The 72,089-nt window shown below is 40.5% G+C and overlaps 1 protein-coding gene across 1 annotated transcript; it reads left to right on the forward strand.

The window, feature by feature from the left end:
- Positions 1-5,223: 5,223 nt before the first annotated feature.
- On the forward strand, positions 5,224-46,218 carry usp12.L (ubiquitin specific peptidase 12 L homeolog). The gene is given in 9 exon segments (NM_001095928.1): positions 5,224-5,291; positions 28,373-28,453; positions 32,043-32,256; positions 36,221-36,450; positions 37,959-38,035; positions 42,063-42,146; positions 43,263-43,460; positions 43,868-43,946; positions 46,000-46,218. Coding segments are annotated over 9 exon segments (1,113 nt in total). The 5' UTR covers positions 5,224-5,243; the 3' UTR covers positions 46,102-46,218.
- The last annotated feature ends 25,871 nt before the right edge of the window (positions 46,219-72,089 follow it).

The following is a 72,089-nucleotide window of genomic DNA, read 5'->3' on the forward strand; positions in this document are numbered from 1 at the left end:
AAAAAGAGCTGGAGAGCAACACAAGCATGAAACAAGTTCCTGGGGTGCCAAATAAGGGCTGTGATTGGCTATTTGGTAGCACCTATGTTGACTGGCAGCCTACAGGAGGCTCTATTTGGTAGTACATTTATACAACTAAAACTTGCCTCCATGTCTGGAATTCAAAAATAAGCTCCTGCTTTGAGGCCACTGGGAGCAACATCCAAGGGGTTGGAGAGCAACATGTTGCTCACGAGCTACTGGTTGGGTATCACTGGTAAGGGAATGCTCGGTGCTTGAATTGGGGTAAAAAAGGTGGAGGGATGCTATATGCAACGCATGAAGCATGGAGTACTAAAAACAAGCTCCCCCTACAATTATAAGCCACACCCACCAACAGTTTCACCCAAAGCCATTTTGCTATTTCCATTTTGGTATTTCCTTCTAATGAACAGTTTGTGCCTGTGTAATGTGTTCCGTAAAAACAGCACAACACCAGCATATTCTATATTACCTCAAATAATTTCAAATATATCACTCTCACCATTCCTCAATCTGCTACTGTTCTCTACCTTCATTTTCTCTTATGTTTCCCCTATTTTCTTCTTCTCCCCTGCCTGTTTAACCTTCTTCATGAACCTTCTTCATCTGTATAATATCTTTCCATCTCTTCTCTACTTTTCTCCCAGCAATCTTTCCCAAGTCACCCATGGCAGATAATTCCCCAACATAGGTAGGTGAGATTTCTGAACTTTCAGCTAAAGAACCAGATACAATTATCTACTTTTGATTTCCCTCCAAAAATAATTTCTCAATTTCATGCCAATTTGGAGATAACACTTCATTCCTTCTGTGCTTCCCCGAAGTCTGACAAGGAATGAGAGTGGCATACATTGGACCTAGTTTGGGCCATTTCTCACTATTTGGCTTGAACAGAAGATTGGAGGAAGTTGGATAAATTTTTTCTGATTCCAAGAGGCCCTAGGAAGGGCATGGCTCCAGCTAAATCCACTATTGGTCGCTAGATTATCTCCTGCATTGTCCTAGCTTACCAGTTGACAGGCAAAGAAGTTCCTAAGGACCTGAGGGCTAATTCTACAAGAGCCATGGCTACTTTCTGGGCAGCGGAAGCCAGGGCCCCGCCAGACCTCATCTGCAAGGCTGCTAGTTCTCAGGATGTGAGATTTGGGAGAAAGAGCTAGCAATCTGTCGTTAAATTCTAAATAAAAGTTTTGTTCAGCAATGGTCCCTCCCTTCTTGAGCTTTGGGAAATCCCATGTTGATATATTGTCTGCCATGGGAAATAGAGAAATATTTTCATACTCATCATAATTTCTATTTCCAAGTAACTTCCATGGCAGCATTCACCAACTTCCCTCCCTTCTCCTGAAACTTGTTACTAGACGGGGAATGCTGGGAAGAGGGGACGATTTAAACCTATCATTAACACTTTCCTGTCCAGTGACCTGATAAAAAATCTCTATTTTCTCTCCTTTTATCTTCTATATATTTTCTTCTTTGTGCCTTTTCACCTCTTTATGTTAATTTACATGTAGAAGTAGGAAGGAGCAAAAGAAAGCTCCAGTAATACAATAAAAAATTCCGGAATTCAGAACTCTTGCATTTTTTCCCTGAGTGGATGCTATTTCACAGAAATAAAGAACTTGGGAGATGGTATCCCTCCCCAGTTCCAGCACTGGGAATACTAATCAGTTGAATTCACATGCAAATGTAAACTGGAATGTGGCCATAACTTCATTCACCCTAACTGGAGAAGAGGGCAAGATAACAAGAGTCTTCTCCTTATTATCAGTTGCCATGCGTGAGCAATAGTAGGTCCAAGTATCCACACAGCATAGGAATATGTTGATGTTCAATGAAATGGTTTAGTAACTGGCTTATATCGGGAGGCATGACATATATAATGTCTGGTTTTGCATTTACTCTCTACAGGTGTCGCAAAATAAAATATAGATCACCGCCACAGGCGATGGGGAAAAAAACAAATAGCAGAAACTTAGCGCAGTATTTAACACTCAGTCCAGTGCTGTAGCACTTTCTCATAAAATAAAACAAGACGCTATAGAATATCAAAAATATAACTCAGCATGCAGCTTCTCCATGCTTTCAGTTGTTAGTACAAACTTCATTCTTCATTTTTTTTGTAAAGCCATCATCAGCTTTCTCACAGCACTGACATGTTGGATCTGGTTGCAGTCACAAGTAGGGTTGCCAGCTTTTTTTGCCAACAATTCGGGGAAGGGGTTATTATATAACAGGGTGGGAAACACGGAAGCTGCCTGGGAAAATGGCCAGGACAGAGGTAGGCATCTGCTTAAAAAGATGGTGATTGGCCATGGAGAGGTCAGGGAAGAGAGGGCAAATCTGGCCATACACACTAATAATATCATACAAAAGTGGTCAAAACTGACCAATAGCCATGTACTATGGTTATCAGTTGGCTCAGGATTAAGCAGGTTTGAGAATTTAAATTGCCACATCTGATCTTGACTTCCTGCTGTTCTGATTATTTGCTCTCTTTGTACAAATGATGGCAACAGTAGAAAGGTCGCCATACTGTATGTAGGGTTGCCACCTGGCCGGTATTTTACTGGCCTGGCCAGTAAAAATTATGCTTGGTGCCAATGTTATTAATAGGAAAAAATGGCAGAAATATAGGAAGGCCCGTATTTTTTTCCAGAAGAGGTGGCAACACTAACTATATGTGGTCCCTCACAGGGTCAGACTGGAGCATTGGGGGCTGCAACACCAAGGGATCTCCTGACCGTCACCCCTACTGACTTCCAAGAACTGTAGCAAAAATATTCTATATTCAAAGTCCAGGTTTCTGTTGCTTTTTCAGATTAGCAGCCCCTCTCTCAAATGCCCTGTAAGGCTACAAATGTATTGTTATTGCTACTTTTTATTACTCCTCTTTCTATTCAGGCCTCTCCTATTCAAATTCCAGTCTCTTATTCAAATCAATGTATGGTTGCTAGGGGAATTTGGGCCCTAGTAGCCAAACTGCTGAATTTGCAAACTAGAGAGCTGCTGAATAAAAAGCGAACTAACTCAAAAAACACAAATAATAATAAAAATAAATAAAACCCAATAGCCAATTGCCTTATATCACTTGCTACATCATACTAAAGGTAATACTAAAAGTTAATTTAAATGTGAACAACCCCTTCCTACCCATGTGCTTTAGTATCAGTTGTCCTTTTATAATCCCACCCTGACAGGCCATTGGGCAAAGGATCAAAGAATATCTACAACTGTAAATAAGTATTTACCACAAATATCACCCAAACAGGCTGAGCCCCCATCCTCAGCCTTGTACTTCCCAGCAGGGTAGCCCCGCAATTTGGGACCCACCTCCAAATTCATACAGTCATTTAAAGGGCACCTATCATAGAAAAATGGTTTCACCCGCTGAGGTGTGGACTAATAGCCCAAAGTCCTGAGGAGTTTGTCACTATAAATTATAGAGGTCATTGCACTTCTCAGTGACTTCTATAATCGTCATATTTTAGAACAGGGGGTACATTATTTTTTTGTCATACATGAGTTTCAGTGAGTCACATAACACAAATAACATCAATAAGCACCAATTATAAATATATATTTTCCAGAGATATTCATGACTCATGTGTAGCTGTATTATACATTAAAGGCGTTGTTCACCATTGAATTAACTTTTCGTCTGATGTATAGAATGATATTCCAGGACAATTTGCAGTTGTTTTTCATTATTAATTAATTGTGGGTTTTGAGTGTTTTTATTCAGCCGTTCTCCAGTTTGAAATGTGGTTGCTAGGGTCCACATTTTCCTAGCAACCATGCATCAATTAAACAAAAAAAAAAGAGGAATAACGTTAATACGTTTACAGAACATTTATTTTTTAGATGGGATCAGTGACTCCCATGTAAAAGCTGGAAAGATTCAGAAGAAAAGGGCAAATAACTGGCATAAATGATAATGACCAATTGAAAAGGTGCTTAGTATTAGCCATTCTTTATGTAATAGTCAAAAGGGTGGTTCAACTTTAAAGGGGAAACAAACCCCTTATTAAAAAAAACCCTACCCCCCTAACGTTTTACTTACCCCTCGGTGCAGATTCAGGGATCAGAGTTCACAGCAGCCATCTTCTAGGTCTTCGTGTCTTCTACCCGCGCTTCGACAATTTCCGTCCATTTCGGCACAGTTGTCTCATACTGGGAAATTGCTCCAACTGCGCATGCGCCACTCCACCGGTCTCATTCTCAGATTAGCGAAGACCCGGAAGATGGCTGTCATGAACTCTGATTCTGCACCGAGGGGTAAGTAAAAAGTTAGGGGCATTTGCACAGGGGGGCAGCTAGGCTGGGGGGATGAGGGAGGGGCTCTATGTGGGATGGGGTCTATGTGGGATTGGGGGTAGGGTTTTTTTTTAATAAGGGGTTTGTTTCTCCTTCACTTTTAGTATGTTATAGGATGGGCAATTCTAAGCAAAGTTTCAATTGGTCTTCATTATTTATTGTTTTTGAATTTTTTGTCTTTTTCTTCTGACTCTTTCCAGCTTTCAAGTGGGGGTCACTGACCCCATCTAAAAACAAATGCTCTGTAAGGCTACACATTTATTGTTATTGCTACTTTCTATTAACCGTTTTTCTATTCAGGCCTCTCCTATTCATATTCCAGTCTCTTATTCAAATCAATGCATGGTTGCTAGGGGAATTTGGACACTAGCAACCAGACTGCTGAATAAAAAGCTAAATAACTCAAAAACCACAAGTAATAAAAAATAAAAGGTAATTGCAAATTGCCTCAGAATATCACTCGCTACATCATACTAAGAGTTAATTTAAAGGTGAACACCCCCTTTAATTCAAAATGGAACCACCCCTTTTATACACACTTCCTTTATTTTACACAGTGAACATAAACCTTTGTTAATGTAACAGTTCCTGTGCGAATGAGTTTTATTTTGCGGTACAAATCCGAGCCAGAGCTATTAGTAACCGCTTCCAGCAGGGCAGGAGCCGAAAGCAACAGCTGAGGAGTCACACGAGTCACCGGCAGCCTTCCCGCCCCGCCTTCTTGGTGACTGAGATTCTGCCCCTGACTGAGCTCGAGCGGCGCGTTCCCGAGGTGCTAGGGTAGACGCGAGCGCGCGTAGCACCGAGTGGGAGCGTGCACGGCAGCTTAGTGTCCGTAGGGCGGGAGCGCGCGGCTCCGGCCTGTCTGCTGCTGGCGGTGATCGGGTGAAGATGGCGCCGGGCGGATGGAAATCCTAATGACAGTCTCCAGGATCGCTTCTATCTGTACCATGGTAAGTGCAACAGCAGCAGCCATGACAGGCGGTGGAGAAGGGAAGGGCAGTGTTGTTTGGCCAGTGCTGAGTGGCAGGCGGGGACTGGAGGCTTTGGGCTGCGGCGAGTGACGTGTGCTCGAGCGGTTTTCACTGTAGGCGAGGCCGGGGATGAGCTTCGGCCTATGGTTGGCAGTGATACTGATACTATGTTATAGTCTGCTCATATTCTCCTTACCTACAGCTGACACTCCCCCCGAGCCGCTGCACCTTGCTCTGCCTGGGATCCGGCCGCACGCCCCAGATTTTCTTATTGACAACCATTCTCACCTCCGTGTGGCACTTGCACAAATCTCACTTATCCCTAGTGTGGCACTTGCACCTCTCTCACTTATCCCTAGTGTGGCACTTGCACAAATCTCACTTATCCCTAGTGTGGCACTTGCACAAATCTCACTTATCCCTAGTGTGGCACTTGCACCTCTCTCACTTATCCCTAGTGTGGCACTTGCACCTCTCTCACATCCCTAGTGTGGCACTAACGGGCAGCTCTCTCTCTCTCTCTGCCATCTGTATGTGGCTCTGTAGCCTTTCTATGTAAGACCCCCCGTATTTAGCATTTTTACCTCCCTACTGCGCACTGACAGCCCCATTAGTGCCCAGAAGTCACTATTACACACACCTGTGCAACCTACGTGCCCCATGGTAATATTCCTGCTCTCACACACTCTATACTTTGCTCTGGATTATTTTCTACATAAATCATGTCCATTAAACCCTTGGTTATACTGTTATTCTGCTGAGGCACTGCTTCCCAAACTGAGGGGCTGCCCAAACCTCTCTTCTGGGGGAGCCTTGACTTAGGGACTTCGACTAATAGCCAGTCAGGGTGGAATTTAGAAACATGTCTATTATAGATTAGCCTGAAAACCCAGCTTGAAGGGCGACTACACTGAAGTTTCCTGGATATTGCAGAAACTAGGGCTGAAAAGCTAACGCAGAGATGTTTACAAATGCCTGTAACCTTGTTATGAGCAATGGGGGGGGCTCGTAAACACTGGGCCTCAATGGGGACTTGAGCTGAAATCCATTTTTGCTAAGGGAATATGTCTCCTTATTGATATTGATGACTGTGTGTGAGAGTTGCTATACTGATATTAATACGTCTTTACAATACTGTCCAGGGACACCAAAACAAATGTATGTTTACCTTAAATATCTTCCTGCATTTTCTCATACCGCCCATAACATATGCCAGTTAAATAACAAATGTGTATGTGATATCCCTTTTAAACTTTGGGATTGTCACCTTATAGTTACTTTATAACAGTGACTAACGCCCTGTGTCCATAAAGTTGTTGCTGAATTGCATGTTGAAGGTCATTAGGCGACGCAGGGAATTTTAGCCTAAAAACAGCTGATTGCTGCAAGTCCAATATCCCCGTGTCACACACATCTCTGGCTATAGGCTTCTGTGAGGCTCATATACCCTCATTATATGCAAGTGGATGAATATGTTCACACTGTGTTGTTAAATAACAAATGATCAAACTGACAGTTGCATGCAAATTAATTTCCATGCTCTTTTTCCATTGCGCTACTTGGGTCCTATGAGCAATGAAGCTGTTAAATTTTAGTATTGTATATCACTCTTATTTTATTTATTTTTTTAGTTTGACTTACCTGACTGTGGCATGCCAACATTACACATAATCTTGGGGCGTGATTAGAAGAATACAGTTTAGTGCCAACTTGATTAGTCTGTGATTGCTCAGTACCTTCTGCAATGTGAATGAGGCCTTAGGCCCTTTATTCTGAAAAATGTCCTTATAATTTTTTTATTTTCACAGTGTAATGAGGAGAATGACATGAACAGTATATTCCTATGTTAATTAGTGAGCAGGTGCTCTGTGTGGTTAATTGCAGACTTGTTGTTTTGCTTCTTGCCAACTCATTTCATTGTATTCAGCTGGGAATTGCTCTTACACTTCTTAGGATAATGCCACACCAGATTAATTCTCAACCTGCGGATAAACGCAGTTCTTTCGCCCTCACTCGGCCTACCCCCTACCCCATAGTGATAGGTTGATCAGGGATTTATCCTTAGCTTGCGTTTTTTATCCGCAGTCCGAGAATCTGCGTAGCCATAGCCATAGCCCACCCAAACCCATTGTTTAAAGGGGTTGTTCACCTTTAAGTTAACTTTTAGTATGATGTAGAGAGTGATATTCTGAGACAACCTGCAGCTGCTTTTCATTTTTTATTATTTGTGGTGTTTGAGTTATTTAGCTTTTTATTCAGCAGCTCTCCAGTTTGCAATTTCAGCAATCTGGCTTCTGGGTTACCAATTACGCTAGCAACCATGCATTGATTTCAATAAGAGACTGTAATATGAATTGGGCAGGGCCTGAATAGAAAGATGAATAATAAACAGTAGCAATACATTTGTAGCCTTACAGAGCATTGTTTTTTTAGATGGGGTTCAGTGACCCTCATTTGTGAGGTGGAAAGAGTCAGAAGAAGGCAAATCATTAAAAAGAAAAAATGAAGGCCAATTGAAAAGTGGCTTAGAACTGCCCATTCTATTTAACTTAAAGGGGGTTATTTACTCAAACTTGAATTTTTCTCTTAATTTCAATAAAACAAACTCCCATCCACGATTTTACCTTATCTATTAATGAAATAACTCGAAAAATTTGATTCCGGAAAAGTCTCGATAACATCGTGAAAAAGCTCAAATTGTATGGATTTTTCGTATTTGACTCCCGAAGTGCTTGATTTTTCGAGTTATCGCCTGTAAACCTCAAAGTTTTCAGGTTATTGTACGAAACCCAGCGCAGTCCACAATATCTTTAAATTGGAAAAAGGACATCTGCTATTTACTTCTACATGACCTCGACAGGTTTGAGATGGAGTATTTGCGGTTTCAGACTTCTAGCAGCTCCAGAGTATAATAAATCTTCAAATCCAAAAATTGGGAGTTTTGCTCTTTTTGAAAGCCCTACCAGAAAAATTCATAAAATTCCAAAATTAATAAATAACCCCCTAAGATTCATCTGACAGAGGAATGAGATTTGAATGTGCATAGTGTGCGGATATTATCTAATTTCAAATATAATGATTTTGGCTAAATACTGTTATTCCATTCGTCATTCAGTGGGTCTGGGAAGAATTGAGGAGGAGATGTAACTCATTTACCAATATACCATACGCCAGGCAAGAAGGTGCATTGTCAGATAAAATAATATCCAGTCTTCATTCACACTTCAGACTACAATTCAATAAATTCACAGGATTATCTGTTGAACGTGTTGTACCATATCCGAGTATGTATGGCCAACTTTATACCCAGATTTCTAGTTTGCCAGAGGCCAGTCTCCAAAACCACCATGGTGCTACAATCCTTTCAAATTTTGCAGTCTAGTAATTTACTAAAAACTGACCGACTATGCCAAGTAATTATTACTTTTTTTCAGTTCGGTTGTTTTCAGATTGTTCACCAGAAATAAAGACTTTTTTCAATCGCTTTCCATGTTTTATTTTTTAACCGTTTTTCCAGAATGGAAGTTTAAAGTTGAATGTTCGTCTTTGGTGTTTGTCTGGCAGCTCAGTAATCCAGCTGCAAAATTAGTTGCTATATTAGTTGATACATTTGTTGATACATTTGTCAGCAGCGTATGTGGAATATTAGCAACTATTGTATCAAGTCTAACAGCTGCCTTTAATGAAATGACTTTTCAGCAGGGACAAAGTTAAGAAATGTATCAACTAAATGTATCAATTTAGAACAGTTTTAGATAGTTGGTTACCCCCCCTCCCAGAGCGGCTTTAGAAAGACATAAGAAGGTGAAAAATAAAACATTTTTTACTTCAATAGTAGCCATATTAAAAAAACAAAAAGTAATTCAAAAAAGACTTTCTGGTGAACCATCTGAAACTACCTGGACTGAAACGGTGAACAACCACTTTAATGCATATTTATATTCCGCATAGTTGTACAATAAATGGTTGTATACATAACACGCACAATAATACATAAAGAAAGAACCTTATTACCCAGTTCATTGTATTCATCCTATTTTATTGTTACTAATGCATCACAATTCAGTATAAAAAAGATGTGAAAAATAAACACAAGATAATTGCTGGTGTCGATTCAGGTATAATATAAGAACCTGAAGAGATAACACACCAATACTCGATCAAGCCCTAAAAAAAGAAAAAGTTCACATTTTTGTGAAGGGGGTGCATCAGCATCGGACAAACAGTCTCTATGGAGACTTTTCTTGTTCTCTATAAATTGTTAAAATGTTTCTTTATGGTTGTTTTGTCTAAACTTTGTTGACATAGCAGTTGACTCATTGCATTTACCTTCTCAGTAGTCTCACGGTGTCACCATACTTTAGGGAGCTAGCTCACGGGCAGATTCGGGGAGATTTAGTCGCCCGGCGACTAATCGCCTCTTTTGCTGGGCCACAATCTCCCCGAACTGCCTTCCCCCTGCCTCCACCTGCGAAAAAACGCCAGTGCCAATGCACTCCCGGCGCTTCGATTTCCGAAGTCTCCCGAAGTTGCCTCACAAGGAAACTTCGGGCGAATCGAATCGCTGCGAGTGCATTGGCACTGGCGTTTTATCATTATAGCATGGGGATGGCAGTTCGGGGAGATAGACGCCCCGCAGAATTCTCCCCGAATCTGCCCGTGTGCTAAAGCCCTTAGGGCAAAGACACACAGGCTGATTGGTTGTCAGGACTTTAAAAAAAAAAAAAAAAAATGAGATTGCAGCAATTTAGTGACCGTAGATTAATACATAAATCCCAGCAATGAACCATGGGAGTATTGCGGTATGACGATCAGTCGCAACGATTCATTTAAAAAATCGTGGCAACAAAATGCTGTGTCTTTGTCGTTACTGTTTCATTATTGTATATTTAAAGGGGTAGATCACCTTTAAGGTAACTTTTATTATGTTATAGAACAGACAATTCTAAGCAATTGGTTTTCATCATTTATTTTTTATAGTTTTATAGTTAGTTGCCTTTTAGTTGCAGCTTTCAAACGGGAGTCGCTGACTCCCTTCTAAAAAATACTCTGTAAGGCTACAAATGTGTTGTTATTGTTATTTATTACTGATCCTTCTATTCAGACCCTCTCCCATTCATATTCCAGTCTCTTATTCAAATCAATGCATGGTTGCTAGGGTAATTTGGACCCTAGTTACCAGATTGCTTAAGATGCAAATGCAAAAAAGCTACCAAATAACTCGTAAACCTTCAATAATAAAAAATGAAAACCAATTGCAAATTGTCTCAGAATATCACTCTCTACATCATACTAAAAGTTATTTCAAAGGTGAACAACAACTTTAAGGTTGGTGTGATTACTTGAATAGATCTATACACTGCATGCAAAGGATTGCCTAAATATGCTATCACTTCCATTGACTGTTCCTCAGGTGTATAAAAATAACATGTATTTCTTACATGTGCCTCCTCTCTTCTGTCATCTTGTTGGCAAATTCCTCTGTCCCAGACAAGGTTGATTTTCCTGGCTTGGCCTGTATTGTTTTTTTGCCCTATAACGGTTTCTCCAGCTAGTGGAATGCACAGTGTTCCGACCTTGAAGTTTTTAACCTCAGTGGGGAGGAGGCATATGCATATTGTACATTTTCAGATTATGTTTAAAGGAACAGTAACATAAAAAAATAACTGTTTTAAAGCAATAAAAATATAATGCAATGTTGCCCTGCACTAGTAAAACTGCTGTGTTTGCTTCAGAAACACAACTATTATTTATATAAATAAGCTGCTGTGTAGCAATGGGGGCAGCCATTCAGAGGAGAAAAGGCTCAGGTTACACAGCAGATAAGCTCTGTAGAACATAATGGTGTTCTCTGTTATCCACTATTAAATCTGTGCCATGTAGCCTTTTTTCACTTTCCACCATTGCTTCACAGCAGCTTGTTTATATAAACTATAATAGTTTCTGAAGCAAACACATCAGTTTTACCAGTGCAGGAAAACAGTACATTATATTTTTAAATCACTTTCATTTTTTGGTGTTACTGTTCCTTTAATTCTGTCTATATAGTGTACATTTTCCCTCAGAGTCTATAGCCACTCGGCCTTTTAACAGTTTTGTCTGATAACATGGTACCTACAAAGTTCCTGCCCAGTTCATCTATGCAAATGTGAACCCCCACTCATTTGTCAATAAAACACCCGGAATTGCTACATGAGCAATTAGAGCTTTTCACCCCCTCTTTTTCCTTGAATTCCATGTGTAGACCCATGTCCAACATTATTCTACCTAAGGTTGTTGTATCTCCCTAAGGTTGTGGTTCGTTTCAAAACCACTAAGTCTGTTCACGCCAGAGCTTACACAAGGCTTTCAAATGCGAGCAGACCAGAAGATTAAACTAGCTGTCGGGGGATGAAATTAGCCCTGTGGATTTCGGCAGGCTGATTTCTGCCCCATCTGACCATAGTCTAAAGCTGGCCATAGACGCATAGATTTGATCGTACGAATCTCCGTTTCGTATGATTTTCGGGCCGTGTCCCGAGATTTTTGATGAGATGGCGATTGGTCGTTCAGTTGATCGGACAGGCTAGAGAATTTCTGCCGGCTACCGATAATATCTCGGCATGAATTGCCGATCTTCAGTGGGAGACTGTCACCAGCTTTTATCAGACATAATTTCGTACGATTGCTGTCAGGGGCAGAACATCGGCTGATCTGTTCTTTTACTACTTTATTTGATCTGAATGGTTAGTGGAAGGTCGGGAGATGGAACCGATATGAAGTAAAATCTGCACGTCTATGTGTCGTGTCGTTAAAAATAGATAGTAGTAAGCTAATTAGGTGAGGAATACAAAGCCTTCCATATCTGACAATGCTGTCTCACTATTTTTGTGTTTGTCCTTTGTTTTTATGCAAAAGGAGGATCCTAGAAAGTAAATAACTAGGACAGTGGTTAAACAAACTATAACTAAACGGTACAATGGGATTACATAGTTGCCAATAGCCTTTTAGGGTAAGGCCTCACTGGGCGTTTTGGGTAGATTTGGTCGCCTGACTAATCGCCTCATCTTTGCGGCGACCAATCTCCCCAAACGCCTTCCCTCACTCTGCGCTGGGTAAAATGATAAATCGCCAGCGCTAATCACATGCGTCGGTTCCTTTTCCCGAAGTCGCTTGTAGTTTCCTCATGAGGCAACTTCGGAAAACGAACCGCCGCGCCGGCGATTTTTCATTTTTAGAGTGAGGGAAGGCGTTTGGGGAAAAACGCCCAGTGTGGCCTTACCCTTTTTGGCTGGCTCTTCTGACTTTTCATGAAACTGTGTAACCTCTGCACACCCCCCCCCATTGCTTCCCCTCCAACACCCCCAGAAGATATGTATGCTTATGGTATCTACTTGAAATCATACTATAGGGCTGGGGTCCCCAACTTTTTTTTTTTTTACCCGTGAGCCACATTCTAATGCAAAAAAGTGTTGGAGAACAACACAAATGAAAAATAGTTCCCAGGGATGCCAAAGCTAATTGTTAGCCCCTATATGGACTGGCAGCCTACAAGAGGTTCTGTTTGGCAGTATATCTGTTTTTTATGCAACCAAAAATTGCCTCCAAGCCCAGAATATAAAAATAAGCATCTGCTTTGAGGCCACTGTTTCTAAAGTAAACATTTAACTATTAGCAATGTATAGCAACAGTACATTATATTTTAATTACTTTAACACACTTAACACCATTATCCAGATAGCTGTGAATTATTGGAAGGCCGTCTCCCATAGACTCTATTTTATCCAAATACTCCAAATTTTTAAAAATGATTTCCCTTTTTTCTGTAATAATAAAACAGTACCTTGTACTTGATCCAAACTAATATATATGTAATTAACCCTTATTGGAAGTAAAACAATTCTATTGGGTTTATTTAGGGGCAGATTCACTAAGGGTCGAATTTCGAAGTAAAAAATACTTCGAAATTCGACCCTCGAATTGAAATCCTTCGACTTCGAATATCGAAGTCGAAGGATTTAGCGCTAATCCTTCGATCGAACGATCGAAGGATTTTTCGTTCGATCGAACGATTAAATCCTTCGAATCGAACGATTCGAAGGATTTTAATCCAACGATCGAACGAAAATCCTTCGATCAAAAAAAGGTTAGCAAGCCTATGGGGACCTTCCCGATAGGCTAACATTGACTTCGGTAGCTTTTAGCTGCCGAAGTAGGGGTCGAAGTTTTTTTTAAAGGGCAAGTACTTCGACTATCGAATGGTCGAATAGTCGAACGATTTTTACTTCGAATCGTTCGATTTCGTTCGACTTTGAACGAATTTAACCAATTCGATGGTCGAAGTACCCAAAAAATACTTCGAAATTCGAAGTATTTTTCATTCGAATCCTTCACTCGAGCTTAGTGAATCTGCCCCTTAATGTTTACATAATTTCCTAGCAGACTTAAGTTCTATTATCCAAAAAAAACCCCAGGTCCTGAGCATTCTGGATAACAGGTCCCAAACCTGTACTTCTCTTTCTGTAGAAGCCCTCTTCTATTGAACATTCCTTCTGTCATTAAATCCACAGGGTGGTTGCTAGTTTCATCTGATACAATCTGTTATTCCTATAAACCAGATGGTGTCACATTAATTACTCTAGAGTTGCAAATAATTCTTATTCAGTAGAATTTAAAGTGGGATGTAAAAGAGAAAATAAATCTGAGATTTTCACACCAGCATTTGGAGTTACAAAGAGTCAGGATCTTCTTGTAACACTTCTCAATCAACTGCTTTTGTTTTGCTCTAGATCTCATGAAACATAAATAATGTATTTCAGTTAAAAATACTTTCTTGTACACATTGTATCACTTACAGTACAGCACTGGGGTTCACTATGTCCAAAAGCCTCTCCAAGCCCAAGCCCAGATCTTGTGGTATGTATTGGAAACCCCACCAGAAGGGCTTCAGCAAGTGCCCTTAATTTAACATTTAGGGGCCCATTCACTATGCTCGAGTGAAGGAATAGAGGAAAAAAACGTCGAATTTCGAATGTTTTTTTTGGCTACTTCGACTTTGATTCAAAGTAAAAATTGTTCGACTATTCGACCATTCGATAGTCGAAGTACTGTCTCTTTAAAAAAAAACTTCGACCCCCTAGTTCGCCACCTAAAACCTACAGAGGCCAATATTAGCCTATGGGGAAGGTCCCCATAGGCTTTCCAAGGTTTTTCAGATCGAAGGATAATCCTTCGATCGATGGATTAAAATCCTTTGAATCTAACGATTATTCCTTCAATCGTTCGATCGAAGGAATTGCGCTAAATCCTTCGACTTCGATATTCGAAGTCGAAGGATTTCAATTCGGCAGTCAAATATCGAGGGTTAATTAACCCTCGATATTCGATCCTAGGTAAATTTGCCCCTTAGTATGGCTTAGTATGGTTTTCATTTTGTATTGTTTGTGATTTTTTAATTATTTATCTTTTTATTCAGCAGCTCTCCAGTTTGCAAGTTCTGCAATCTGGTTCCTAGGGTCCAAATTACCCTAGCAACCATGCACTGATTTGAAAAAGGTACTGGAATATGAATAGGACAGGGACTGAATAGAAAGATTAATAATAAAAACGATAAATGTGTAGCCTTACAGAGCATTTTTATAGATGGGGTCAGTGACCCCCAATTGAAAGCTGGAAAGAGTCAGAAGAAGAAAGCAAATCATTTAAACGCTATAAAAAATAACTAATAAAGACCAACTGAAAAGTTGCTTAGAATAAGACATTCTATAACATTCTAAACGTTAACTTAAAGGTGAACGACCCCTTTAGTGCAGTTGGTGCAACTCAAGAATCTGCATTTATTAGAATTGTCGCTAATGTTGCACATAGTCTCGTAATGTTACTCTACAACTCAAAAAAAAAAAAGGCACACTGATTTTCTTTTGGTTGGCCAAAGAGAGCATTACACATAATAGTAGCTCAGTGAAAGGAAAACCACACAAGTCTGTACACCTGGCAAAGGGGCCCTCCCTGAAACCTTATGTGGCTATAAAAAATGTGCAGCAATCTGTTACACCCACCAAATGGAATCTGTGTAAGCATAGTAACACTGCCTGCTAGAAAGAACATTTTTGAAAATATAAATTAAAAAAGGAAAAACACAGTATTAACAGCAATGCAGCTAATGCTCTTTACGGTCATATACAGGTATGGGACCTGTTATCCAGAATGCTCGGGACCTGGGGTTTTCCGGATAACTGCTCTTTCTGTAACTTGGATCTTCATTCCTCAAGTCTAGAAAATCTTGTAAACATTAAATAAAACCAACAGGCTGGTTTTGCTTCCAATAAGGATTAATTCTATCTTATTTAGGATCAAGTACAAACTACTGTTTTATTATTACAGAGAAAAAGAAAATCGGTTTTAAAAAATTCGGTTTATTTGGATAAAACGGAATCTATGGGAGATGGCCGTAATTCTGAGCTTCCTGGATAACGGATTCCATACCCATATATGTATTTTTATCTATCTACTGGAAAGGTTTCCATAATTGAGCCACAAGAGCTGCTGGGCATGAGGCCTTGCTCAAAGTTAGTTTTCCAATTCATCCCACTCCAAGTTGGGTAAAAGTCATTGCTAGACCAGTCAGGATCTTCCACTCATCTTTGGAAACCCATTTTGTATACACCCCATTTTGCTCATATTATTGTGCTGAAACAGAAGAGAGCCTTCCTCAAACTGCTGCTTAAGAAGCACCGAATTGTCAAGAATGACCTTGTACACCAGAGGTTCCCAACCTTTGTAACCCATGAGCCACATTTAAATATAAAAAAAAAGTTGGGGAGAAACACAAGCATGAAAAAAATTGTAATTAGTTATTTGGTAGCCCCTATGTACACTGGCAGACTTCAGGTCGGTCTGTTTGGCAGTACACGTGGTCTTTATGCCTCCAAATCTTGCTTCCAATTTAGAAATCCAAAAACGAGCACCTACTTCAAGGCCACTGGGAGCAACATGAAAGGACTTTGTGAGCAACCTGTTACTTGCGAGCCACTGGTTGGGGATCACTGTTGTACACTATAGAATTAGGGTGACGGCAGACATGGAGATTAGTCGGCCGCAGTAAATATCCTCTACCTCCGGGCGACTAATCTCATGAGAATTCTTTGCCAGCAACAATAATATAAATCACAGGTGGGGGAAGCTTTGCGGAATTTTACAAGCTGGGCTACTTCAGAAAACTGATTCGACCTGTATTCCCATCATATATTATATATTATCACTTATGAGGATGTACAAGTATGGGATCCCTTATCCAGAAGACCGTTATCCAGAAAGCTCAAAAAAATAAAAAAAAAGTGGTCAAAAATGAAAATACATTTATTAGGACAATACAGGTGACCTGTATTGTTGTAATAAATATATTTCAATTTGTATAAGGTTATTATTAGGGATGCACCGAATCTAGGATTCGGTTCGGGATTCGGCCTTTTTCAGCAGGATTCGGATTCAGCCCGGCCGAAACGAATCCTAATTTGCATATGCACATTAGGGGTGGGAGGGAAATCACATGACTATTTTTTTTTTTTTTGAAGTAAAAAATGTTTTCCCATCCCTAATTTGCATGTGCAAATTAGGATTCGGTTCGGTATTCGGCCAAATCTTTCGCGAAGGATTCAGAGGTACGGCCGAATCCAAAAATGTGGATTCGTGCATCTCAGTTATTATTTTTGAAATTAAATTTTTTGTTATTGTATGTTTATTTGTTTACTTGATTTTCTAGTAAGATCCAAATTATGTAAAGACATTTTCTGGAAAACCCCAGGTCCTGAACATTCTGAATAACAGGTCCCATATTTGTATAATACAGGTTGTCCATGCCTCGTTTGTATTCTGTGTAAATTGAGAATAAAAAACGTCTCAAAACAGTGAAGCTCATACAGGTATAGACTCGTGAATGATCCCACCAATCACTGCATTTGAAGACAGAATATTGTTATGGACCCCCACTCCAGTTTACCTGTTCAACATGTTTATTAGTTTCATAAACAAGTCAGAGAAAATATAGTGCAAATGTAAATGACAAATGACATCAGATGCATCATTCAAAGTAAACAGTAAATTATTTCAAAGTTCAAAATAAATTATAAATTCCAAAATGAAAATAACTTAAATGACTCCAGTTTAAAGTGTCACATCTGCATGATCCTGAAATCTAAGCGTTTGCAAAGGGTATTTTTAGGCTGTATTGTTTATCTGGAAGATTAAATCCCTGTCAGGATTAAGAAGAAAACAAAACCCCTTTTGCTTGTTAATCCCATGATTTTAACTTGAATCATTGCCATCAAATCTGTCAGGCTACATTTATACCAATCCCATCAACACTTTGCTCTCTTTCCTTTACCGGCCTTTAGCTATAATGGGTCAGCGCTACTGTGCTTTGTGGCCCAGCTCTAAATCTGGCTCGGCTTTCACTCATTTATTTATATGAGGCTTGTATAGTCAGCAATGCTGCGCAAATCCACTCTCACAAAGGAATGGTCATATTTTAATATTAAAGGGATATCACAGCTTTGCTTCTGCAAAAAAATAGACATGTATTTATATCTTTCTATATGTAGCACTAAGAATACAATCACAAACGCATAACGGTAGATAAAAAATAAAAAACATAATAACAAAGATTGAGACCCAGGATAGAGTCCTGCAGCTGGTCGGGTACCTGTGTGTTACCCACAAAAAAAGCGGGCACCCTGCAGAATGAGGGGAGGATATTCACGTGCGGGTATAGCCACGGGTCTGCTGGTCAGGTTGCGGGTCTCATCCAAATTTCTTATCTCATGTAATATTGTCTATAATTTACTCCTTTTTAAGTTTTACAAAACGTTTGTTTCCACTTTTGATGACGTCACTTCCGGGTTGCAGTACCATCACTTCCCGTTTGATGGTGGTCGGCGGGTCGGGTTGCGTATAAGGCAGTTGCGGGTCTGGGTTCGGGTAGCGGATCAAAGTGGGAAAATATGCGGGTTGCAATTCGGGCTGCGGGTTCAGGTCAGGTCTGGGTCTTAGAAATTGGTTCCGCCAGGACTCTAACCCAGGAGGAAGAAGATCCCTGCCCTTTGGAGCTTACAGTCTAACTGGGTGGGTTAGTTACAGGCAAGCTCAGACTGGGAGTCTGTGGATTCTGGAGGATGCCATAGATAGTCACTATTAAAATGTAAGAGCCCATTTTGAATTCCCATTCCAGACCTGGTTATAGGCACCAACAGAAGGACAATCAATTCTGCTAAAATGAATGGCTTGGTGCTGGCCTACAAGTTCAAAGATGGAGCAGATCCCATGCTAACACTTTATTGGGTAGACGATGGATCCCGATTTTTTAACTGTGGCCACTCCTGTAAGTATTGGTTTTGTATGGAGGCTCAATAGAAATACACTTGTAATTGTGTTTTTTTAAACTTGTTTCCTTTAATCTTGGAGTTACACAATCATAGCACACAGGCAGGAGCCATTTTCTGTACAATGTTATTAAGACAAGTTGTTTATCACCTCAAAATCTTGTGTATGCACCAGAATGGGGGACCTAATGCCCATACACAGTGCCCGAAACAATTATAGAGCATTCAATGGGAGGGGTAATGTGAGAAGGGCAGTGACATGTAGGAATTGCTGAATGGAAAGTGAACCTCTATGCTTCAGGCATAGAGGTGGGGCAGGTAATATTTAATAATAACATTTAAACACCTTTTAACAGGTATGGATGCTTTAATGAATTTTGGTTACATGTTTAATTTGCAAATTACTTTTATTATACAGCTTTTTATGTGTATGTGACAACACTTTAAAGTGCTGTTAATCCTAATTAAAGGGCTTGTGATAAGAATATTTTCTGCCAGTTTTAATTTAAATATAAGCAGTCAGGGACCGTACCTAGGGCAGCCACCAGACACTTGTGGTTAAATCTGGTGATGGTGCAAGGGGAAGCACCATCTCTTTTATGATCCAAACTGTACTGCACATGTAATGATCTGGTAGGTCTTTGCAGTCAGAGGGCTTATTCCTAGGGAAGCACTGGACCCAAATACAGTCCTTTAAAGCAGAGATACACGCTGCTATTTCGGGAGATTAGTCGCCCAGCGACAAATCGCTTCTTCTTCATGCGACTAATCTCCCCGAACTTCCTTCCTACCGGCTAGAATGTAAATCACTGGCGGGATGCCACTCGGATCATTTCGGCTTTCCGAAGTCGCCCGAAGTTTCCTCGTGAGGTGACTTCGGAAAACGAAGTGCCATTCATGTAGTCTCTATTTCTATTCTAAGAATAGTCTTTCCAACTACCAGTTCATTGATATCAGTATAATTGCTCTTTATAATGCAGAACACAGGCAGCACAATAGGTAAGGTAAGAGAACTGTATCTTTCAGCTTTTTCATTTCTTCCTGCCTTGCTGCATATTGTTCAGTAAAAAATCATTTACCCGTTACTGCTTATCTCACTGTATTTTTTTTAATGAGTGATTTAGAAAGACAACGATGGGCTATTTTTTTTTTTGCAGGCTAGTCAATTAGGGCCTGGTTGTAATAGTGTGACCATTGATCACAAGACCTACATGGTGTTCCATTAGTTTCAAAGCTGCCACATCAGGTCCAAACCAGAATGAACTTCATTTCAAAGTCACTGAGTTTATAATGAATGGAACGTGAAAGGGAGATTGTCAATTAGCTGACACAGATCCTGTTCTGTGCTTCTGTTTATTGCACTAAATGAACTATATTGAAAACAAAGCAAATGCATTGTGTACTTTAATGGTGGCACAGTTTAGTTGTATACAGAAAGATAACAAGAAGTGTTTTAAAAAGACATTTAAAAGACAGTTGCGGGCTGGTATTATCAATTTGGAATATAAAGGGAAGGTTATCGTGGATCAGCATTAGGCTGCCAGATGTGTGGAATTGTGTGCCTTTCTCTCTATCCAGCCCTTGCAACTGCCACCCCTTGCAACTGCCACCCGTTCTTCCAATATGTTCCTAGCAATTATTATTGCCTCCAGGCAGTAATGTCCTAAGTTCACTTGTAGGGTGTGTTTGATATCTCTCACATTGAGAATGCTGGCAGGACGATTATTCTTGTGTTCCAAGTGATAATGGGGAATACTTCTTTAACCCTTTAAAGGAGAATTAAAGCTTAACTAAAGTAGCTAGAAATGTTGTATATTATGTTTTGTGCTTCTGTACCAGCCCAAGGCAACCACAGCCCTTTAACAGTAAAGATCTGTGTCTCCAAAGATGCCCCAGTAGCTCCCCATCTTCTTTTCTGCAGATTCACTGCACATGCTCTGTGCTGCTGTCACTAAAGGTGGCCATACACGGATAGATCCGCTCGTTTGGCGACACCTTGAGGTGGGCAATATCGGGCTGATCCGATCGTGGGCCCTAGGGCCCAACGATCGGATCCTAGCGTTCGCCAAACGGGCGGTCGGATCGCGGGACCGCATCAACGAACAGATGCGGCCGCGATCCGACGGGATTTTTAATCCCATCCGATCGAGATGTGGCCGACTTTCGGCCAGATCTCGATCGGGGAAGCCCGTCGGGGGCCCCCATACACGGGCCAATAAGCTGCCGACACGGTCTGTCGGCAGCTTTTATCGGCCCGTGTATGGCCACCTTTACTGAGCTTAGGGACCCACTCACAATATACAGTACACATAGAATAGAAATGTCACAATATAAGGCTGATTAGTAATTAATACAGATAATTACTACATGGCAGCACAGAAACCCGTGCAACTAGCATCAGAATTTCATAATAAGCCCTGTAGCGTCAGCTTATATTACAGACCAACCTCATATTCTGCTGGATAATTAGTGACGAGCCCTAAGCTTAGCTTCTCAACAGCTGCTCAGAGCCCACTGAGCATGTGAGTGTCACAGACACTTTCCAAGATGGTGACCCCCTGTGACAAGTTTGAAGTCATGGATCATTGCTGCTATTGACAAGCTGAAACTTTAGGCTGGTGCAATAAGTTCAGTATATAAAATATGGCATTTTTAACCCTATTCATTGTTAGGGTTTCGTTCTACTTTAAGTGCTGTAGGTTGAATCTTTGCTTCTGGATTCTTGTATTTTCAGAGTAGGGCTGCAAATCTGCCAGTACAGAAGGCTTAAAAAGTTCCAACCCTGCAAAAGCTTCATCAGTCAAATCCATGTTTCCATGTTGTTTAGCTGGCTCCGGGTTTCTGTCCAATGAACTATAGGCACGCAGTCTCCCCCTTCCCCCCAGCCAGTGCACTGACTAATCGCATATCTGTACAGGACCTGTTATTCAGAATCCTTGGTATATGTTTTCTGGATAAGGCCTTTTTTTGTTATTGAAATTCCAAATATTTTAACATTAACCAAACCAAATAAGACTGTGTGCCATTAGCAAATATTTATATTAGCTTAGTTTATATCAAGTACAAACACTGGTTTATTACAGAGAAAAACACAGGACTACTACATTTTGGAGCTTTCCAGAGAGTAATTCCAATACCAGTACAAAATCATTTGCAGAACTGTTACGGGAGTAATGTTCATTCTACAGCGAATGAGTGTTTTGGTCAGAACAGGCGCCTGTATAGAATTCAGGTAGAATCCTGCTGCGGGTCGGGTTCCCCACATAACCTGCGGGTTGCAGGTATGATTTTCAGGTTGGATTGCGGGTCGGGTTTCAGGCCTCATTTTTATTCCTTATGTTTTATTATCTATATTTAACTCCTTATAATATATTTTTTTTTATAATAACTTTTTATGTCCCTGACCACTTCTGATGATGTCACTTCCTGTTTGCGGGAACTGCACTTCCTGTTTTAATGGTGGTCAGCGGGTTGTGGATAAGTATGTTGCAGGTCCAGGTGGGGTCCGTGTACGTTTACCATAAATTGGTTTCACGCAGGACTCTAATATCAGGCTCGCGGCCTGATGATCACTGTGCCCCTATTTACATTCCTGGCATACACTTCAATCTACATTAGAAACCACAGAGGGAATTGATTTTTATTGACTGGATACAGAGACACCTTCCGCATTAATTTTTGTATGGATCAATTATCAGCATATTTCCTTAACCTTCAGTCCTTCATTGGTCCCATTTGGAATGGTTGCTAACATTCCCTGCATGCTGCTCTACTTTCAGCCTTATTTACACACTGAGTGCTTATATGGCTCCTGCCTGTATAATAATACTTGTGAAACTTAATGAAGCAAACTGAATGGGATCAGGCTGTTGTAGGATAACATTCTGAAATAAATTCCAGATACTAGTATAGTTGGAATTAAAGTAGTTTGAGGAAGGATCATATTTTCATGGAGAATATTGGGAAACTTACTTATCAAAATTATTGAGTAATTTAATTTAAAAAGTCAGACCAAACTAGAATCCACGATTGGAGCTTATTCATTATTAGAAAAGCACAATTTAATTGGATCGGGGACAAACCCGAAAAAAATCAGAATTTTTCAGATTTTTGACCGAAAAGTCCAAAGTAGGCTTTTAAGGCTTATTCCAGGGCAGACCACAGAAAATTATAAATAGAATAGGAACTTGTATACAACCTCGGTAAGTCTGAGATGCTACATTTTCGGGAAATTGGACTTTTTAGATTCTCGGGGTATAATAAATCTCGAAAAATCCGAGGTTTTTTTTTCCCACTAAAAATTCGGATTTTATATTGAAAAAAACCCCCAGAGTTTTTTGAGTTTTTGGCATTCAGACTTTAATAAATAACCTCCTTATTGTTGGCATACGGTGGACTTGCTCACCTTCCGTGCAAATATGCATGTGAGCTCTGTCACTGTCACCGCTCTCACTCTGGGTGTTTTCCGTGTAATAACATTTTGAGCAGTTCATTTTTACTGTTTTTCTTAAATGTAGGTTTTCCAAATAAATTAGTTTGATTTAGAATCATTACTTAAAGCGATTAAACCATTACTGTTCTCTATTTATGCCCTTATACAAGAAATGTTAAAGCACTAAGGGGCACCATATGTATCTTAAATCAGATGTAAGAGAGCTAATAAGTAGCAAGATTAAAGCTTTCAAAAACTACAAGTCAGCGGACAGATGCTTGTTTAAAGACGTATTAATACACAGGTCCCAGCATTCTGGATAATAGGTCCCATGCCATTATTAAAAGTGTTCTAAACAATCCAGAAGGCAAACAATAGAAACCGAGGGACTGATCGTTTCACTTGCAAAGACAAATCCCAAAAATGTTTTTGTAGGAAAAGAATGTTTTTGTTACTGGGACCTGTTATCCAGAATGCTTTGAACCAGGGGTTTTCAATAGAAGGGATCTTTCTGTAATTCAGATCGCCATACCTTAAATCTACTAAAAAGTTTAATTAAACATTCATTAAACCCAATGGGCTGGTTTTGCCTCCAATAAGGATTAATTATATCTTAGTTGGGATCAAGTACAAGGTACTGTTTTATTATTACAGAAAAAAGGAAATACATTTTAAATATTGTAAAATAGAGTCTATAGGAAGGGGCCTTTGTATAATTTTGAGCTTTCTGGATCACTGGTTTCCAGATAACAGATCTCATAGCTGTACTCACTTCTCCCTGAGAGTACAGCATGTGCCCTGAGGTCTGATCATCACATAGTTGGTTAGAGGTTAGCTCTTCCTGTTCCCTTTGCACAGAATAAATAAGTTATAAATATGTTTGTAGCTGTGCTGCTGTCATACTCCACTGCTTGAAGTGCCCTGTAGGACTGTAGTTGCGCTGCGGCATATGTCTGGACTACTCCGCAGCAGCCACTGGCCTCACTTCCCAATCATCTCCATGCAGTTACTGGCTCGTAATTGCTTAGTCAGCTGTGCTCTTATCCTTTATTGCAAATCCAGGAGGCATGGCATAAACTATAATGGAACAAGATTTCCAAATGCACGGCAGTGGCAGGCCAATAATCTGGTACATATGGGCCTGTATCAGACCTCTCCCTGGGATCGCCAGTAACTAGATGGATATACAGCAGGGGAAATAAGTATTGGACACGTCAATGGTTTTCTTAGTAAATATATTATTAATGGGGCTATTGACATGACATTTACACTGGATGTCGGTAACAACCCAAGTAATCCACACATACAAAGAAATAAAAAAAAAAATCAGTCCATACATTAAAGGGGAACTCCACAAAAACATAACTTGAGCTTTTTGAAAAGTAAACACAAAAGTAACTTTGCAACATACATCAATTAAAAAATATGCATGATTTGTAATGGTTTGGAACAGTTCCCTAAGCCTAGCCCCCTGCTCTCCTGATCTGTCTGACTATTTTGCTGAGCTGTCTTGACTACTGTTACCGTATATACTTGAGTATAAGCTGTCCTGAGTATAAGCCGACGTACCTAATTTTGCCTACAAACACTGGGAAAACATATTGATTTGAGTATAAGCCTAGGGTGAGAAATGCAGCAGCTACTAGTAGGTAAGTTTTCCTAAATTTGGTCACAACAAAAATCTAATCAATGAAATGCCTCACTACATTATTTACATACCTCTTACTCTGGTCTCTGAAAAGCAAACAGCTCAGCTGCTTCATTCATTTGTTCTCCTGCTTCTGTCCTGCTTGCTTAGCCCTTCAACCCCTCCCTTCAGAATTGTCATTGTCATCTCTCCCTACTATACCTGCTATCCCACAGCCACAGTCCTAGAGGGTATTAACCCCTCTGCCATTACCCTTTATAGTATAATTGCTCCAACAAGGGAAGCAGGTTACAGGCTGTGGTGAAGACACTCACTAGTAGCCATTTCTCTTTAGCCGAGCTGGGAGCATTTGCCCAAAGAGCCCGAGGGTCCCCGGGGAGTGGGCACGTTAGACTTGCACGCTGCTGCCTAATTAGCTGCACTCGTAGGAAAAAAGCCGGGACCTGCAGGTGTGGGCTGGCGGATCAGCCTGTCCCTCCTCTGTGTACGTGGGAGGCTGCTGCTGCTGGAAGCAGGTGGGATTGTATCGCTGCCGAACTCCATCCGGAGATCACTTCCCACACTCACATAAATGGCAGGACGCGCCGCTCCTCAAGTCAACGTGATCGAGCAAACAGTGCACATTCCTACTTCCATCGTACAGTCTTAAGTGCGCAGAGAGAAGGCAGCGGGAGAGGGCTTGTCTGCAGGTACTGACTCAAGTATAAGCTGAGGTAGACTTTTTCAGCACATTTTGAGTGCTGAAAAACTTGGCTTATACTTGAGTATATACGGTACTTTGTATCAACAGCCATCTGTCCTCAGACTGCATCCTCCAAACCTCACAATTCCCTGCACATGTGATTTCAATAAGGGACAGAACATCACAGTGCAATGCATTGTGGGTTATGTAGTTTCTGCATGCTGTCTGTAAGCTGTGGAGAAGTTGTTACAATTTGTAACATCAGTGTTTAGTCCCTCCTTCCCTGCCAGGATTTCAAATGATGCAGAAAGAAAATAACTGTTAAACAGCTGGATTTCAGCATAGAAAATGGCATTAATTCATACTTTTTGTAGGAACGGATAACGGTGATGGGTATATTAGGGGTTTCTATGATATGTGGGCCTCTTTATCAAATTTTGGTTTGGAAGCCGGAGTCCCCCTTGAAGGGGCAGATTTATCAAGGGTTCGAATTGAAAATTCTAATTTCGGGTGATTGAAACCAATTGAGAGTTTCCTTGGCTGTGTGTTTTACATCATTTCATCCTCTGCATCCTGGTAGAGGGCAGCAGATTCTTATCAAAAATGTCCCGGTGCATTTCTCCATTCATGCTTCCTTCAATAATATAAAAGTCTGTCAGTACCATCTGCTGAAAAACAGCCCCACACCATGATGTTCCCACCTCCAAACTTCACTGTTGGTATGGTGTTTTTGGGGTGATGTGCAGTACCAGTTCTCCTCCAAACATGGTGTGTGTGCAACGACTTCCAAAGAGTTCAATTTGGTTTCATCTGACCATATTATATTCTCCCAGAATTTCATTGGCTTGTCCAAATGTTGTGCAGCAAACTTTAAACGAGCTTCAACATGCCTTGTCTTCAGCAGTGGAGTCTTGCGTCATGAGCGTGCATAGAAAAACAAATAAACAATGGTGTTTGACTCTTGTTCTTTGAACAAAAATCGTAGCTCAAAATAAAGAAGAAAAAAGTTATAGAGTGGTCTCTTCCTGTGGAAAACCCTCAGTCCAAAGGGTACCAATAATTTTTTGGAATATACAGAAAATTCAAATAGGAAGAGACCTACTACTAGTAAAGCAGTAGCCCAAGTATATATAAAGTTAAAAAGACTTTATTAGGACATACATTAGCCTAACGCATTTCGTGCCTGAGTGGGCACTTACTCATAGGCTTACTTTCAGGCATGAAAAGCGTTATACTAATGTTTGTCCTAATAAAGTCTTTTTAACTTTATATATACTTGGGCTACTGCTTTACTAGTAGTGGGTCTCTTCCTATTTGAATTTTCCGTATATTCCAAAAGAGGCCATGTCGGTTGAGTGCATTACTTATTGTTTTCTTTGAAACAACTGTAGCGGTTAATTCAAGGTCTTTCTGAAGCTCTCTGGGAGTGATCCTTGGCTCTTGGACAACTCTACTGATTATTCTTTTGACTCCAACTCAGAAATCTTGCGAGGAGCTCCTGGTGGTGGCCGGTTTAGGGTGAAATTATTTTCTTTCCACTCCCGAATTATGACCCAAACGGTGCTCATTGGAACATTCAGAAGCTCAAAAGTTTGTCTGTAACCAATGCCATCAGTATGTTTTGCAACAATAAGGTTGGGAAGATCTTGAGAGAGCTCTTTGCTTTTACCCATCATGAGAAGCTTCTTGTGTGATACCTTGGGAATGAGAAACCTTTTTATAGGCCATCAATTAGGGTTAAACCATCTGATATTAATTTTCACTGATATGGAGCAGGATTGCTTTCTCAATACTGACAGATTTCGGCAGGTTTCTTAGCTTTCCATGCCTTTTTTTGCCTCCTTTTCTTCATGTGTTTAATACTTATTATTTATGGACTTATTTGTTTTGGTTTCTTTGTATTTGCTGTTAACGGCATCTAGTGTAAATTTCATGTCAATAGCCCCATTAGAAATATATTTTTGAGAAAAACTTTGACGTGTTCAATACTTATTTTTACTGCTGTATCTCTGTATAGTGACATTATTACTAGGGATGCACCGAATCCACTATTTTGGATTCAGCCGAACCCCCGAATCCTGTGCAAAAATTTCGGCCAAATACTGAACCGAATCCTAATTTGGATATGCAAATGAAGGGTTGGAAGGGGAAAATATTTTTTACTTCCTTGTTTTGTGACAAAAAGTCACATGATTTTCCTCCCCGCCCCTAATTTGCATATGCAAATTCGGATTCAGTTGGGCCGAGCAGAAGGATTCGGCCGAATCCAAATCTTGCTGATAAAGGCCGAATCCCGAACCGAATCCTGGATTCGGTGCATCCCTAATTATTACAGGCATTCACCCACAAGCACGTGATTTTGAGAGAGGGGTGTAGGCGCTTGCTGCTGACTTTGCTCATATGAATGGAGTCGAGTTGCTAGGCAACAGATCATCATGCACTCTCATTTGGATTTACCCGTAATACAGAGCGCGGCTGTAACTTGCCTTCCATCTGTAGTGGAAGAGAATTGATTAAAAAATCAGCTGAATTGAATAGTACAGGTATCCTTTATCTGAATATATCCAATATCCAGAAAGCTCTGAATTACGCAAAGGCCGTCTCCCATAGATTCCATTTTATACGAATAATCCACATTTTTAAAAATTATTTTCTTTTTCTCTGTAATAATAAAACAGTACCTGGTACTTGATCTAAACTATGATATAATTAATCCTTATTGGAAACAATTGGGTTTATTTAAAACATTTTCTAGTAGACTTAAGGTATGAAGAACCAAATTATGGAAAGATCTGTTATCCAGAAAACCCCAGGTCCAGAGCATTCTGGATAGCCGGTCCCATACCTTTTAGTAGTGTTCTTTATGTCAAACCGCTATTCTCTATGTGTTGATAATATTTTGTCTCAAATGTTCATTGTTTTTTTTTCTCTTAACCCCCTTAGGGCGCCAATGCCTCAGCTTTAGAGAAAGAGATTGGGCCGGAACAGTTTCCAGTAAATGAGCACTATTTCGGATTAGTAAATGTAAGTAAACGCCGCTTTCTTTTTTTTTTCCTCTTTAACTGGGCATGGAAACCTGCAAACGATGCAGAAAATGTCCACTTTGTGAAAAGAGTAAATCATCTTATTTAATAAAAATCCTGTTGTTCTATTGTTGATTCTCAGTGGCAACTGTACAAACCTTTGTTTGATGGCTTTACATTCCTGACATAAAATGCCACTTTTTGATGCTTTTTAAAGGAGAACTAAACCGTTTTATCAAACCCCTATCCATTGAAAGTAATAACCATTTATAAACGAATTATCTTGTGAATCATTTTTTTGTTTGTCCAGTAAACCACTTGCAAACCCTGGGTTTGTAATTAGCGGGACCATATAATCTTCCACCCTCCCCTTCTCTAAATTTGTGGATAGTGATTGGCATGTCCACAGGGCAAACATTTTTGTTCTGTGCGTTTGCACTGCCTTCTTCCCAGTGTCAGTGATGGGTAGGGTTGCCAACTTTTTTGGGAAAAAAATACCAGCCTTCCTATATTTTTGTGGTTTTTCCCTATAAATAACATTGGCATCAAACAACATTTTTACTGGCCAGGCTGGTAAAATACTGGCCAGTTAGCAACCCTAGTGATGGGTAGGGCAGAAGTGAGCACCCCACTAGTGATTTGTGGGTCGAGTTTATTTATAGGCCCATCCTGGTGATGATATCACAAAAAGGGTGGAGCGGGGTGAGCACGCACCTATAGAAATAGAAAGAGGAAGATGGCATGCATAAGAGCTCAACCTAGGGGCGGTCCCTCCATAAAGCCATTAAAGGGGTAGTTCACCTCTGAGATAACTTTTAGTATGATGTAGAGAGTGATATTCTAAGACAATTTGCAATTGGTTATGATTTTTTATTATTTGGGATTTTTGAGTTATTCAGCTTTTTATTCAGCAGCTCTCAGTTTGCAGTTTCTGTAATCTGGTTGCTAGCACCACAAGTACCCTAGCAACCATGCACTGATTTGAATAAGAGACTGGAATATGATAGGAGAGGCCTGAATAGAAAGAGGAGTAATAAAAAGTAGAAATAACAGTAAATGTGTAGCCTTACAGAGCATTTGATTTTTAGATGGGGTCAGTGGCTGCATTTTAAAAGCTGGAAAGAGTCAGAAGAAGAAGGCAAATAATTCAAAAACTATATAAAATAAATAATGAAGACTAACTGAAAAGTTGCTTTAATTGGCCATTCTATAACATACCAAAATTGAACTTAATGGTGAACCACCCCTTTAACACTTTATCTGCCTGGGTCCTCTGGTTTTGCCATGTCACATGTTTCCAGTAAGTATGAGAACGAAGAGAAAAGGACCGCTACTGCTCACCGCGTTCTCCCAACCAGGTGCTCCGTCAAGCAGTGTCCCCACTGCTAACTTCCAACAGAATCAAAACCAGCAGATGGCACTTCTGGAAAGGGGTTTATTGGGGTTGCTGCTGCAAAACCTAACGCGTTTCGGGAGTAAATCCCTTAGTCATAGGACCTATGACTAAGGGATTTACTCCCGAAACACGTTAGGTTTTGCAGCAGCAACCCCAATAAACCCCTTTCCAGAAGTGCCGTCTGCTGGTTTTGATTCTGTTTTCCAGTAAGTATACTTCATGCACAAATCAAAGATGAACCCTGAAGTGTAGATTCTAGAGCTTTGGCAGCCGGGGCTTTACAATGTACAATGCCTGGCAAGTATTCCGTTAGGATTTAATCCGGTATGTAAGCAGCAATGACGTCCACATTAGGTTGGTTCAATTATTTGGTATTGTTCATATTCATAAATAGGCCTCATTTATATGCATATTTTCTGATGATTTTAAACATCAGCAGTTCTTAGTCACGGTTTTTTGCTTCCATTAAATAATTTCTTAAATTGACGTCTCTTCATTGTTATTCTTCCCTTTCCTGTTTAATATGCAAAGTCTTCCATTTAACTTTTCAGAGCCACCCTGAAAGTTCTGGTGCTCTTTATACTGTTGATATTTCAGAACTAAAATTGAACTATAACATGTTTAATTTCATAGGTTCCTTAACTTGAGTTAATGGACATTACTTTCCCCAAACAAAGGTGTGGGTTAAAAGAGCCTGCACTCCGGTTGGGGGTAATGGTAGCTTTTTTTAAAAAAAAAAAAAAACTGGCCCGCCAGCACTTGGACCAGGAGGGAGGTCCCAGAGTGAGCGGTCATGTTGGTCAGATCATATGCACATAATGAGCTTATGATGTCACACACATTCAGATAATGAGCAAGCTCTGGCTTTCACTAATCATGCCTAGGGTTGCCACCTTTTATATATTTTTTTTACCGGCTGCTGGGGGCGGGGCCTCAAAAGGGGCGGGTGTGATGTCAAAAGGGGCAGGGCTTGCCATCAAAAGGGGTGGGGCCACACAACGGAGACCCGCGGACGCTAGAAGAGGCAAAGAAAAAGGTAAGTTGCAGGGGATTGGGGGCAGGTCGAGGGCTCCTTTTGATCGTATTACAAATTTACCAGCAGCTACATTGCCGGTAAATTTGTAATACCGGCCCCGGCCTTGGCAGGTATTTTACCGGCCGGGTGGCAACCCTAATCATGCCCCAACATGGCTTCTCACACTGGTAGCTCCCTCCCTCATACGAAGTGTGGGCTGCCCATTACTTAACAAAAGGGGCGGGGTGAGCAAGTGCCTATAAAAATGGAAGCTGCCAGTATATGAACCCGCCCACGACCCACAAATGGAGTGCTGAAGTCAGCCTGAATCTGCCCGACCCGCGGGTATCAGACCAGCCCACACATCACTAATGTGCAGCTCTGTTTTTTGAGTTATTTCATTTTTTATTTAGTTGCAATTTCAGCAATCTGGGTGCTCGGTTTCAAATTCCCCTAGCAACCATGCATTACTTTGAATAAGAGACTGGAATATGAATAGGAGAGGGCTGAATAGTATAGAATTGAATAAGATGAGTAATAAAAAGTAGCAATAACAATACATTTGTAACCTTGCAGAACATTTTGTTTTTTGAATGTGGTCAGTGACCCCCATTTGGAAGCTGAAAATAGGCACAAAAAGAAGGCAAATAATTAAAAAAAACTGTAAAAAAAAAAAAAAAAAGTATTAATAGAGGCCAATTGAAACTTTGCTTAGAATTAGCTGTTCTATAACATACTAAAAGTTAATTTAAAGGTGAACCACCCTTTTAAGCATTTACTTGTTTTTCTCCCAAAAGTATGTCACTGAACTGGTTTCCAGAAATGTGCTTGGAGTAATGTTACCGCGTGATAATTGTCTTGTCTTCTCTGCAGAGTCTCTCAAAAAAAGTATCTGAGACAAGCTGACAATTATTGGTTGGAAATAACAATTATTTTTCCCATAAATATTTTTAGTGATTATTGAATGGAAAAAGAACAATTCTATATTGAGGCTTCTTCATTTAGTGTTTTTTTTTTGTTGATAATTTTGTTATTATAGCAACTGACTGAACAATGACCTATTATATGGTCTGCGTGCGGCCAGATTCAATTGAGTAAATGGGACACTGTTGACCTTTGAGGTGCACCAGTTTATGTTGCATGTGTAACTTTTCTTCTTTTTTTTCTTCTGCTTGTTAGTTTGGGAACACCTGCTACTGCAATTCCGTTCTTCAAGCACTTTATTTCTGTCGGCCGTTTCGGGAGAAAGTCCTTGCTTACAAAAGCCAGCCTAGGAAGAAAGAGAATCTTCTCACTTGCTTGTCAGATCTGTTCCACAGTATTGCCACCCAGAAGAAAAAGGTTGGAGTAATCCCTCCCAAGAAATTTATCACCAGGCTACGGAAAGAAAATGGTAATATTTTATTTTCTTCCTTGTTTTTTTTTATAGGTTCTGTAAAGGCCACACTGGCTCCATTTATAGCTGTAGTTTTGCCTAAACTGTGATAGTTCCAGGTTTAGTTTCCACAACCTCCTCTGTCACCTTTCATCAACCTCCTGTAATCTCATTAAAGGGGGACCAGTCCCCTAAAAAAATTATCCCAAATCCTATGTTATCATGTTAGTCAAGCAAAATAAACTTTAATCAAACTATATAAATTATTTGAATCTTGTTTCCTTTGGTCTGGGAACTCGATCAATTTGAGTTTTCAGGTTGTCAACACCGAACTCACTGTTTCAAATTTTTTCTATTCAAGTTTTGTTTTTTTAAATTAGAAACCATTCGAGTCGCAAGTTCTTTCAACGTATATAAAATTCGACCTTTGATAAATAACTCGCTTATTGTAGTGGTTCTAAAAGACAAAAGACCTGACTCTGAGGGTGGCCATAGATGTAACAATTACAATGTTTCTTGGAAAAGATCTTTCCAAGAAAGATTGTTTGTTTCAACACACACGTGTAGAGCTGAATCGTCAGATATACAAGTAGAAACAATAGAATTCTACCTGTATCTGACGATTCAGCACTAACAATGGCAGATGTTTGGGTAACTTCAAAGGCAAAGGCACCCGATCAAAATTTTCCGTCCAGCCTGATCATCGAGCCGACCGATATCCAAGTCTTCTGCCGATATCGGTCGGCTCTTTTCCCACCATACACGCACCGAATATTGTACGAAAATTTGTTTTTTCATACAATATTATCTGTGCGTCTATGGCCACCTTAACTCGCCTGCTTCCAACCAGTCACCAATATTTATAGAGTTGTGCTGACCCACCCATCTCTGATGTCAAAGGGGTGCAGGGCTTGCGACTATATAATGCAGACTACCTGAAGGGAAGTAGGGCATAGTGAGGTTGTGGGCGGGGTGGTGTGGAAGGAGGTGTTCTGCTCAAACCCACCTGCAACCTGCACAGAATTTGTAGATGTCGACCTGAACCCACAGGTCCGTTGGGTTCCAGGCTTACCTGCACTCCACTAATTTATGCCAACTTCATGTCAGTTCAGGCACAAATTGGGAAACGTTTTTGGATGTTATGTTTTGTGCTTCTATACCAGCCCAAGGCAACCACAGCCATTTAGCAGTAAAAATCTATGTCTCCAAAGATGCCCCAGTAGCTCCCCGTCTTCTCTTCTTCTACACGTGCCCAACTAAATGAGTCAATAAGTGAGTATATTTTGCCTTTAAAGGAGAACTAAAGCTTTACTAAAGAAGTAGCTAGAAATGTTGTATATTGTGTTTTATGCTTCTGTACCAGCCCAAGGCAACCACAGCCCTTTAGCAGTAAAGATATGTGTCTCCAAAGATGCCCCAGTAGCTCCCCATCTTCTTTTACTGCACATGCTCTGTGCTGCTGTCGCTTACTGAGCTTAGCGACCCACTCACAATATACTGTACACATAGAATATAAATGCCACAATATAAGTCTGATTAGTAATTAATACAGATAATTACTACATGGCAGCACAGAAACCAGTACAATTATCAGAATTTAATAATCAGCCCTGTAGCATCAGCTTATATTACAGACAAACCTCATTTTCTGCTGGATAATTAATAAAGAGTCCTAAGCTTAGCTTCTCAACAGCTGCTCAGAGCCCACTGAGCATGTGAGTGTCACAGACACTTTCCAAGATGGTGACCCCCTGTGACAAGTTTGAAATTCTGGATCATTGCTGCTATTGACAAGCTGAAACTTTAGGCTGGTGCAATAAGTTCAGTATATAAAATATGGCATTTTTAGCCACATTCATTTTTAGAGTTTAGTTCTCCGTTAAGGAATGGTCAATCATGTGTTCCAGACCAATTCCCACCTACTCTTGGGCTTATGACACACAAGGAGATTTGCCATCCATGGAGAAAATACCTGAAAATACCTTCCCCATCGCTAACATTCAGGTTGCCACTTATAAAACACATTATGTGCAGCAATCTGGCTTAGAGGAAGGGAAATGTGGAAGAAGGCACATTTCCAATGAATGTTATTGAATTGGAAGGAATTATCGGGAGATTTGTCGTCCATGGTAGCGCAGACTTCCTCTGGGCAACAAATCCCCTCGTGTGCCATTACCCTTAGAAGTGTCTGTTGTAAATGCCACCTTCTCATTTAAGTGAGTTGTGCATGGCTGTGTGCAGAGATGGGTGTCAACGAGCCTTAGAACAGAGACAAGCACTGCTATTTAAGGAGATTAGTTGCCCGAAGAAGAAGAGATTTGTCGTTGGGCGACTAATCTCCCTGAACTGCCTTCCCGCCAGCTAGAATGTAAATTGGCAGTGGGATGGCACTCGGATCACTTCTGCTTTCTTAAGTCGCCCGAAGTTACATCATGAGGCAACTTCAGCGACTTCGAAAAAACGAAAGCAGTAAAATCAGCAACCGCTTTCAATTTGTTAGAAAACTAAATCACTTTTCTGAATTCTACTCATTTCTGCTCAGTACTACACACTAGAGTCCTGCGAGGGGCCATTTTTTGGAACCCGTACCCGACCTGCAATCCGCAACCCGGACCTGCGACCCGCTGACCATCAAGAATCAGGAAGTGTTGTCATTGTAGACCAGAAGTGACATCATCGGAAGTAGGCATGATCAGAAAAAAATGGAGTAAAACGAGAAGTGCTGTCATTGTAAACTGGAAGTGACATCATAGGAAGTAAGCATGATCAGAAAAAAGGAGTAAAAATCGCTATTGAGAAGACCTGCGGCCTGACCCATGACCCGTAGAACTGCCGACCCGCGTATATACCCGCACCTGGAACTTCTACACGCAACCCGCAGGGTACTGCAGGTTTTTGCGGCTATCCCGTGGGTACTCGACCCGCTGCAGGACTCTACTACACACAACCTGAGGCAGATATATATACATTTTATAAATACTCCGTTTAACTTAAAATCTTCATTATAGATTTCTGGACAAAATAAACACATTCTATTTTCCATTATGTTTGCCTTATCCAGGAATTCACCTAAAGTGTGTGTATAAAAAACATACACACGGGACACACATGGGGTTTATAATGGTGGGTATCCATCCTACAAAACAATCAATATTTTTTTGATTCATCCCTGTAAATCTTCAAACATTTAAAGGGCAAGTCAACCCTAAAATAAAAATCGACCTAATAAAAGAAAACATAATTCTAAGCAACTTTCCGATATACATTCAGTGCTTTTAAAGATATATGTAAAAACAATTATTGAAAGCAGCATTTGCTCAACTCCTGGTTGTTACCTTTTAAACAATGTTGCAAAAGTCTTAGTTCCCCAGCAAAGACAGGTCTGTCACCTGCCTTGTCTCATATTGTATCAACAGTCTGAGACACCAGGGCAGAGAATAGAAAGAGACAGACACTGCTTTCAAATAACTTAAAAACCATTATAAAAATGTAATTAATGTTTATTGCAAAGTTGCTTAAAATTGTTTTCTTTTTTTAGACAAAAAAGTATTTTTCGGGTTGACTTGCCCTTTAAAGGGGTTGTGCACCTTCAAACACTTTTTTTTCAGTTCAGTTGTTTTCAGATTTTTTTTTAATTACTTTCCATTATTTATTTTTTACTGTTTTTCCAAAATCTAAGTTTAAAGTTGAATGTTCGCGTCTCTGGTATTTCAGTCTGGCAGCTCAGTATTTCAGGTGCAGACTCTAAACTTTTACAATTTGGAAACATTTAGTTGATACAATTATTAGCATTCACAGTGGTGATAAAGTCAGTGCTGTGATAGTACAAGTTTTCCAGCAGGCCCACAATGCAGTAAAGTAATACCTTCTGCACACCATATCCTTGTGCACTGCTGTCCACCTCAGTACAATTCAGAATGTTGAAACCTTTTTTTATATTATTTTTTTTAAATCTCTCTTCCTGTGTGTTTTTGTTTTCCAGAGCTATTTGACAACTACATGCAACAGGACGCTCATGAATTCCTGAACTATCTACTAAACACAATAGCCGACATTTTGCAAGAGGAGCGCAAGCAAGAGAAACAGAATGGAAGGATCCCTAATGGTAACATTGACAACGAAAACAACAATAGTGCACCTGATCCCACCTGGGTCCACGAGATCTTTCAGGGAACTCTGACGAACGAAACCCGGTGTCTTACGTGTGAAACGGTAATACCATCTATTTTCTGTCCTTCCTACCCAGAACCTTAAATGGGTTGTTCACTTTTAAACTAAGGATGCACAGAATCCATTATTTTGGATTTGACGGAGCCCCCTTCGTGAAAGATTAGGCCGAATACCGAACCAAATCCTAATTTGCATATCGGTTCGGTTCGGCGGGCAGAAGGATTCGGCCAATCAGAATCCTGCTGAAAAAGGCCGAATTGGGAACCGAATCCTGGATTCGGTGCATCCCTATTTTAAACTAACTTTTATCATGATGTAGAGATATTCTGAGACTATTGGCAGTTTGTTTTAATTTTTCTAGTACAGGTATGGGACCTGTTATCCAGAATGCTTGGGACCTGAGGTTTTCCAGATAACGGATCTTTCTGTAATTTGGATCTTCATACTTTGCCTACTAGAAAATCATGTAAACATTAAATAAACCCAATAGGCTGGTTTTGCTTCCAATAAGGTTCCAATCTTCGTTTGGATCAAGAACAATGTACTGTTTTATTATTACTAGGGATGCAGGATTCAGTTCGGGATTCAGCCTTTTTCAGCAGGATTAGGATTCGGTCGAATTCTTGTGCCTGACCAATCCGAATCCTAATTTGCATATGTAAATTAGAGGCGGGTAGGGAAATCACTTGATTTTTCATCACAAAAGAAGAATTTTTCCACTTTTTGCTCTCCTGTCCCTAATTTGCATATGCAAGTATTCGGCCGAATCTTTCACCAAGGATTCGGGGATAAGGACGAATCCCAAATTGTGGATTCGGTGCATCCCTAATTATTACAGAGAAAAAGGAAATCATTCTTAAATATTTGGACTATTTGTATAGAATGGAGTCTATGGGAGATGGCCTTTCCGTAATTTGGAATTCTGAATAAAAGGTTTCCATGTTAATGGATCCCATACCGGTCTATATGGTTTTTGAGTTATTTAGCTTTTTATTCAGCAGCTCTCCAGATTGCAATTTCAGCAGTCTAGTTGCTAGGGTCCAAATTAAGATTAAATAATAGGAGAGGCTGAATATAAACATGAGTAATAAAAAGTAGAAATAACAATACATTTACAGAGCATTTGTTTTTAGATGGGGTCAGTGACCCCCATTTGAACGCTGGAAGGAGTCAGAAGAAGACCGCAAATGTTTCAAAAACTTTAAAAAAAATAAATAAAAAAAATTAAGGCCAATTGAAAAGTTACTAATTAACAATTCTAAAACATGATAAAAGTTAACTCGAAGGTGAACCACCCCTTTAACAAGATATAAAAGTTTATCCTGAAATCAGTCAAACTGTATGAAAAAAAATCTATGTTTGCCAAAATGCCGAGTGCATGATCTAGGTATCAGATGCTTGTGTGTGCGATATCCGTACATTGGATACAGTCTTAATTAAAGAACCGCGGCATTTCCTCTGAATTTTCTCTTTATCAAAAAGAGGCTTTTAAAAATGTGGTGATACCATTCTGACTGTACCATTTGTTGTTCTGTTATTTCTCACTACAGATAAGCAGCAAAGATGAGGATTTTTTAGATCTTTCTGTGGATGTGGAGCAGAACACATCAATCACTCATTGTTTAAGGTAACTGCTATGTTATATTTAATTCATTGTGTTCTTGTAATGGGGTTCAGTACATACAGGACTATCCAGGTCTGAATAAGAGGAAGGTGTACCTGGAAATGCTGTGCTTAGTGATGCTTTTTTTGTTTGTTGCAAGGTGTAGTTCACCTTTAAATTAACCTTTAGCATGATAGGGGTTTTTGGAATTTATTTCACTTTTTGTTCAGCAGATCTCCAGTTTGGAACTTAAAGGAGAACTAAACCCTAAATTTGAATGGCTAAAAATGCCATATTTTCTATACTGATCTTATTGCACCAGTTTCAGCTTGTCAACAGCAGCAATGATCCAGGACTTCAAACTTGTCACAGGGGGTCACCATCTTGGAAAGTGTCTGTGACACTCACATGCTCAGTGGGCTCTGAGCAGCTGTTGAGAAGCTAAGCTTAGGGCTCGTCACTAATTATCCAGCAGAAAATGAGCTTCCCCTGTAATATAAGCTGATGCTACAGGGCTGATTATTAAATTCTGATGCTAATTGCACTGGTTTTTTGTGCTGCCATGTAGTAATTATCTGTATTAATTACTAATCAGCCTTATATTGTGACATTTCTATTCTATGTGTACTGTATATTGTGAGTGGGTCCCTAAGCTCAGTAAGTGACAGCAGCACAGAGCATGTGCAGTGAATCAGCAGAAAAGAAGATGGGGAGCTACTGGGGCATCTTTGGAGACACAGATCTTTTTTTTTTTTTTATAGATTTTATTTTCCAGCTTGATACATCCTCGACAACACAGTAATAAACAGTTCAAATTTATCGTATCTCTGTATAATCATCACTGTAGCAATGCCTACCTAGACTGAAACAGGAAAAGATGGTACAAGCATTTTTAATCCTTTTTAACAGAGGGAAGGGTAACAGAAGAAAAAAGGGGGGGGGGGGGGTAGGCCGAGGCGAAGCATCATAAGTGACGCAGTGTATAAATCTTGTAGCACCTTAACCATTGTCCTGCACAGAGGCTGTGTCAAGTTCATCTAACCATGGGCCCCAGATCTTCCCAAACCTGTCCGGGCAACCTCTACTCAGGCTTGTTAATTTGTATAGGGGAAGAGCCGCGTTCACTAGGGATTTCCACCGTTTTAAGGAGGGGGCTCTGGGTGACTTCCAGACTAAAGTAATCGCCTTCCTTGCGTAAAGATACAGCAACCTCAATAAAATACGGTGGTATTTGTCAAATGTAATGTTTTCAACAAGACCTAGAAGGCATGCCTCCGGCGTCCGCACACTCTGTATATTAAGAGTTTGTGTTACGTAGTTAACCACCTTGTCCCAAAATTTGATCAACTTCGGGCACATCCAGAAGGTGTGGAGATACGTGCCCGGATCCATCCCACATTTAAAGCAAATATTATCTGATTTAAGGCCCATGGAGTGCAGCCTTGTCGGAGTAAGGTAGGTTCTATGTATCATGCGATATTGTATTAGGATGTCATTGCTACCTATTACTGAAGGCAGATATGAATGTGTAATATTGTCCCAGTCATCCAGGTCTAAGTGTGGTATGTCTTGTATCCATTTGGTATAGCATTGTGCATAGGGGTCGCCTCTTTGTTTATTAAGAATGTTATAAATGCGAGATACTAGCTTCTCCTGGTTTGGTGACCATAGAGTTTCCTCAAGCAAGGAGAGGGACATCTTGGGGGCAGTCGGAAACTGGCTAAGTGCTGCATGTCTTAGTGGAAAATATCTGTACCACATGTTTCTTGGAAGATCAAACTCAGTTGCCAGATCTTTATATGATTTAAACCCCTGGTTGTCATAGAGCTGGCCAATGTATTTGATATTATATCTTGCCCAAAGTACTGGGTCTGGTATTGTCAGAAAGTGTCTTAGTTTAGGATTGCACCATATAGGTGTGTAGGGGGAGACAATGTTTTGTCATACCTAAGGGCTGTTTCCCATATTGAGGAGACACAGATCTTTACTGCTAAAGGGCTGTGGTTGTCTTGGGCTGGTACAGAAGCACAAAACACAATATACAACATTTCTAGCTACTTCTTTAGTTAAGCTTTAGTTCTCCTTTAAAGGGAAAATATACTCGCTTATTGACATGGCTCATTCAGTTGGGTATGTGTAGAAATGGTGCATAAACACTATCCAAAATAGCAGGTATAAATATTATTGTGTTTTTTTATTAAACAATACTTGATTCAGCAAACTCAAGGAAACCATGATACCCCAACAAGCTATTTTCCAAGATCCCCTCTGCTGATACTTAATGTAACCCCTTCCCTCACTTTGTTACATTGTGAAGTGATGAATACTGTGACTCGCAGTCCCCCAGCTTTCAACAGATATTCTAAAAAGTTATCAAGTCAAGTCTGTGAATACAACTCTCCCCAATGAAGCAAGCTGAGGGAGGGATTGCCTTACCATCAGAGTCTTGGTGGTGGGCTGACCAACAAACAGTCTATCATGATTTTCTTTTCAGTTTGTGGAAGTTCAGGTAGTTCGTATGCACCTTTTCTACATTCCCCCAACTCAATGAGCTTATGTCACAAAAGTGGGTATATTTTCCCATTAAGCAGTTATCCGGTTTACATACCTCCCAACTGTCCCGTTTTTAGAGGGACTGTCCCTTTTTTGACAGCTCAACCCTCAGTCCCTCCTTTGTAATGGAAAGTCCAGATTTCCTCTGCACTGAACATCCAGAAAAAGAAACAAAGTTTCTAACTTAACTGGCTTTTGGTAGAGAGCCCAGAACAGCCACAGCTGCAGTTAAGATACTTATGTAACAATTTTGAGATAAGCAAATATGTAATTGTAACAATATAAGAGAACGGGTCTCTTTGGAGAAGTTAGACTCACAGCTTAAAGGGCAATTACCTTCATTAGCAAAACTGTAATAACTGGGGGAAAAAAACACAGAAATATGTCCAAATTTTGTAAAATTAACATGGTAATTAGGGGGTGGCCACAAAAATGGGCAGGGCCAAAGACATTTCAACGCGCTATGCTCGGCAACTTTTTTGTCCCTCTTTTTATTTCCAAAATGTTGGGAGGTATGATTTTACCCTAGCAACCACAGGCAATGGTGTGAAAGAGAGACTAAACTATAAATAGAACAGGGACTGAAGAGAAAGATATGTAATAAAAAGTCATAATAAAACTGGGCCTTACAAAGCAATTGTTTTTACAGACCCCCCCCCCCCCATTTGAAACCTGGAAAAAGAAAGTTAATCATTTTTTTTTTAAATGATTAAAAAACAAGACAAATGGAAACGTTGCTAATAATAGGATGTTTTATTACATTCTCAAAGTTTGCTTAAAGGTGATCTACCCCTTTAATCCATTAAAGCTGAGCTTTAGGTGTCACAGTTGTCTGATAAACATAATAATTATAAGGAAACAAAGTCCAAACAAGTGCTCTCTTATGGCCTGTTTGTTTTTCCATAGCCTAATCTTATAAATGCTTGGTTAATTTTAAACGCTGTGGCTGTAAAGACAATGTTGCACATGCAGAACAGTAACTGCCACTTATTGCTGACTAGAATAGTTTATTTTAGGTAGTACAGGTATAGGATCCGTAATCCGGAAACCCATTATCCGCAAAGCTCCGAATAACAGAAAGGTTGTCTCCCCCAGACTCCATTATAATCAATAATCCACATTTCTAAAAAAGGTTCCCTTATTCTCTATAATAATAAAACAGTAGCTTGTACTTGATCCCAACTAAGATATAATTAATCCTTATTGGAAGCAAAACCAGCCTATTGGGTTTATTTAATGTTTACATGATTTTCTAGTAGACTTAAGCGCTGAAGATCCAAATTACAGAAAGATCCGTTATCCGTAAAACCCAAACATTCTGTTTAACAGGTCCCATAGCTGTATAGTCTGTTATTCCCCATAGGAAACAAAACCCCATAAGTAGCCAGCTGCAATCTCCCAGTGTGTTTGTGTGAGTATTTGCTACATACAAACAATTAATGTTATTATTCCTAATCCTCATTAACCATAAATTGTGTTTATTTTTTTTTTTTTGCAGGGGTTTTAGTAATACAGAAACACTTTGTAGTGAATATAAATATTACTGTGAAGAGTGTCGCAGTAAGCAGGAAGCACACAAAAGGTAAATGATCACAGCGAATGAAATTGGGGAACCTATCTAACCAATCACATTTTTGGAATGACCAAATAGAAAAAAACATACTTTCAAAGGTACCGAGCTAGAACCTGCCATCAATTTTCCCTTAATGTTGCATGCCTTCCATTTACCATTAGATTGAATCATTGCATAGTATCAGAGAACTACTCCGCAGTGAAAACAAAAGGTTTACATTATTTTTTTATCTTCCATTTGTTCACCCCAAAATGACAGGGTTAATAGTAGGGATGCACCAAATCCACCATTTTGGATTAGGCCGAATACTGAATCCGAATCCTAATTTGCATATGCAAATTAGGGGTGGGAAGGGGAAAACATTTTTTACTAGGGAAGCACCGAATCCACTATTTTGGATTCGCCCGAATCCATCTTGGAAGATTCGGCCGAATACTGAACCGAATCAGAATCCTAATTTGCATATGCAAATTAGGGACGGGAAAGGAAAAAGTGGAAAAATTTGATTTACTTCCTTGTTTTGTAACAAAAAGTCATGTGAAATCCCGCCCTCCCCACAATTTGCATATGCAAATTAGCATTCGGATTTGGTTCTGGCAGTCGCAAGGATTCGGCCGAATCCTGCTGAAAAAGGCAAAATCCTGGATTCCGTGCAAAAGGCCGAATCATGGCTGAATCCCGAACTGAATCCTGGATTCGGTTCATCCCTAGTTAATGGCATTTATAGCCATTAGTGATGTGCGGGTCAAGTTTTACCTCGACCCGCACCCTCCCAACCCTAAGTCTACCCGGCCCCCTCTATTCTATAGACCTGTGTCCGCCCCCTGACTTCACAAAAGGGGCGGGGCAGACGGGAGTATAAATTGATGGGTTGGAAGCCTGCAGTGCCAGGTCGCGGACAGGGAAGCACTCAACCCAAACCAGCAAGATTTTTTGCAGAAGCCAGCCCAAACCCACACGACCCGCCGGTTTCAAGCTGGCCCACACATCACTAGTAGCCATGGCTGCCTGATTCTTGTGTTATTCTGAAGCCGTCCCCGCACAGTCAGCTATCCAAATATTAGCTCATATTTGCCTAATATGACAGTTGCTGTGGGTTTGTAACTGTTGTCTTCTCTCCCCAAGGATGAAGGTTAAAAAGCTGCCTATGATTTTAGCCCTCCACCTAAAAAGGTTCAAGTACATGGATCAACTACATCGATATACAAAGCTCTCCTACAGAGTAGTCTTTCCTTTAGAACTTCGGCTGTTTAACACATCAGGAGATGCCACCAACCCAGACAGAATGTATGACCTTGTGGCTGTGGTCGTGCACTGCGGAAGGTAATGCGCTTCAATAATAAAAATATTTGTTCAATGTGAGAGAACATTTCATTACATAGCATATTTATATAGCAATGCCATCGATTTCTCTACAGTTGTATTAAAGGGGAACTATCTTGAAGATTTGAATTTTATTTAAGCTTCATCATACTGAAATAAGATACTTTCCATCTGGGTGTCAGATAAATGATTCAATATATCTTATATGGGGGCTCCTTTTGCCTAGCAGATGTATTAGATTAACCTGTCTGTAGGTTTTTGGGGATGTGGGAGGAAATCAACACAAGCACGATTAACAATAAATTTAAGTTGGATTTTTGCATCCATGTACTGTGTAAAATCAAGGTGTTGGAAATGTACTAATAAAGGTTATTTACTGAACTGCAAATATTTAATTATTTTTACAGTGGTCCAAATAGAGGACATTATATTGCAATAGTGAAGAGTCATGACTTTTGGTTGCTGTTCGATGATGATATTGTAGAGGTAAGTGACGTCTCAGTGGTACTTAAATCTCAGGGTTTAAATTTACGGAAGCACAGAACCCAAGCATTTTTTAGCATTGGGCCTCATCCCAGCCAAATCCAAACACTTCCAATTAAATGTCTTTATTGGTCTGGACAACTAGTATAGATAATGCAACTTAATTTTACTTGAATTTTAACATGTATCTTATGGTTCAAATTCAGCCATATTAAAAATAATGGATTTCATATGTATCTATTTTAGTTACCGCTTAAAGACAATTACCCCCCAAAATTAATACATGAGCAACAGATTGTATATATCAAATTAAGTAGCATATTAAACAATCTTATCAAACTGGTATATATATTTAAAGGTGACCTGTCACCCAAAAAAAATATTCAAAATATTCAAAATATTCAAAATCCTATTTTATCATATTCAAGCAAAATGAACTGTAATTACACTATAGAAATTATTTGAATCTTGTTTCCTTCAGTCTGGGAATTCATATTTATAGCAAGCAGGCAGCAGCCATTTTATGGACACTGTTATTAAGGCAAGTCTTGTATCATCATCTTGTTTGTGCACCAGAATGTGGTGACCCAATGTCCATCCCCATGTCCTGGTTACACAATTAAATGGTGAAGAGAAAGGGGAATGTGGGGAAAGCAGTGACATCTAGGAAGTGCTGAATGGAAAGTGAAAGTAATTGTCTGCCCCGCCTCTATGCCTGGAGGCATAGAGGAGGGGCAGACAATATTTGATTGACAGCTGAGATTTTTAAACGAGTTTACACCAGCTATGAATGCTTAAATAGAAATTGGATTTCATGTTTAAATTGAAAAGGACTTTTATTATACAGATTTTGTGTCTGGGTGAAAGGTCCACTTTAAGTAAATCTTGCCCTTTTACATCTCTTGCCTTGAGCCACCATTTCATGTGGCTCAAGGCAAGTGTGGGAGCAAAAGACACAATTTTGTCTGTTAATTGGCTCATGTGACCTAACAAGTATGGTTTGTTTGGTATGTTTGTGTGCATCGTGACTCATACAATCCCCAGGGGCGGCCCATATTTTTTAAAATGCCAATTTTCTATTTACGATTATTACCCAATGGCACATACTACTAAAAAAGTATATTATTAAGAAAATGGTTTATTTACATGCAGCGTTTTACAGATGAGCTGTTTTAGGCAATATCTTTTTATAGAGACCTACATTGTTTGAGGGGTATAGTTTTCCTTTAACATTCTTGTTTATTTCTGTCCTTTGTATGTAAGGGCTGTGGTGAATACGGAAGTTTTGAGCACTAACCATTGGGTGCCCATACAATTCAATAGGAAGAGATCCAAGGTGCATAGCAGGTTTTGATTTGCAGTTGCCTCTGGGCAGTGACACACCAGGAGATTAATCGCTAGAGCTTTCCCATAGGCAATAATGTGAATTGCTGGTGGTAAAACACATGTATCGCTCCAGTTTCCCAAAATCTCTTGAAGTTTCCTCTTGTAGCGATTTTGGGAGACTGGAGCGACACGTGTTTTACCACCAGCAATTCACATTATTGCCTATGGGAAAGCTTTTTACTGGAGAGTGCAGGAGATTAGTTGCCCAGAGAAGCAGCGATTTATCATTAGCGATTAATCTCCTGGTGTGTCACTGCCCCTTAGGGTAAGGCCAGACGAGGAGATTCGGGGAGATTTTGTCGCCTGGCGACTTATCGCCACGTCTTTTGCGTGACTATCTCCCCGAACTGCCTCAGCGTTTTTTCCCCATAGGCTACAGCGCAAAATTGCCTGTGCTAATGCACACGCAGCGATGCGTTTTCAATAGTCACCCAAAGTTGCCTCAGTGAGGGATATGGTGCACACAATTTAACTGAATTGACTGCTAATAAGCCATGCAGTTCTCAGCTGCTTTACTAACTCAACATCTGTGTGTGTGTGTGTATATATATATATATATATATATATATATATATATATATATATATATATATATATATATATATATATATATATATACACACTGCATTGCATTAATTTGCCTTTATTCATTGTCTTTTATGTCCTCTAGAAAATAGATGCACAAGCTATAGAGGAATTCTACGGGTTGACATCTGATATCTCAAAGAACTCCGAATCGGGATACATTCTTTTCTACCAGTCTCGAGACTGAATAAGGACTGTGACAGATACCTTCTGCCTCACCTTCTGCTAATGTTAACTCGAAAAAAGAATTTAGCACTGAAACAAATATATAAATATATATATATATATATATATATATATAGAGGAAAAAATATAGGCAAAAAAAAAAAAAAGCGGACAGCAAGGAGCTCAGGGGGCATTAGCGTAGTTTGCACATGCCGAAGCAAAGAACATGGGTAAATAGGACAAAGAAATTCATATCATGAAAACTGATTTATTTGCTCAGGTATCCGTTCCATCAGTGCTCCTAAGCAAAACCAGGAATGGCCATTTCCATTGGTGGATCCGACTTCCAGAAAAAGAGAGAGAGAGCATTCTCGTTTCCTTTCTTTGCCAGCAATGTTAAAAACATGGCAGCCAAAAGAAGGAACTCAAGCCTACATGTTTAGTTCTGACCAGTCTACGAATCGAATGGCAGGACACCCATTCTGAAATGCTAGTAACTGAGCTAACTTCCGAAAAACAAACCCAAAAAAAAAGGAATCAATATTTGCGCCCAGCAACCGCATTTGCCTTTCTTAAAGAGGACAAGGAGAATTGTCTAATGCATTAAAGACATAGAAGTTGCGCCATGTCTGTGCAATGAGGCTTGCAGTGCAGTGAGGTGTCACAAGGTTGGGAACAAAGAGTCTGGATGATCATTGTTTATTCCCCTGTTATTTGGGGATGCCGTTAGTCAAAATGTCAGACCTTCTATTTATTTGAACCTGTAATGAATACTGTTTTTTTTTTTTCTTCTATATCCTTTCCCAGATATATATATATCATTACTTTAGCAAAAGTATACTATTCACTAAATTAATTTAAGATTTTCATGTATTTTATTTGTAGAAGAATTAACTTATTGGTCAGGAAATGCTGTTTATAAGAGCATAGTCAACAGTCATGATATGAAATTGGTGTACAGCATAGAACACATAGACGCTTGTTCCTACAGGCAGTTAAAGGCATAGTAACCTTTAAAAGTACGATGCCATTTCCAGCTCAGCAAAATCATTGCTCTCCAAATAACTCAGCAGTTATGTCAACTCAAAGCCGAACCCAACTGCGGGTTCCCTGCTATAGTGAGCGCTGTTGCTATTGTGTGTTTTTGTCCTCGCTAAACGAAGAAACAACTCTACAACAATGCTGCAGGATACAACAAATTCACCTTCTTCCAAAGTAGAGTTCCGCACCATCATTTGTAACGTGAGCATTGCACAGATGTGGGTTCACCATTGCATCCAGCAAGGAAAGGCCTTCCTTGTATATACATTTAGGTTAGGGTTACCTATCGCTTTAACTTGAACCTTTTTTCCTGTGTCGCCGATTGTTTTGTGAATGTGTGCAAAATTCCACCGACCTTGCTGGTGTAACACTGACGGATTCAATTGTGTTCCTGTGTCACACTGATTAATGTTAGGAATATCATTGCAAACGTGGGTCTGTTTCATAGGGTTTAGCAATATTTCCTTTATTCCATTAGAACCTAAGCCTTTTACAAAAGACTTTTCACGCCCATAATGGGTAACTTTTTTTTTTTTAATAGATAGATGTTTCTGTAAATGATATAAATGCTATAGGTGGTGTTATCGGTCATAGTGGCACCAATTCATATGTATAATGCTAAGTTGTATGGGTTCTCTCGTGATTGACACTTGTTACTTCATCCACCCTAACTGTCAGACAGTGTTTGAATGTAAATGCCTGGCAGATGAATGAATGTGTATCAAATACAGTCTAGCGGCCCTAGATATCTTGGGTCGAGTTTCAGAATTCTTTTTTTTAATAGCTATTTGTAAGGAATGTTGGTATGAGTGTATTAACAACACTTAAAAAAAAAAAAAGGTATGTCAAGGTTCCGGTAGTTTGCTTCCTCTGCTGGTTTAAATAGTTTCTGTTCTCCCTCAGACTTGTAGTAGAATTCAACTAATAGCGTAGAGAAAACCAGCGCTCACTAGCACGAAGTTAGACAAAAAAAGGGAAGAAAAATGATACCAATATAGTGCAGTATTTTGTAGATATATTAACACACCGCTTAGTGCTTAAGCGAAATATTGAACATAGGTGCCTTTATTATCCTGCTTATCCAAACCGTGCACCCCTTATAACGCCACTCCGAAGCATGCAATGTGATGTATTCATCTGAATACATCACATTGCATGCTTTGGAGTGGCGTTATAAGGGGTGCACAATTTGGATAATAAAGGCACCTATGTTCAATATTTCGCTTGAGCACTAAGCGGTGTGTTAATATACCATATATACTCGAGTATAAGCCGTCCCGAGTATAAGCCGAGGTACCTAATTTTACCTCCAAAAACTGGGAAAGCTTATTGACTCGAGTATTAGCCGAGGGTGAGAAATGCAGCAGCTTCTGGTAAGTCAAAAAATTGAGGGTTTCTACTCCCATTGGAGATGCCGGCGTCTCGTTTTTGGATGCCGGCGACCATTCTTGGATGCCAGCGAATATTCTTGGACGCCGGTGACTATTCTTAGGCGCCGGCGACTATTCTTAGACGCCGGCGACCGTTTTTGCGCTTGACCCGAGTATAAGCCGAGGTAGAGTTTTTCAGCATATTTTGGGGGCTGAAAAACTCGGCTTATACTCGAGTATATATGGTATCTAAAAAATACTGCACTATATCGGTATCATTTTTCTTCCCTTTTTTTGTCTAACTTCGTGCTAGTGAGCGCTGGTTTTCGCCACGCTATTGGTTGAATTATATTAACCACACTTGCCATAAATTACATGCAAGAGGGAGGTGGGGCCATCTAAGTCATTGTGGTGTTTTGTGATCTGTTTTATGGACTTGGATTTATCAAGGAAAAGCGGAGCTACTTGGCTTCAGCTGACGGTAGCTTGCGTCAGACATTGACCTTCAAGCTGTAATTTTCATTACACAACTTGATAAAAACTGCCAAATCTGCCCTTCTAGACCAAGATGGCAACTTATTGGCATTTTTGATGTAGTCTTCTCAGGATGGATCTTCCTTGGCCCCTATTATAATTCAAACTTTGGCACAGGACCAAAATTATTGTTGTTTATTATTCTTGCAGAAGCCCTGTTTCACCCTGCACATGGGGAGGAGTGATCAGTTGATCTTGCCAGTTGAGTTGTTCTTCATGTTGTTTGGATGCGGATGTTTGTAGTTGACCCACTAAGGTCTAGTTTCGGGAACGTTGCTCGTAGCTCTACTTTCATGTAGTGCACTATACAGTCATGCAGTGCCAGCAAGTGATTCATTGGCTTGTACAGAAAAGTCATGTTCTGCTAGTTCCATACTCTGCTCATAGAACATTCATATTGACTAATGAATCACTTTGTTTGGGTCTCTCGAGGCCTTGGAGCCATTCTGTTGTCATAATATTCACAAAGGTTCTGCTGCTGCTTCCACTTCTGATACAAAGACAATCTGTTACTCACTAGGAAGCAGCAATATGATCTCACTGGTGTCCCACCAGTAACACTCAACTTGCCATTGATCTTCCTTTTGTATTTTTATAGCCCACCCCAAAACCCTAAACACCAGCGGCAACTTGCTTGGCTTTTTTAAAATTTTCCTTATGCATCAGTGATGGGGTGGAGAGGGGGTTCCATTTTTCAAAATAAATACAAGGCATAAATAGGGGTGTTGCTATGTACATTTGAATTCCAGTGTAACAGGTTTAAATGCGTTTACTTGTACTCTCCCATTGTGCATCTCTAGTGGATAACTCTCCCCCTGGCTGTGCTTGCAGAGTAACACATTGGCACTGTAATGTCAGGCTAAAGTAGGTCCATGATTGGCAAAAGGCTGTTTTACACGTTATTTTTTTCATGCAGTGATATCAATATATGTATCGTCAAAAAAACCTGCACTGGTATATACACCAACTCCTACTGGATGATTACCTACTGTTAATTTTATGAACAAACCAAATTAGACCTCTCGGCACTCTAGGAAATCCACAGGGCCACAAATATAAAAAGTAAAAAAAACTTTTATTGGACAAAAATAAAATAGACACCTCCAGTGGCCTTTCACGTTTTGTGCTCAGCAGACACTTCATCGTGGTCACGAGGCCTACCTTTGTTTGTTTATGAAATTAACGGTTTTTCGTCCCCTAAGCTGAGGGTCTGGTGCCGGAGTACCTGGACCACTGATTCTACTTGGTGAGTTCTCTACATTGGTCACTTGTGGCACCTGTATCATCTGCGTCAGGGCTTCAACAGACAGGAAGTGACAACGATTAAAACTCCCAGACTTCCCAGACACAATCATTTTTCCCTTGGACAAATTTGCAAGTTTGTCATCCACATTTGTAGCTGATTTGCCTCCAAAAGGAGTCGGCCTATTTCTGACCAGTGTTCAGTTCGGATCGGCGTCGTTCAGTCAATGTGATCTGACAGAAAGAAATGTCCTTATCAATGAAGAACCCTTCATCACTAATAGTTCTGATTAACTCCTGAAACCATTACACAAACATCTCAGAATGCTACTATTGCTCTTTATATGGCCACTAGCCCTCCATATTTTTCTGCTGGATTCTGAATTCAGCAGTTGGCTTGTATGGCAGTTCGCAGAAAGCTCAAGCGCAAGCAATTGCCATTTAAAAACAATGCAAACTGCCATGCATTGGTGCTTTCGGGTATTCACCATAGATGTAAGTAGAATTGACTTTGTCGCTAGGGCAGCCGCTAGCTCAGTGGGTCAGGGAAAAAAATTCTTCAAAGGACCTTCTATTAACCTGTGTATGGGGATGGCTTTAAGGCGTGGGTGCTTGAGGCAAATACCAACCGAAAGTGTCCCTTTAAAGCACGACCTCTTAAGGGAGATGAGGGTTCCTACTACTACAACCCAACACTGCATTGTATAATGTTCAATAAAAATACTACATCGCTTTTCCAACAAACTACTCTAAACGGACGTTTCCTCTGCCTCCATTTTGTTGTCTCTTATTTATGTTCAAGGCCAAGGTTTGTTATTATCCATTTTTATAGCGAAACACACGGCAAGTACACAATTGTTTTTGTCAAGCGTTAAAAACAACGTTCATAAGATTTTTATTTTTTTTGCAATTGTTATTCTTCACCACAAAGCCCATTTCATACGCGTTCTTGTGTTTGTACATATATAAATATATTTTTTTATAAATTATCAGGTGGCGGATCAGGACGATAAATTAAATTTTACTTCTAGTGCAGCTAAAAAAACGAAAATTAAAAAAAAAAAAATCGCTGAAAACTTTTAACGGAAAACGACCTAACAAATTTATTAAGAAGAATAAATTCTATTAACATAATTAAGATGAAAATGACCAAGGTAATGAAACGCTATAGGAATATTTTTTAGACGTAGCGAAGACGGGGAGCGATTTCAGATGTAAATAGTGGAAACGAACTGCTGCGCCATGACGCGACGGCCGGTTTGGGACAGCAGTCTGGTATTTTGTATATTAGAAGCGAGAATTTTATGAAATGTATGTTATTTGTTAACATACGTAGATGTATTAAACAACATATAAATTATGAGAAGTTGCACTTTTGATACAGATTTCTAGATATTTGGCGGGTTGTATTAAAGGGCTTGCTTGAAATAACCTGTTGTGTTGTAATGATTTTCCTGTTCTACAGAATTAAATGAAAATGGAAGAAAACTTGATGTTTGTTTTTTTTTTGTGTGTTTCAATCAATGTTCAGATTTTACTTTTTCTGTGCCTGTGTCTTTAAAGAACTCTATATCACAACCAAGACCTTTAGGCCTTACGAGCATCTTAGTGCCCTAAAGTCCTGCACCTCTAAGAGAAATATAACCCCCCTCATTTCTAACATGAGCTCATTCAGCTGGTATTACGTAATGTACATAAACACTATAGGAATATGACATTCACAATTCCACAGATTGAGTGGAATCCATAATAGTCTGCATTTGACTCGTGGGAACCATTTCCCAATTCTGCTTAGTCTGGCAGTCATTCAATCCTTCCCTCACTTTGTTCCTTGTTAAAGTGATGAATACTGGGTCTTGCTATCCCTTTGCTTCCCAAAGACTGTGCACTAGTGATGGGTGGGCTGGCCTGATACCCATAAATCCACTGGGTTTGGGCTGAAGCCCAATATCCCCTGTAGGGTTCGGCTTGGTGCAGGTGGCAGTTAAAGGAGAAGGAAAGCTACCAAAGCAGTTTATTGCTAATAGATTAGCCACAATAGTCAAGCTATAACACTATATGTATTCTGTAGAATGCTTTACCATACCTGAGTAAACAACTCAGGATAGCAGCTGCCATATCAGCTTGGTGTGATATCACTTCCTGCCTGCATTTACAGCAGGGAGGGTGGAAGAGAGAGAGGAGCAAACTGAGCATGCTCAAGCCATAGCCCTGGAGGTTTAAGATGAAAACAGGAAGTCTGATACAGAAGCCCAAGAGTACACAATAGAAGGAAAGAAATGCTGTGTTTCTTTTGACAGAGGACTCAGAGCAGCATTACTTTGTTGGTTTACTGGTGTATTTATATAAACCTTTCTGTTAAAGCTTATTTAATTTTAACCTTTCCTTCTCCTTTTATAACTTTTACAGCATGCTGCAGCTGTGCTCTATAATCCTTGGTGATGTACGAGCTTGCCCCCCTCTGATGTCCCCAATGGGGTTACCGCCTTTTCTTATTGGCCATGCCGGCCGATGGCGTAAGGAACTGGGCCGGAGTTATGATGTTGCAGGGACCGGCTGACCCATAAATGGAGGGTTAGATTTGGAGATTTGAGTAGGCATGGTTGAGTAGGCATGGTTTAGGGGAGGAGAGAGGTGATTGGCAGCAGGCCAGGGGCGAAAACAACTAGGGATTACAAATTTACAGGCAATTTCAATTTCCTTGGCTGTTATTTCACTAGCTAGGCTGGTGAAATACCGGGCAAGTGTTACCCCTAGTTACTGGACAGTCGATCAGCGAAAGGAGAGCACTTCAGATGCAGATTTACTGCTAAAACTTCTTTATTTATTTAACTGCAAGACACGACATGTTTCGGGCCATCACAGCCCTTTCCCTAGTTACTGGGTTGGGCCCATAGAAGTGCTCTAGCAGTACCAGTTTGCATTCAAGTGAATGGAAGAAGGTGGACTCTGGCACTTCTCCACCAGCTAAAACACATCAGCAGGTAATAAGTGCCATCAGCATACATGTAGCCATAAACAGGCTGATCGGGTACACCCTCTATTGGACCATGGGCCGAAAGGATGGAGGAGAGCATAAACAAATGGAATATTGGAAGCCAAAAGGTGTAGTTCCTCTTTACTTCTGCAGATGCACCATGTACTGGCCACATGACCGTTTTACACCTGCCGATCCCCGAACCGACCACTGTCTGTAGTACATGTACTTGTATATTTGAATCTGTGGACTGCCATACACATACCAGTACTTTGCTTTGTATAATATTACTTAATTTTAGTGCCTAGAGTACACACAGAATGAGGTCTAAATCTGTAATGATTCCTTTCTGTGCAAGTGAACTATACCAAACGTACCCCAGTCTTGTTGCCTCTGTATCACTTGCTGCCTGAGTCTGGCATTCCTTTATACGGCTGACGTAAATGTTAAATACCAAATACGTTCTGAAAACATGCCGGGGAAGTGTCTTAGTCTATAAATCCCAACCACTACAAGCTGAGTAGAGTCACATTTGTCATAACTTTATTATGGTTACAGAAACTCTGCAGGGTCTGCAAGCCTTATTCCTCCATAAACAACATGCTTTTCCACCTGGGAGCACCATGCAGCACATTGTTTTTATCCTTCACTGGAAAAACCAGCTCACAGCTTCCTTATCAAGACATGCAGTGCCATGCAAAAAATATTCACACACTTGAGCCATTCTTTCTTTTTACTGAATAATAAAAAACCTACACTAAAATGTAGCCTGTGTTGTATTTCAAAGCACAAACTCATAATTAGGGTTTTTTTGTTTTGTAAGATTAAGGTAAGAAAATATCCTTAAAGAAATTCTTGACTGACTAGTATCTTTACTTGCTGTTTGGCCCATTCCTCCAGGCAGGTGTGCTCCAGCTTGTTCAGGTCAGTCGGGTCATGTGCTCCTTTTTGTCGTCAAAAAGAGACTAAGGTCAAGCTTTTTGCCAAAGTTCAAATGACAATTGCTATGACAACTGAACATTGATTACACCTTGCCTTCATCGTACCCACAGTGAAGAACGTTGATAGTAACCCCATGCTGTTTGGTTGCAATTCTTAAATAGGAAATGGCCATTTTTTTTTTTTTAAAATGAATAAAGAATGCATGGTGCAAAATACAACTGTAGTCGGACTGAAAGCTGAAGCTTGGGTGAAAGTACATCATTCAGCAGGGTACTCGAAGCAACAGTAAGCCTGGGCTTCAAGCTGAAAAACATGATTGTCCTACTGCAATTGTCCTGTAAAAGTCCAAATTGACCAGGTAGGTTTTATCTTAGACTACTGCCATTGGTTGTCCCATTTATGCACACTGTGCACTCCTGAGGGAAGTCACGGAATATCTTCATGTATGGCATTTTGCAACTGCGTAGTAGGATATGGTGCACAGCAAGGCACAGGGCCACCATCAGTAACCATGGGACCTCATGCTACTACTTTAAAGGAGAACTAAACCCTTAAAATGAATAGACCTAAAAATGACATATTTAATAAACCGAACTGCCTAAAGTTTCAGCTTGTCAATAGCAGCAATGATCCAGGACTTCAAACTTGTCACAGGGGGTCACCATCTTGGAAAGTGTCTGTGACACTCACATGCTCAGTGGGCTCTGAGCAGCTGTTGAGAAGCTAAGCTTAGGGCTCGTCACTAATTATCCAGCAGAAAATGAGGTTGGTCTGTAATTAGGGATGTAGCGAACGTCGGAAAAAAAGTTCGCGAACATATTCGCGAACTTGCGCAAAAATGCGAGCGGTTCGCGAACGGTTCGCGAACCCCATAGACTTCAATGGGAAGGCGAACTTTAACATCTAGAAAAGACATTTCTGGCCAGAAAAATGATTTTAAAGTTGTTTAAAGGGTGCAACGACCTGGACAGTGGCATGCCAGAGGGGGATCAAGGGCAAAAATGTATCTGAAAAATCTGCCTGTGTGTGCTTGGAAGAGATAGTGTAGGGGGAGAGCTGTTAGTGATTTCAGGGACAGATGATAGTAAGCTTGCTGGCTAGTAATCTGCTTGATACTGCTCTGTATTGGAGGGACAGAAGTCTGCAGGGATTTGAGGGACATTTTAGCTTAGGTAGCTTTGCTGGCTAGTAATCTACTGTTCTCTTTAAACAACTGCCATACGTTGACCTTGTAGGCATTGTTTGCCCAGTTTTTTTGGACGCAGCCACTGAAGCACAGTTGCCAGAAAAAATATGCCATATAAATGCTGAAAATAGTAATTTTTCGCCATACGTTGACCTTGTAGACATTGTTTGCCCAGTTTTTTTGGACGCAGCCACTGAAGCACAGTTGCCAGAAAAATTATGCCATATAAATGCTGAAAATATAAATTTTTTTGGTTGCAGCCACTGAAGCACAGAGGCCAGAAAAATTATGCCATATAAATGCAGAAAATATGCATTTTTTTGGTCGCAGCCACTGAAGCACAGTTGCCAGAAAAATTATGCCATATAAATGCTGAAAATATAAATTTTTTTGGTTGCAGCCACTGAAGCACAGAGGCCAGAAAAATTATGCCATATAAATGCAGAAAATATGCATTTTTTTGGTCGCAGCCACTGAAGCACAGTTGCCAGAAAAAATATGCCATATAAATGCTGAAAATAGTCATTTTTTGCCATATACGTTGAGTCAACGTATGGCAAAAAATTACTATTTTCAGCATTTATATGGCATATTTTTTCTGGCCTCTGTGCTTCAGTGGCTGCGGCCAAAAAAACTGGGCAAACAATGCCTACAAGGTCAACGTCGTTGACCTTGTAGGCATTGTTTGCCCAGTTTTTTTGGCCGCAGCCACTGAAGCACAGAGGCCAGAAAAAATATGCCATATAAATGCTGAAAATAGTAATTTTTTTGGTCGCAGCCACTGAAGCACAGTTGCCAGAAAAATTATGCCATATAAATGCTGAAAATATAAATTTTTTTGGTTGCAGCCACTGAAGCACAGAGGCCAGAAAAATTATGCCATATAAATGCTGAAAATATAAATTTTTTTGGTTGCAGCCACTGAAGCACAGAGGCCAGAAAAATTATGCCATATAAATGCAGAAAATATGCATTTTTTTGGTCGCAGCCACTGAAGCACAGTTGCCAGAAAAATTATGCCATATAAATGCAGAAAATATGCATTTTTTTGGACGCAGCCACTGAAGCACAGTTGCCAGAAAAAATATGCCATATAAATGCTGAAAATAGTCATTTTTTGCCATACGTTGACCTTGTAGACATTGTTTGCCCAGTTTTTTTTGGTTGCAGCCACTGAAGCACAGAGGCCAGAAAAAATTAAACCAGTAGGGTTTGCACCCTAGTTTGTAACGGTGGCGGAGGGAGGAGGAGGACGCTAAAGGACAGCTGTGTGTGGAGTCATGAGGCTTGAAGAGAAGGACAGCTGCATAGAAGTCAGAACAAGTCTTCCGGCGTGCAGTAACCCTCCGAGATCCACCCCTCATTCATTTTAATAAAGGTCAGGTAATCGACACTTTTGTGACCTAGGCGAGTTCTCTTCTCAGTTACAATCCCTCCTGCTGCACTGAAGGTCCTTTCTGAGAGCACACTTGAGGCTGGGCAAGACAAGAGGTTCATGGCAAATTGTGACAGCTCTGGCCACAGATCAAGCCTGCGCACCCAGTAGTCCAGGGGTTCATCGCTCCTCAGAGTGTCGATATCTGCAGTTAATGCCAGGTAGTCCGCTACCTGCCGGTCGAGGCGTTCTTTGAGGGTGGATCCAGAAGGGTTGTGGCGCTGCCTTGGACAGAAAAACATTTGCATGTCTGACGTTACAGACTGGCCAAAGGGCTTTGTCCTTGCAGGTGTGCTCGTGGCAGGATTACTGGCACCTCTGCCCCTGGAATGTTGATGAGTTCCTGAAGTGACATCACCCTTAAAAGCATTGTACAACATGTTTTGCAGGCTGGTTTGTAAATGCCGCATCTTTTCGGACTTGTGGTATGTTGGTAACATTTCTGACACTTTATGCTTGTACCGAGGGTCTAGTAGCGTTGCGACCCAGTACAGGTCCTTCTCCTTAAGCCTCTTGATACGGGGGTCCTTCAACAGGCATGACAGCATGAAAGACCCCATTCTCACAAGGTTGGATGCAGAGCTATCCATCTCCGCTTCCTCATTATCAAGGACTGCATCATCCACGGTCTCCTCCCCCCAGCCACGTACAAGACCAGGGGTCCCCAAAAGGTCACCACTAGCCCCCTGGGAAGCCTGCTCCTGTTGGTCCTCCTCCTCCTCCTCCACAAAGCCACCTTCCTCCTCTGACTCCACTTCTGGCACCTCTCCCTGCGTTGCAGCAGGTGCCTGGGTTCGTTCTGGTGATTCCGACCAGAAATCGTGCGCTTCCAGCTCCTCGTCACGCTGGTCTACAGCCTCATCTGTCACTCGTCGCACGGCACGCTCCAGGAAGAAAGCGAAGGGTATTAGGTCGCTGATGGTGCCTTCGGTGCGACTGACCATATTTGTCACCTCTTCAAAAGGTCGCATGAGCCTGCAGGCATCGCGCATAAGCACCCAGTAACGGGGGAAAAAAATCCCCAGCTGTGCAGATCCAGTCCTACCACCCAGTTCAAAAAGGTACTCGTTGACGGCCCTTTGTTGTTGCAGCAGACGTTCCAACATAAGGAGCGTTGAATTCCAGCGAGTCTGGCTGTCAGAAATCAAACGCCTGACTGGCATGTTGTAGCGCTGCTGAATGTCAGCAAGGCGTGCCATGGCTGTGTAGGAACGTCTGAAATGGGCCGACACCTTTCTGGACTGGGTGAGAACGTCCTGGAATCCTGGGTACTTGGAGACAAAACGTTGGACTATTAAATTTAACACATGTGCCATGCAGGGCACATGTGTTAAATTGCCTAGTCTCAACGCTGCCAACAGATTGCTTCCATTGTCACACACCACTTTTCCGATCTGCAGTTGGTGTGGGGTCAGCCACCGATCGGCCTGTGACTGCAGAGATGACAGGAGTACAGATCCGGTATGGTTTTTGCTTTCCAGGCACGTCATCCCCAAGACAGCGTGACAACGGCGTACCTGGCACGTCGAATAGCCTAGGGGGAGCTGGGGGTGCACAGGTGTGGAGGAGGAGAAGGAGGACCCAGCAGCAGAGTAAGAAGAAGAAGAAGACGAGGTAGAGAGCGATGGAGGAGTAGAGGTGGTGGCAGAACCGCGTGCAATCCGTGGCGGTGACACCAACTCCACTGTTGTTGTTGAGCTACCCATTCCCTGCTTCCCAGCCATTACCAAGTTCACCCAGTGGGCAGTGTAGGTGACATACCTGCCCTGACCATGCTTGGAGGACCATGCGTCAGTAGTCATATGGACCTTTGGCCCAACACTAAGTGACAGAGATGCGGTAACTTGGCTCTGCACATGTTGGTACAGGTGTGGTATTCCCTTTTTAGAAAAAAAATTGCGGCTGGGTACCTTCCACTGCGGTGTCCCAATTGCTACAAATTTGCGGAAGGCCTCAGAGTCCACCAGCTGGTATGGTAAAAGCTGGCGGGCTAAGAGTGCAGACAAGCCAGCTGTCAGACGCCGGGCAAGGGGGTGACAGTCAGACATTGGCTTCTTACGCTCAAACATGGCCTTCACAGAAACTTGGCTGGTGGCAGATGACTGGGAATGGGAACAGGTGGTCAAGGTGGAAGGCGGAGTGGAGGGTGGTTCAGACGGGTCAAGGAGAGCAGAGGTAGAGCAGTAAGATGCTGGACCAGAAGGAGTGTGGCTTTTAGTTTGCCTGTTGCCTTTGAGGTGTTGCTCCCAAAGTGCTTTGTGCTTGCCGCTCATGTGCCTTCGCATAGAAGTTGTACCTATGTGGCTGTTGGGCTTACCAAGGCTCAGTTTCTGACTGCACTCATTGCAAATTACAATGCTTTTGTCAGAGGCACACACATTAAAAAAATCCCACACTGCTGACTTTTTGGAAGTGTGCGATCTGGCGGTAACAGTAGAAGTTGGCGGAGTTGGCGGTATTGGCGGCAATGGCGGGTGCGTTGGCCGGCTGAACACAGGTGCCGATACATGTTGTTGCCCTGCTGATCCCTGCGGCTGTCCTCCCTGCTTCTTCTAAGTCTTATTCTCCTACTGCCTCTCTGACTCTCCGTCTCTCCATCTGAACTACCCTCCTCTTGCTCTCTTCTACTAGGCACCCACAAAACATCAATCTCCTCATCATCATTCTCCTCAGATGCATCAATTTCTTCTGACACATCACAGAAGGAAGCAGCAGCGGGGACCTCCTCCTCATCACTCATTATGTCCATCTCTATCGTGTTCTCTGCCAGAATTAAATCTGGTGTAAGGTCCTCATCTCCTTCATCTTCTTCTGGCAATAATGGTTGCGCATTACTCAGTTCAAGAAACTCATTGGAAAATAACTCCTCTGACCCAGTGAAGAAGGGGCACCGGTGGTGGAGGAAGTGTTACGTGGGGTGGCCATAGCAGTGGAGGATGAGGAGGATGTTGTGGTAAAGTTAGAAACGGTAGAGGATGGGGTGTGCTGTGTAAGCCAGTCAACTACCTCTTCAGCATTTTGGGAGTTCAGGGTCATTGGCTTTTTAAAACTGGGAAATTTGCTAGGGCCACAGGATTGCATAGCAGCACGGCCCCTAGCACGGCCTCTGCGTGGCGGCCTGCCTTTGCCTGGCATTATTTTTAAAAAACAACAACAACAACAAAAACTCAGTTGGTTTTTCTGGAAACGATAATACACACAGCTAGATGGCGGGTTGAAGAAAACACTGTGCAAATAATGCCTACAAAGTCAACGTATACACTACTACAGCGGTGGATACGGATTACGTAAAATATATGAATGCTGCTTGAAAAAAAGTAACTCAAGTGGTTTTTCTAGAGACGATAATATTATCAATATTTAGACAAAATGTGAACAAGGTCACACAGCTCGATGGCGGGTTGAAGAAAACAGTGTGCAAATAATGCCTACAAGGTCAACGTATACACTACTACAGCGGTGGATACGGATTACGTAAAATATATGAATGCTGCTTGAAAAAAAGTAACTCAAGTGGTTTTTCTAGAGACGATAATATTATCAATATTTAGACAAAATGTGAACAAGCTCACACAGCTCGATGGCGGGTTGAAGAAAACAGTGTGCAAATAATGCCTACAAGGTCAACGTATACACTACTACAGCGGTGGATACGGATTACGTAAAATATATGAATGCTGCTTGAAAAAAAGTAACTCAAGTGGTTTTTCTAGAGACGATAATATTATCAATATTTAGACAAAATGTGAACAAGCTCACACAGCTCGATGGCGGGTTGAAGAAAACACTGTGCAAATAATGCCTACAAGGTCAACGTATACACTACTACAGCGGTGGATACGGATTACGTAAAATATATGAATGCTGCTTGAAAAAAAGTAACTCAAGTGGTTTTTCTAGAGACGATAATATTATCAATATTTAGACAAAATGTGAACAAGCTCACACAGCTCGATGGCGGGTTGAAGAAAACAGTGTGCAAATAATGCCTACAAGGTCAACGTATACACTACTACAGCGGTGGATACGGATTACGTAAAATATATGAATGCTGCTTGAAAAAAAGTAACTCAAGTGGTTTTTCTAGAGACGATAATATTATCAATATTTAGACAAAATGTGAACAAGCTCACACAGCTCGATGGCGGGTTGAAGAAAACAGTGTGCAAATAATGCCTACAAGGTCAACGTATACACTACTACAGCGGTGGATACGGATTACGTAAAATATATGAATGCTGCTTGAAAAAAAGTAACTCAAGTGGTTTTTCTAGAGACGATAATATTATCAATATTTAGACAAAATGTGAACAAGCTCACACAGCTCGATGGCGGGTTGAAGAAAACACTGTGCAAATAATGCCTACAAGGCCAACGTATACACTACTACAGCGGTGGATACGGATTACGTAAAATATATGAATGCTGCTTGAAAAAAGTGACTCCGGTGTTTTTTCTGGAGACGGTAATATTATGGATATTTAGACAGAATGGGAACAAGGTCACACAGCTCGATGGCGGGTTGAAGAAAACAGTGTGCAAATAATGCCTACAAGGCCAACGTATACACTACTACAGCGGTGGATACGGATTACGTAAAATATATGAATGCTGCTTGAAAAAAGTGACTCCGGTGTTTTTTCTGGAGACGGTAATATTATGGATATTTAGACAGAATGGGAACAAGGTCACACAGCTCGATGGCGGGTTGAAGAAAACAGTGTGCAAATAATGCCTACAAGGCCAACGTATACACTACTACAGCGGTGGATACGGATTACGTAAAATATATGAATGCTGCTTGAAAAAAGTGACTCCGGTGTTTTTTCTGGAGACGGTAATATTATGGATATTTAGACAGAATGGGAACAAGGTCACACAGCTCGATGGCGGGTTGAAGAAAACAGTGTGCAAATAATGCCTACAAGGCCAACGTATACACTACTACAGCGGTGGATACGGATTACGTAAAATATATTATGGCTGCTTGAAAAAAGTGACTCCGGTGTTTTTTCTGGAGACGGTAATATTATGGATATTTAGACAGAATGTGAACAAGGTCACACAGCTCGATGGCGGGTTGAAGAAAACAGTGTGCAAATAATGCCTACAGGGCAAATAATGCCTAAAAGGTCAACTTATACACTACTACAGCGGTAGTAAAATAAAAAAAAGTAAAATAAAAAAAAAATGAATATTAAAAAAAAAAATTAAAGTTGGTGCTGCTGAACTACTAGGAGCAGCAGATTAGCACACCAGTCCCACTCCCCAACACTGCTAGACTAATAGCACTGGGCTCTTATAGTAGTAGTAGTAGTAGTAGTAGTAAAACAACAAAAAAATAAATAAAAGCAGTCCTTACAAGGACTACTGTTATTGCAGCAGTCAGCAGATGAGATCAGAAGCAGGACAGCTGCCCACTGCAGCTACATACAGAGCACTGCAGTAGAAGGTAGATTACTAGCCAGCAAAGCTACCTAAGCTTAAATGTCCCTCAAACCCCTGCAGACTTCTGTCCCTCCAATAACAGAGCAGTATCAAAACGATTACTAGCCAGCAAACTTTCAACTGTCCCTGAAATCACTAACAGGCAGCAGCTCTCTCCCTACACTATCTCTTCAGCACACACAGGCAGAGTGAAAAAACGCTGCAGGGCTTCGGTTTTTATAGGGAAGGGGAGTGGTCCAGGGGAGAGCTTCCTGATTGGCTGCCATGTACCTGCTGGTCTGGGGTGAGAGGGCAAAAAAAAGCGCCAACAATGGCGAACCCAAAATGGCGAACGTCGCGCGACGTTCGCGAACTTCCGGCGAGCGCGAACACCCGATGTTCGCGCGAACAAGTTCGCCGGCGAACAGTTCGCGACATCTCTATCTGTAATATAAGCTGATGCTACAGGGCTGATTATTAAATTCTGATGCTAATTGCACTGGTTTCTGTGCTGCCATGTAGTAATTAACTGTATTAATTACTAATCAGCCTTATATTGTGGCATTTCTATTCTATGTGTACTGTATATTGTGAGTGGGTCCCTAAGCTCAGTAAGTGACAGCAGCACAGAGCATGTGCAGTGAATCAGCAGAAAAGAAGATGGGGAGCTACTGGGGCATCTTTGGAGACACAGATCTTCCCTTCTAAAGGGCTGTTGTTGCCTTCAGCTGGTACATACTGTAAGCCCAAAACATAATCTACAACATTTCTAGCTACTTCTTTAGTTTATCTTTTCTCCTCCTTTAAGGGGGCCTTCTCCCAGTGTGCTCCAATTATTGATCTACTAATCACATGGGCCTGTCAACATGGGCACTGCCCTCATCATGAAAAACAATTTGCATTGCTTCAATTGGAAATCCTATTCCTCAAGCCTAAGCGATGACATCTGGTACTTGGTTCTTTTTTATGGGGAACACGATCCTCTGCTTTCCGTCTATAATGTCCTCTAATGTACTTGTATGATGTCATCATGTCCCCTCACAGGTGCTGCTAAGGGAATATTCAATCTAAATCTGATATTATTAAAGGGGAACTATTGTGAAAATGAAAATTTTATATAATCTTCAGCATACTGAAATAAGAAACTTTCTAAATACAAATATTAAAATATTATGTACCGTTTCTGAAATAATCAAGTTTATCTTCACTATTCCTCTCTTAGCATCTTTTTCTCTTCATTCTCTCATCATGCAGCAGTTGGGTGTCAGATAATCATTGACAGTTAGATCCAATATATCTTATAGGGGGGCTCCTTTTGCCTAGATGATGTATTAGAGCTCACTCTATTAAATCACCAGACATCATGTCTCTCTACATGCAGGATTTGTGCAAAAGACAGTTATTTTGTTACATTTTGTTTGTATTGGAATCAGTTATTTGAGTGAGCTCTAATACATCTGCTAGGAAAGGAGCCCCCCCTATAAGATATATTGGATAATTCTTCTGACACCCAACTGCTGAATGAAGACATAATGAAGAGAAACAGACGTTGAGAGAGGAATAGTGAAGATAAACTTGATTATTTCAGAAACAATACAGAATTTTTAACTGATTGTATTTAGAAAGTTTCTTACTTAAGTATGACGAAGCTTATTTCAAATTTTCATTTTCGTGATAATTCCCCTTTAAAAACAGAACATTTCTTTATTCAAATGGTGACCCTTGAAATGGTCTTTTTTTATAATATTGAATTTTTGCCATTAATGCTTAGACACAATGCAGAAGAAATGTTCTGTGGTGCATCGGAACGTCAGAATGTTTTGCTCATCACTGTGGTTACCACCTCACTCCCGGCCAACCAAATAGACACTGGCACATTTTTTAACTGTGATTGGACGTTGATGTCAGAAGAGTCTGAAAATACCGGTGGCCTTTCTTGTCTCTACCTAAGCCAGAAGGAATTTCTCTAGGAAACGTTCTGTTGTTATTCTCCGTTATGTACACACGTACTGGCATAGAGAACTGCCTTTATGCTTTGTTTATTTCTGTAAGCCTCGCCAACCTGAGCTCCTTCCCAGAACAATCATTTGTCTTGGTGGGACATGTTTAAGCTTTCCTTGTGAATGGAGGAGAAAACGTCACTTATCTTCTTGTTCATGGAAACATATAAAAAAGATTTGAGTTTTCCATAATAATATCATGAGTTGATTTGAAAGGATTAAGTATCCAATACATTCCACTTCTATGATAGTGTGCCAGATGATGGTATTCCAATCACTGTGGACTTTGAGAGGGTTATCAAAATCCAATTTTTTTCTGATTATTTAAATAAAAAAAAGTCTGACCAAACAAGTATCCATGATTTGACCTCATTTATTATTAAAGAAGCTCAAATTAAACAGATTGAGGGAAACTCGATATAACCGAGCAAAGTTTTTTTTCAAATCATTCAATTTTTTTGGGCATTTTCCTGAAAATACATTTTCAATGGAGCAGGCCCTCAGAATAAAGGATGAACTTGCACTTTTACCAATTGATAAATATGCTTTTAAAAATCCCCTAAAAATGAATGTAGAGTGGCGGAATTATACTCGAGTACAGTGGTGATCTCTAATTTCACTCTTTGATAAATATACCCCACTATCATAGGCTTTGATTAAAGGAGAAGGAAAGGCTTGGTACACTTGGGGGTGCCAAATGTTAGGCATCCCCAAGTGAATGTATTGACTTACCTGAAACCCCAGGCAGGTGCTCCTATCAGCAGAAAACTGCACCGACCCTGTGTTATACCAGTGAGCACCACGGAGCGATCCTCTTCCGAGTTCTTCTGTCAAATTTCCCCGGTCAAACGCATGTGCAGTTGAACAAATAGCCGGTTTTTTAGTTAAAGTTCGGATTTTTGTTCTACTGCACATGCGCAACAGCGAGAAGGAAAGCGGAATACAGAAGAGGATCGCTCCATGGTGCTCACTGGAATAACCCCAGGCCGGTGCAGTTTTCTGCTGATAGGAACACCAGCCCCAGGCCCGCTGTCGTTCATCACCCCCCTCCCCTCACTTTTATTCATTAAAATTTTCATCATCTGTACCAGAGCAATGGGGATTGGTGCACAGGAAATTTAAAAAAAACTTTTGTATCTCTGCGCATCCCCAGTATTTCTGAACCAATGTGGATGTGGTTGAGCAACATGCCGCCCCCTAAAATCCTGCCGCCCTAGGCCCGGGCCTAGGTGGCCTCTCCACAAATCCATGCCTGTAAATGTAGACATTCATAGTTTAATAAATTATGATCCAGTTATGATTATGATGATGAGTTGACAGCTTATTAGCCCATGTGTGGGGCCATTGACAGGGGTCCCCAATCGATATCTGACCGAAAGTTGGCCTGATGCCAGAGATGCAGGGTAAAAAATCCCGTCGGATCGCGGCCACATCTTTTCGTTGATGAGGTCCCACAGTCCGTCCGCCCGTATGGCCTCCATTCTGAACCAATCGTTGGGCCCTAGGGCCCACGATCGGATCAGCTCGATATCGCCCACCTCAATATGAGCATATCAGGGAGAGATTCGAGCAGATATACCTGTGTATGGCCACCTTTAGGGGTGCATATGGATGCCTAATGTACCATATGGCAGTAGTTCTTCATTGCGTCCTTACCCTCCTCCCAACACCATGTTATGTTCCTTATTAGCTTCTATAGAAAACCAGCTGCATAGACATGAATTCACAGCATTTTCACCCATTTACCTTTAATGCCAGTACTGGGAAGGGGGCATAAGGATTAGATAACATTTAGTACTAGAGCAGTAACCCATGGCATGAATGATTGTCTAATCTGCAAAGCTGGTTGACCACGTTACTAGTGCTGAGCATTTGCTGTTATTTAGCAGTACTGAACTGACTATATGGGTTATTGGTCAGGTGCCAATTTGCCCAGTGTTTTTCAGCTGCCATTTCATAAACAATAAAGACAGAAACAATCAACCACCATCATCAAATACGCAAGAACTTACAGTACCTAGTGCATCAGTGACAGTCAATGAGACGGGACTGGATTGCAAGCATCTGTGGCAAACACCACTAAATCTAATCTTGTCCAAACAAGCCACTGTAACTCTGAGCGGCATTGTAATTTTGCTTTGGACATGAGGTATTACAGTTGGTGATCTGGATTCTGTCTAGTAAAGAGGAGCAAACATTTTATAAAGCCCTGATGTAGAGCTGAAATTCTAAGCAAATTCTTATGAATGATGTTTATCCACGATAGGAAATGTTGTGTTGCACAAACTGTCTAGAGAAAGGGAAACACTGCCTACATGATTGTAAAACTCGTCTAGAAACAGGGCAGGTTTCTTCAGTCTGCACACAGTCCTTATTTGACCCTGACAAACAGATCATTTGGGTTGAAAAGGACCAAATTCCATCAAGTTCTATCTATACAATCACATATATAAACTATGAATGTAGATCTCAAGATCACAAAAGCTTTGGATATTATACCTGCCCAAGAAATCATCCTATCCCCTCTTAAAAGAGTTAATAAAATCTGCCATCACAATATCACCCGGCAGTGCATTCCCCAACTTCACTGTGCTCACTGTGAAGAACCCCCTAAATTGCTTCAAATGAGAATTTTGTTCCTTTAGTCTGAATGGGGGGGCTCTCATACTTTGAGCTTTTATACAGGGAAAAGCCCCCACTAGCTGTCTATAATGTTTTCTAATGTACTTAAAAAGAGTAATCATGTCCCTTCATAATTGTATTTTTTCCAGAGAAAACAGCCCCAACCATTACAGTCTTTCTTCATTGTTTAAATCCTCCATCGCCTTTTTTCCTCCAGGTCATTTATATCCCTCTTAAAGGAGAATTCAACCCTTAACTTAAAAAAACCCTACCCTACGTAGACCCCCTCCCCCCCAGCTTAGCTGCCCCCCCCGGGGAAATGCCCCTTATTTTTACTTACCCTTAGATGCAGATTCAGGGATCGCAGTTCACGGCAGCCATCTTCTGGGTCTTCGCTAATCTGAGACTGAGACCGGCGAAGCGGCGCATGCACAGTTGGAGCAATTTCCAGTTCGCGGCAACTGTGCATGCGCCAAAATAGACAGAAATTGCCAACGCGCTGGAAGAAGACACGAAGACCTGGTAAATGGCTGCTATGAACTCTGATCCCTGAATCTGCACCGAGGGGTGAGTAAAAAGTTAGGGACATTTCTCCGGGTTAGCAGCTAGCTGGGGGAGGAGGGAGGGGGGTCTAAGTAGGGTAGGAGGGTATAGTTTTTTTAGTTAAGGGTTGAGTTCTCCTTTAAAGGGCATGTAAAGGCAAAAAAATAAAATCCCATTTTTACTTTCTTTAATGAAAAAGAAACCTATCTCCAATATACTTTAATTTAAAAATGTGTACTGTTTTTATAAGAAACCTGACTGTATGCAGTGAAATTCTCCCTTCATTTACTGCTGTGGATAGGAATTGTCAGATGTTCCCTAACTGCTGTGCAGGGAAACAATCATACTTATGTACAGCAGGGGGAGCCCCCGCCTTACTTCCCAGCCATGCAGAACTCAAGCAGCTTTGTTTATGACGATCCCTAAGCAGCCCAGACCACACTGAGCATGTGCATAGTCTTAGTCTTGCAAAGATGTTTAACAAAGTTACAAGATGGTGACCCCCTGTGGCCAACTTTGAAAGCATAAATAATTTGTTTGATTAGGCTTGTGGTGCAGTAAGTTCATGTTTATGTTTAGTATACAAAATACAGCATTTCTAGCTTTATTCTATTTTAGACTTTACATGCCCTTTAAGGACTGGAGTCCAAAACTGAACTGCATACTCCAGATGAGGCCTTACCAGGGACCTATAAAGAGGCATAATTATGTTTTCATCCCTTGAGTTAATGCCCCTTTTTATACAAGACAGAACTTTATTTGCTTTAGTAGCCACAGAATGACATTGACTGGAGTTACATGTAATCCAAAAAACTCCCTACACACTTCCATTCAGTGTGTAACTCGCATTTATGTTATTTCTACCTAATTTGCCAGTTCCCTGGACAATTTTCCAATTTTGCTAAATTGCGCTGCAAAGTGGCAGCATCCTGCATGGAACTTAGCTTTGTAGAATTTATTATCAGCAAAGATAGAGAGTACTTTAAATTCCCACCTCCGGTCATTAATAAACAAGTAGAAAAGCAAAGGAACTTAAAAAAAACGTCTGTGGTACTGCACTAACAACACCGGTCCAATTAGAAAATGTTCCATTTACCACCACTCTTTATAATATATCCTTCATCTAGCTTTCTCTCCAAGTACAAATATTATATTCCAGGCCAATATTCCTTAATTTAACCAGTAACTTTCTGAGTAATAATGTACCAAATGCTGTAGCAAAGTCCAAGTAGATCACATCCACTGCCATCCCAGAGCCAAGGTTCCTGCATCGTAGAAGGCAATTAATTTGTTTGGCAACATAAAACTATGCTGGCAACAGACCCCCCCCCGATAATAAAGGTGCCACCCCTTCTTGCTTCATTATTTTACATATTTAAAAAATATTGTTGGATTCATATTACTCCTCACTGCTGTACCCCTTTCTGTCTCTCCATTTCTCTACTATGTTTTACTGACTTGGCTACCCCATTACCCCAGTCAGTGTCTGTGTAATTGAATTCACCCATAACAGCAACTTGTCCTAGATGTAAATCCGCCTCCATTTGTAATTATCATCACTTGTACTGGGTGGTTTATAGCAAACACCAACGATAAATTTGTTTGTAACCTTTTGCCCAGTCAAAATCTCTACCCATAGGGATTCCACACCCTCCCTATCCCTGGTCATTAGAGTATGGCTTTGATTCAGACTTTACATAAAGACAAACTCCTCCACCTTTTTACTCCCTCCTAGAAAAAGGTGTAACCATTTAAATTCAATGCCCAGTTACATTTTATCCCACCAGATATCAATGAAATCAATTGTATCATAATTATCAGACATGCAATCAACCTAAACTCTTCCATTCTTCCTGACAAACTCCATGGATTTGCTAGAATACATGTGAGATTACTACTTCTCTCTATGATATTTACATTATGCGATGGAGAATTTGATCTGAGGTTACGGTTAGTTATCTATAGAAGATTACTTCAGCGCACTGCCCAGCTTTAAATGTAGTGGTGCTTCCTTCCTCCAAGACTTCATCGCAAGTCTTCAATATAACTACACGATCAAAGGAATGAGGAGAGCAATCCAAAAGCAGAGTAACTGCTACAATGTGATTTATTAGCAACTACAAAACACTGCATGTTTCAGGCCACACACGCCCTTTATCAAGTGTATCAAGTTACGGTTAGTTAACAGTGGTACAAAAAAAACGAACGTATATTATATGCCCCCCTCACTCCTCCACCATGACCCCTTACTAATCCCACTGCCCAGTCTACCCTAGCTTCCCCATAATACTCTAGCTCACCCCAAAGTCTAGTTTAACCCCTCCTCCAACCTCTTTGCCATTCTTTTCCCTATCACAGAGGACCCATTTCCACTGAGGTGCAATCCATCACACTGTGCACTAGGATGACATTTTCCAACCTGCCCAATCCCTGAAGTGACTGATATCAGTGGGCCGCCATACATGGACCAATAAATGTATGAAACAGATTTTTCATATGATTTTTCTGCATCATCCTTTAAGATTTAAATTTTCCAGGTCTGGCACTTTAAGGTTATCTGCTTTATTATAGGTGACTGTGGAGGTCTACCAATGAGATCTTTGCCCTGAGCCCCCTGGTACCTTAAAGTGCAGCTGCCTGTGCAGCAGTTTCTCTATAACTGACTGGCCCGGCTCACTCCAGTGTTCGATGTGAAGTAGTTCATTAATCTCTTAGCTGAAGTGCACCCAATTAATGTCACCCTATAAATGGTTAGGCAGGCTGGGTCGTTGCATCATCAGATGGCCATGCATTCCTCATTGACTACAGGAAATGAGGCTTTACTTGTTTGAGGATTTTCTAAACACATCATTTATCTCTTTTTCTATTTATTTAAGTAAATGAGACGATTGCTTTTATTAATAAACAAATCTAAATCTTCAAGTTCAGATTCATCTCTTGCCTTTTACGTGCAGCCGTTAGCTCATTCCATTCTCCAAATGCCTTTGCTTTCCGGGAACCAAAGCGCAAGTAAATATTATCCCAATGTTACTCTGTGGCCCTGTGTGTGTTGGAAGCAAACGAGGGAAACCCTAATGGCTCAGCGTGTTTAGTCTCTAATATAACAGCATCATAATAAATACTGACACATTCACATGTCCCTTTCTCTCGTCCAGGTTTCTGCTCAAAAATGTGTTGCAGCTGTCGCCTGTAAAGTGTAAAACTGAGCACATCCCATCATTGTTTTATGGTTTATTATAGTTATAAATAGGCTGAGAATGATATTTCCTCACTTACTTCAGCTTGTGAATCTCTTTAATTACTTCCCGGCCTCTGTGTGGCTCATCACTATCTCACTATCTCAGCCAGTTATAAACCTTACCTGCCACTAACTTGCTGTCATTTCTGCTTTTATAAAAGTTGTGTTTCCAAATATCTATCTATTATCTATCTGTCTGTCTGTATGCCTAAATATTTGACTATCTATCTATCTATCTATCTATCTATCTATCTATCTATCTATCTATCTATCTATCTATCTACCTAGCTATATATCATCAATCTATCTTCTATCATCTATCTATATTCTATCATCTTTCTATTGTCTATCTATTTATCATCTATCTATCTATCTATCTATCTATCTATCTATCTATCTATCTATCTATCTATCTATCTATCTATCATCTATCTATCTATCTATCTATCTATCTATCTATCTATCTATCATCTCTATCAATATATCTAGCTAGATATAATCTATATTCACCTGTCTAACCACTATCTCTCTATAAACATCTATCTATATAGCTAGCTATAATTTATATCTATCTATGCTCTATAACTATATCTATCAATCTATAAACTATATTTATCTATCGTCTGTCTATATCTATCTATTATCTATCTATCTATCTATCTATCCACCTATAATCTATATCTATCATCTATGTATAATCTATATCTATCTATCCAACTATCCCTCTACATCTCTCTATCTCTCTCTCTCTCTCTCTCTCTCTCTCTCTCTCTCTCTCTCTCTCTCTCTCTCTCTCTATATATATATTCATATTTATCTATCTATCATCTATCTATACCATAAAGGATGACACTGTTGAAGATTTTAAGCCAGAGTCTCACTGGTGGTTTAAGATGGTACAGGTGTCTTCTGATGGCATAGAAGGTTCTGCATTCCTTGTCTTTTAGGACAGCTATTGCTGGTTTAAAGCTTCCCGATTGGTTGATTTGTAGGGCCAAGGTAGGTATAGCTGTCACATTGACTTGCTGGCCACTTTTTGTTGGTGACAGGAGTAGGAGATCATCAGTATATAGCAGGAGTAAACAGTAGCTTGTACTTGATCCCAACTAAAATATAATTGCTCCTTATTGGATGCAAAACCAGCCTATTGGGTTTAATTAAAATGATTTTCTATTAGACTTAAGGTATGAAGATCCAAATGACAGAAAGATCTGTTATCCGGAAAACCCAAGGCATTCTGGATAACAGGTCCCATACCTGTATAATGAATAGCAATATCCCATGGAAGGGCCTGCATTTAGTTTTTTTGTGTTTGGGGTTTTTTTCACAGTCAGAACTTTTTTTTATTATTAGAATTGATGCATACTCAAAATACATAGTTATCCAACACAGCTTTATTTGCTTTGATTGGTTGATGTTCCGTTGGTTTGGTTCTGAGTTTGGTTTTGGTTTG

Source organism: Xenopus laevis, chromosome 2L (assembly GCF_017654675.1).
Source record: "Xenopus laevis strain J_2021 chromosome 2L, Xenopus_laevis_v10.1, whole genome shotgun sequence".
Lineage (NCBI taxonomy): Eukaryota > Metazoa > Chordata > Amphibia > Anura > Pipidae > Xenopus > Xenopus laevis.